The sequence below is a fragment of the Suncus etruscus genome, chromosome 1, assembly GCF_024139225.1.
Source record: "Suncus etruscus isolate mSunEtr1 chromosome 1, mSunEtr1.pri.cur, whole genome shotgun sequence".
Taxonomy (NCBI): Eukaryota; Metazoa; Chordata; class Mammalia; order Eulipotyphla; family Soricidae; genus Suncus; species Suncus etruscus.
The window spans coordinates 187,651,841-187,714,901 of NC_064848.1; the positions used below are offsets into that span (position 1 = coordinate 187,651,841).

At 45.7% G+C, this 63,061-nt stretch overlaps 3 protein-coding genes and 1 non-coding gene across 4 annotated transcripts; 2 read left to right on the forward strand and 2 right to left on the reverse strand.

Annotated features, from left to right (window-relative positions):
* Positions 1-7,861: 7,861 nt before the first annotated feature.
* Positions 7,862-8,776, reverse strand: GJD3 (gap junction protein delta 3). The gene has a single exon (XM_049767174.1). The coding sequence runs from the start codon at positions 8,774-8,776 to the stop codon at positions 7,862-7,864; it is 915 nt and encodes a 304-aa protein (XP_049623131.1).
* Positions 8,777-15,291: 6,515 nt separating this feature from the next.
* LOC126027205 (U6 spliceosomal RNA) lies at positions 15,292-15,398 on the forward strand. The gene has a single exon (XR_007502225.1). It is a non-coding gene; the product is annotated as a U6 spliceosomal RNA (small nuclear RNA).
* Positions 15,399-18,402: 3,004 nt separating this feature from the next.
* Positions 18,403-19,322, forward strand: LOC126019104 (MOB kinase activator 2-like). Its single transcript, XM_049781295.1, has one exon. It carries the CDS (start codon positions 18,461-18,463, stop codon positions 19,124-19,126), a length of 666 nt encoding a protein of 221 aa, XP_049637252.1. The 5' UTR covers positions 18,403-18,460; the 3' UTR covers positions 19,127-19,322.
* A 1,523-nt stretch (positions 19,323-20,845) lies between these two features.
* On the reverse strand, positions 20,846-60,251 carry TOP2A (DNA topoisomerase II alpha). Its single transcript, XM_049778939.1, has 35 exons — positions 60,231-60,251; positions 57,812-57,967; positions 57,391-57,481; positions 56,333-56,396; positions 53,411-53,556; positions 51,573-51,670; positions 51,137-51,349; positions 50,553-50,726; positions 49,141-49,242; positions 48,900-49,037; positions 46,356-46,494; positions 44,290-44,447; positions 43,376-43,501; positions 43,015-43,125; positions 42,755-42,860; positions 42,564-42,673; positions 42,241-42,333; positions 40,531-40,645; positions 40,282-40,403; positions 39,475-39,623; positions 38,696-38,927; positions 37,713-37,847; positions 37,384-37,584; positions 37,001-37,196; positions 35,643-35,734; positions 35,394-35,555; positions 34,990-35,073; positions 31,858-32,040; positions 29,995-30,076; positions 29,470-29,622; positions 28,780-28,903; positions 27,355-27,398; positions 25,488-25,622; positions 22,543-22,739; positions 20,846-20,974 (listed from the first exon to the last, which is right to left on the reverse strand). The coding sequence occupies exons 1-35, from the start codon at positions 60,249-60,251 to the stop codon at positions 20,846-20,848; spliced, it is 4,581 nt and encodes a 1,526-aa protein (XP_049634896.1).
* Between the last annotated feature and the right edge of the window lie 2,810 nt (positions 60,252-63,061).

Sequence of the window (63,061 nt, forward strand, 5' to 3'; positions counted from 1 at the left end):
GGTGTGGCTCAAAAACCAAAAATAAAAATAATAAAATGGGTCAGAACGACAGCACAGAAGATAGGATGTTTATCTTGCACATGGCTGACCTGGGTCTGATCCCTGGCATCACATGTGGTCCCCCCGAGCACCACCAGGAGTAAATCCAGAGTGCAGAGCCAGGAGTAATCCCTCAGCACTGCTGGGTGTGGCCCCAAAACCAAAATAATAATAATTGGGGGCCGGAGAAATAGCATGGAGGTAAGGTGTTTGCCTTGCATGCAGAAGGTCGGTGGTTCAAATCCCGGCATCCTATATGGTCCCTTGTGCCTGCCAGGGGCAATTTCTGAGTATGGAGCCAGGAGTAACCTGAGTGCTGCCAGTGTGGCCCAAAAACCAAAAAAACAAACAAAAAAAAAACAAATAAACAAAACTGACAATAAGGGGCCGGAGAGATAGAATGGAGGTAGATCATTTGCCTTGCATGCAGAAGGTTGGTGGTTCGAATTCCAGCATCCCATATGGTCCCCCGAGCCTGGCAGGAGCGATTTCTGAGCATAGAGCCAGGAATAACCCCTGAGCGCTGCTGGGTGTGATCCAGAAACAAACAAAAAACCAAAATGAAAACAAAAATAAAACCTGATAATAAGGATCAGACAGATAATATAGGGTTTAAAGTGTTTGCCTGCCTGCAGCTGACCCAATTCAAACCCTCTAAACACAGCTAGAAGTCACTCCTGAGCAACAGCCCCTGATTAGAAACAGCCCCTGATTACTGCCAAGTTAAGCCAGGCTTAGCACCCCCTCCAAAAAAAAAAAAAAAAAAGCAGTCCCAGAGGCCAGAGCAATGGCACAGCGGTAGGGCGTTTGCCTTGCACACGCTAACCTAGGATGGACCGCGGTTTGATCCCCTGGTGTCCCATATAGTCCCTCATGCCAGGAGCGATTTCTGAAGGTATAGCCAGGAGTAATGCCTGAGCGTCACCGGGTGTGGCCCCAAAAACAAACAAACAAATAACAACAAAAAAAAAAGCCGTCCTGAAGACCTTCCTATTTATGCAGGGCATTGGGGCTGTTTTCCTCTTCAGCCAGCAGGATTAGTCCCTCAGAAGGGGAAGATGCTCTGGCATTCCTGGGCCCTGCACTGGCGCCAACGGACAGTCCTTGCTTTCATGAATGAAAGTCAATGCTGGGGGCCCGGAGAGATAGCACAGTGCGTTTGCCTTGCAAGCAGGACCAAAGGTGGTTGGTTTGAATCTCGGTGTCCCATATGGTCCCCCGTGCCTGCCAGGAGCTATTTCTGAGCAGACAGCCAGGAGTAACCCCTGAGCAACACCGGGTGTGGCCCAAAAACCACAAAAAAAAAAAAAAGTCAATGCTGGGCTTGAGGCCACCTGGGGAAACCACAGTGCTCAGTGTGGGGACTAAGGGTTTTGATGTCCTGCCTCTGCACCCCATTTGCACCTCCCCCGGCATGATAGACATTTGCCTACAGACACTGTCACCATCACCAACTCCTTGGGGACCCTGACTGAGCACTGGTCCCACAGTCAGTTCACTGAGGCTCTCAGCCAGATCTGCCCTATACAGAGGAGCCTCTTGCTCCTTCACAGGGCTGGAGCAATAGCACAGGGGTAGGGCATTTGCCTTGCATACAGCTGACCCTGGACAGACCTGCGTTCGATCCCTGACATCCCATGGTCACCTGAACCTGCCAAGAGCAATTTCTGAGCACAGAGCCAAGAGTAACCCCTGAGCACCGCTGAGTGTGGCCCAAAAACCAAAAAAAATAAAATCTTGCTCCTTCACTTGAAGACTCATAACTATGATTGCCCAACCATTGGGGGGGGGGGGGGGGAAGTGGTGGCAGTACAGAAACCCAATTCTCACAAAGACCCAGTGGGAGTGAAGGACCAGGTGTTAACCAGGCCTGAGGTAGAGCAAAGGGGCTTCCTGGAAGAGATGTCCCTTAAGTTCCATTGTCTAGCAGGGATCTCAAACTCAATTTACCTGGGGGTTGTAGGAGGGGTGATCCTTGAGTGCAAAGTCAGTAGTAAGCCTTGAACATTGGGGGGTGTGACCCAAACAACTAAAACAAAACAAAACAAAAAATGATTTCTCTAGGGCAGGGCCACAAAATGTTGTACGGAGGGCCGTACCCCTGGTACTAAGGACAAGTGAGGCCACAGTGATCACAATCTCTGTGGTCACCGTCCTGGGCTACCGTCCTGGGGAGGTGGAAGAGGGAGCAACAGGAAGACCAATGTAGGTGCTGGGTCCCCAGGATGAGCGTCTCTCAGCCAGCGAGGAAGGTGTTAGTTAAGGACACTGCAAGGGCAGGACTGAGTGCTGTGGGGACTTCAGGCCTGGTGGCCGCCCAGGGTGTACTGGGAGGCAGAGGCATGTGGGAGAGGGAGGAGATGCTGATGTGGGCTGAGGTCGGACATGCCAGCACCTTCAGGACAGTTAAGGCTGAAGCTAGAGCAATAGTACAGCGGGTAGGGTGCTTGCCTTGCATGTGGCTGACCTGGGTTTGATCCCATATGGTCCCCCAGCCCACCAGGAGGATTTCTGAGTGCAGAGCCAGGAGTAAGTCCTGAGCAACAGTGGGTATAGTCCCCAAAAGAAAGTTAGGGTTGCATTTGAGGAACTGGTCACCCCATGTCTGTTGAACCATCACCTCCAGTCCCACAATGGTTTAAGCTTCCAGCACCCACTATGTTTTTGCTTCAGGGTGGGGGAGCCCACCTGTCCCTGATGGTCACACAGGGTTCTACTCAGCTCTCCTATTCTCCTATTGCTTCAGTCACATATGTGTCCTTCCTGCCTCCCCAGCCCAGAAGTTTCATTTCCACTCTTGCCCCCCTCTTCCCACACAACAGCCAAGAGCTACCTCCTTAATGGTGCAGCTGACCCAAATCCCTAATCTGATCCTTAAGTGTACCCAGGCTTACTAGAAAAGGAGCAGAGTTTCTTCTTCCTCTTGTGCGTGGCAGAAGGTAGGTTGTTGTGTATGTCAACATTTTATGGGATTATTATGTTACTGACCCTACCCTGATCGGTGATTGTGCCCTACCCTAGGGTGTGACCTGGCATTCTGCCCCCACCCTAGGGTGGTATCTGATTCTGCTTCCATCATTGGGTGGTATCTGATCCCACCATTGGGTGGTACCTGATTCTGGGGGATAACAACAAGGGTCTGTGGAAGGCGAGGGACTTTCGGCTGGAACTGATGCTGAGGCTTTGGACTTCAGTCTTGTCCACCGAATAAAGCTAATATTTCCATGAGTCTGACTGTCTGCGAGCTGTTTACCCGCCGTTTCACCTCAGAACCGCTGGCTGAACAGGGTGGCAGACTGGTGCTCTGAGCTGGAGGGGAAACACCTCATCCTCCATCCCCCCATCAGTCAACCTCTTCATGGGCTGATTTGCAACAGTGGGTTACAATGTTTTGACTTTATGGGGTGAAAGAAAAACATCTCATTCAAAAGGATTTCATCCAGGTCTTCACTCACTGCTTTATTTTATTTTATTTTTGGTTCTTTTTTATTTTTTTTTTACTTATTTTTTATTTTTGGTTCTTGCGCTCAGAGCTTATTCCTGGCTCTGCAGTCAGGAATCACTCCTGGCACTGCTCAGGGTACATTATAGGATACCAAGTATTGGACCTGGATAAGGCAAATGTCCTCCCTGCTGTGCTATCCCTCTGGTCTCCCAATCACTATTTTTTTTTCTTTTTTTTTTTTGGTTTTTGGGCCACACCTGGCGGTGCTCAGTGGTTACTCCTGGCTGTCTGCTCAGAAATAGCTCCTGGCAGGCACGGGGGACCATATGGGACACCGGGATTCGAACCAACCACCTTAGGTCCTGGATCGGCTGCTTGCAAGGCAAACGCCGCTGTGCTATCTCTCCGGGCCCTCCCAATCACTATTTTTGTTTGTTTGATTGTCTGTTTGTTTTTGGGCCACACCTGGTGACACTCAGAAGTCACTCCTGGCTTGGGCTGCCATATGGGACACCGGGGGATAGAACCGTGGTCTGTCCTAGGTTAGTGCGTTCAAGGCAGACACCCTATGGCTTGCGCCATCACTCCGGCCCCACCAATCATTGTTTTTAAGGTGACTGTCATTGAACTGGCAGTTGTGGGAGTGACTTAGGGCACCACAAAGCTCTCCAGCACCTCTGTTGCCGTGTCACTAGGAGTTGTGGAACGTGTTGGAAACAGGGGTTCTCTGTGGACTGTGGACATCAGAGCAGGGACTCCTTACTCCTGTCTGAATTCTCAGGTGAAGTGGAAGCCTCATGCCCCAACCCCAGGACAAGGAGAGACTTGGGTCTGGAAGCAAACACCAACGTAGGAAATAATCCACACAGGGTTAAGGGTTAAACAGATTCTGGTATGCCAACACACAAACCTTCTGCTCCTTAGAAGCAGATAGCTCAGTGGTGGAAGACCAGAAATGCCAGAGACTTTTTCCCAGACCCGGGGTCTTTATTAGGAAGTGCCAGGCCATACCCTGGGTGGAGAACAAATGGTCTAAGGCACCAATCCAAAAGGTGCTTCATCCACGGTGACCAATGAGTAACAAGGATATACTGAATAGGGAGGGACCTGGCTAATACAACACTAAGAGATGGGTATCAGTCACACATAGGGTGGGGAGGAACTACAAGGGGCAGCTGTAGGCTAGAAAGTGGGGTTGTCAAGGGGACAAGGGGCAGCTGTAGGCTAGAAAGTGGAGTTGTCAAGGGGTGCTTGCTCTGGGGGTCCTTTGGTGGTCCTTGGTGGGCAGAGGCACTGGGGGACAAGAGCATTTCAGGGGTAGGTGTACTGGTCAGAGGAAGACAGGATAGTCCAAACAATTGGCAGCCAAGAATGAGCAAAAGATAGTGAGTAAGGGGGCTGGAGAGATAGCATGGAGGTAAGGCATTTGCCTTACATGCAACAGGACCATGGTTCAAGTCCCGACATCCCATATGGTCTCCCGAGCCTGCCAGGAGTGATTTCTGAGCCTAGAGCCAGAGTAACCCCTGAGTGCTGCCGGGTGTGACCCATAAAAAAAAAAAAAAAAGTATAGTGAGTAAGGCACTTGCCTTGCACAAAGCTGATCTAGGTTTGATCCCTGGCACTCATATGGTTCCTCTGAGCCCATCAGGAGTGACTCCTGAGTGCAGAGACAAAAGTAAGCCTTAAGCACCACTGGATGTGGCTAAAAAAAAAAAAAAAAAAAAAGCCCAGTTATATAGAGGATACATTGGGCATGTGGTTGGCACCAGAATATTCCATTGTTTGGAGGCACAGAAATCTGGGGGTCTGGGGATGAACTGGAGAAGCCTGATCTAGGTTCTGACTTATCCCAGGACAGGGGAGTCCATGTGAGGGAAATAGCAGATTTAGAAAGATGCCTCCTTCAAAAAAAAAAAAAAAAATAGGGCCCGGAGAGATAGCACAGTGGCGTTTGCCTTGCAAGCGGCCGATCCAGGACCAAAGGTGGTTGGTTCGAATCCCGGTGTCCCATATGGTCCCCCGTGCCTGCCAGGAGCTATTTCTGAGCAGACAGCCAGGAGTAACCCCTGAGCAATGCCAGGTGTGACCCAAAAACCAAAAAAAAATAATAATAATAATAATAATGAGGCCGGAGAGGTAGCACAGAGGTAGGGCGTTTGCTTTGCATGCAGGATGGTGATTTGAATCCCTGCATATCATATGGTCCCCCGAGCCTGCCAGGAGTGATTTCTGAGCATAGAGCCAGGAGTAACCCCTGAGTGCAGCCAGGTGTGACCCAAAAACAAACAAACAAGCAAAAAAAAGAAAGTTGCCTCCAGGGCCTTGAGAAATAGATCTGGCTCTGCACACACCGCATATGCTCCCCCAGCGCAGAACCAGGAGGAAGGAGCCATGAGCACAACTATGTGTGTCCCCTCACATAAAATTTGGGGCTGGTGGGCCCGGAGAGATAGCACAGAGGCGTTGGAGAGATAGCACAGAGGCGTTTGCCTTGCAAGCAGCCAATCCTGGACCAAAGGTGGTTGGTTCGAATCCCGGTGTCCCATATGGTCCCCCGTGCCTGCCAGGAGCTATTTCTGAGCAGACAGCCAGGAGTAACCCCTGAGCACTGCCAGGTGTGGCCCAAAAACCAAAAAAAAAAAAAAAAATTGGGGCTGGAGAGATAGCATGGAGGTAAAGCGTTTGCCTTGCATGCAGAAGGACAGTGGATCAAACCCCGACATCCCATATGGTCCCCAGAGCCTACTAGGAGCGATTTCTGAGTGTAGAGCCAGGAGTAACCTGAGTGCTGCTGGGTGTGACACAAAAAACAAAAAAACAAAAAAAAAAAAAAAGAAAAAGAGGGGCCGGAGAGATAGCATGGAGGCAGTGCGTTTGCCTTGCATGTAGAAGGATGGTGGTTAGAAGGATGGTGGTTCGAATCCCGGTAAAAAAAAAAAGAAAAAAGAAAAAAAAAGAAAAAAGAAAAAAAAAAAAGAAAAGAAAACAGGGGCTAGAGAGAAGAGATAGTACAGTGGGTAGGGAGTTTGCCTTCAATGTGGTCGACTGGAATTGTGTCCTTGGCATCAGATATGGTCTTCTGAGCACTGCCAGAAGTAAATTCTTCAGCACATTACCAGGAGTAACCCCTGAGCACCGCTGTGTGCCCCCCCCAAAAAAACCCTTCAAAACAATAAACAAAAATAGATGTTTCTGGCTGCTATTGGCCTACAGGCAGGAGAGGATGCTGGGAAATGAGTGGGATCTGGCATTCAGGGGAGACTGGTCAGCAGGGTCCATGGAGTCCCAGGGTATGGTCAGAGGGTGGCCCTGGCTTGTCACTTTCCTTCTGAACCACCTATGGAGAGTGGACCCAGGGAGGTGGGAATAGTTCAGAGTTCCATGGATTCAGTGGCAAGGGAAGGGGAGGGGACTGCCACTGGGGACACTTTTCCTCTGAGGATGCAAAGAACTCAGCCGTATCCAGGGGCCAGGAAGGGAGAGCAGCAGGTGTACTGGTGAGGGCAGGGAGAGTCCCGTCCTCTGACCCCCTGTCTCCCTCCATGAAAAGTCACACGCCTGTAGACTGGGTGGTGAGTACAAGTCCCAGCAGACCGTCTGTGGGAGGCCTCCTCGTCCCCTGGAGGGTTTCCTCGCCACCCTGAAGGTAGAGAAAGAGCCCCCATGGCTGACATGCTCCCACCCCGCACATCAGTCCATATACAGGAAGCTCACAGACGCACACACAAGCACACAGGCCTTGCACACAGCACAAGGCCGCACACAGAGCTTACTTGGTTTGCACACAGAACATCTACACAAAAAGCACAAAGTGCTAATGGGCGTTACACGCACCCAGAACTGACCAGCTCGCCAGAGCAGGCCACAAGCACTGAGAGAGTTCACAGCTCCATCGGAACAAAGAGATTGGAAAGGGGGGGATCCCAGTAAACTTGTCCACCGCCTCCCCACCTCTCTGTCCCCCACTGCACACCCTGCCTTCCTCTTGTCCATTTTCTGTGTTTTGTTTTTTGTTTCTGTGACACTTAGGGGTTCCTCCTGGCTTTGAGCTCAGAAATAGTTCCTGGCTTGGGGGGGCGCCCATATGGGGAGCCAGGGGATCGAACCCAGATCCATCCTAGGTCAACAGCATGCAAGGCAAACGCCCTACCGCTTGTGCCACCCCTCCTGTCCCCTTCTTGTCCACTTTGGCCACCCTGCTGGCAATCATTCTTGCTTCCTCCATCCAGGTCCCTGCAGATGTTCCTGCAGCTGGCCCCAGCCCAGCTGGGGTCCATGAAAAGAGAAAGAGAGAGAGGCTCAGTGCCTAGAATGGTCCCCTTGGCGGCAAAGGGGGGGCGGGTTTCCGTTTCAGTCTGCACCCGCTCTTAGCTCTTAGACGGCCAGGTCGGGGCGTCCGACACCTTGCAGCGCCACCTTGCAGGCCCCGGGGCCTGGGTCGCTGCGGGCGGAGGGCGGGCGGTGCGCGTAGGCGGGCGGGGCGTCGGGGGCGTGTCCGCGGCCGCGGGCGGGGCTTGTGCACGGAGTGGGCGTGGCCTGCGCGGGCGACGGCGGCGGCGGCGGCGGCAGCAGCTTGTGCGCCTGCGCCTGCTCGCGCGCGCGGTTGCGGCGGTTGTCGTGGCGGGCGGCGGCCGCGGGGCGGCGCTTGCAGAGCAGGTGCGCCAGCTCGGCCAGGCTGAGCAGCGCCGAGAGCAGCCCGACGGCGAAGTAGAAGAGCACGAAGACGGTCTTCTCGGTGGGCCGGCTGACGAAGCAGTCGACGGTGTGCGGGCAGGGCGGGCCGGCGCAGGCGAAGTGCGGGGCCACGCGGAAGCCGTAGAGCAGCGTCTGGCCGGCCAGGAAGGCCAGCTCGGCCAGCAGGCGCAGCAGCACGCTCAGCAGGTAGCAGCGCCGCGCGCCCGGGCCGCCCTGGGGGTCCCGGGGCTCGTGCGCCTGCAGGGCCTGGCTCCGGGCCTGCGCCTCCGCCCCGGAGCCCGCCGGCCCCTTGCTGGCGCGGTGCATGGAGTAGATGGCGAAGAGCACGGGCGGCGCCGACAGCAGCAGGATGTGGAAGAGCCAGAAGCGGTAGTGGGACACCGGGAAGGCGCGGTCGTAGCACGTCTGGCGGCAGCCCGGCTGCAGCGTGTTGCACACGAACTCCTCCTGCTCGTCCTCGAACACGGCGCCGCCCACCGTGGCCAGCACCAGGATGCGGAAGATGAGCATGACCACCAGCCACAGGCGGCCCACCAGCGGCGACTGCAGCTGCACGGCGTCCAGCAGCGAGCCCAGGAAGGCCCACTCGCCCATGGCTGTCCGCTGCGGGGGGTGGAGGGGGACGGGGATGGACGCAGGGTGGAGGGTCAGAGGTGCAGGGAGGGTGGCACCACGGGGTTGGGTGTTTTTCCCTTCTCCCTGCTGCTCTCTTGGTGGACTTGGAAGGGGGAGATGGTGGTGATGGGAGAGGGATCTGTGCGATTTTCCTGTGTGTGTGTGTGTGTGTGTGTGTGTGTGTGTGTGTCTCGCAGGAATTGGCAGGAGGAAAGGAGACTGGAAGGAGTGAGGGTATTCTCAGACGCATGGTGATGATGGGAGAGGGATCTGTGCGATTTTCGGGTGTGTGTGTGTGTGTGTGTGTGTGTGTGTGTGTCGCAGGAATTGGCAGGAGGAAAGGAGACTGGAAGGACTGAGGGTATTCTCAGACGCATGGTGATGATGGGAGAGGGATCTGTGCGATTTTCGTGTGTGTGTGTGTGTGTGTGTGTGTGTGTGTGTGTGTGTGTGTCTCGCAGGACTTGGCAGGAGGAAAGGAGACTGGAAGGAGTGAGGGTATTCTCAGACGCACGCAGGGTGCAGGCCAGGGTGCAGGGTGGCATGGTGAGGGGTGTCCCCCTCTCTGCTCTCTTGGTGGCTCAGAGGGTGAGACGGGGCTAGGGGAGGGCTCTGTTCGATTTGTGTGTGTGTGTGTGTGTGTGTGTGTGTGTGTGTGTGTGTATCTCGCAGGAGTTGGCAGGAGGTAAGGAGATAGGAAGGAATGAGGGTGTGCTCCGGAGTAGCCCCAAAGTGGGGTGAAGATAGTTGAGGGTCAGTGTGGCTATTTGACTATTGCGCCTCTGGAGTCTGGAACTGGGACTCCAGATCCACCTTTGGCAGAGATGGCCCAGAGAGGCTCCACCTTCTTTTTTTTCTCCCTTTGCAGGGCACTCAGCCTAGAATTGGGGGGTTGGCACAGAAGGAGCAGACCCCACTCCCACCACTATGAGGATGGGTCTTTTTGCCTTAAGGAGGGGAGTCCCTTGCCACTCAGGGCCCAGCCCTGGTCTGTCTCCCTCCTGGCGCCTCTTGGCTTCCATCTCCTGTAAGTTCTCATGCCTCCCCACAAACCCGAACTCACAGCACGTACAATCCCCATGCTCCCCCCACTCCAGCTTCCCCAGGCCCTACTCACCTTGTGGCTGCAGCTGTGGGCTCAGAGCTGAGCGCAGGATCTTGGGAGATGGCGGGGTCCAGGCCCCTCTTTCATTTTCCCTTTCGGGTTTGGATGGATGTCAGGACAGGATGGCCAAGGGGCTCAGCTCCCCCTTCTCTTAAAGGGACAGGGTGACCCTGCCGGGGCAGCTCCACCCTTGGGCGCAGGCACAACCACGCCCCCTGGGCTCTGCCCTTCCTGTCCCTCTCACCCCCCAGCACAGTCCCCTTTCCATTGGAAACTGGGGTGTTGATCAGAACCGCACCTCTTACTAAGGAAGCGGGGGCAGGCTGGTCCACACTGCGGCCGACTGGATTCCCCCAAACTGTAAGATCCCAAAATGTATGGGTGCTCTGGGTGGAAGCACATGGGTTTTCAGAGGCAGTGAGGCCCCCCTGGTACTGGCTCTGCAACAGCTGACCTTGTACAGCCCCTTAGCTCCTCTGCACCCGTGTCCTTGTCCACCAAAGGGCTGGCAGACACCAAGTTTCCTCCCAGCTGTTCCTCTTCATGCTGAGGTTCCAACATGCCATTGAGAACAGATCCTGTGTGGAAGGTCACCAAGGTGTCTGGAGTTGAACGCAGGCCTTGGCTTCCTTCCTGTTTTTGTGGGGCCCCAGATTCACTGTCACTTTAGAAAGTAAAAAATAAAGGGAGTGAAAGTGTCTCTTCTCCCTCCTCCTCCAGCAGTTCTGCCAAGAATCTCCTTCACTTATGTAGCTGAGGGCATGGCTGACGCTCATGCTTAGGGTGATGAGCGGCCGGCGAGGACACTCCTAGGTGAAATGCTGCTTCTCTCCACTGATCATCCAGGAGTACCACCACATCTGCACATGGCTGTCTCCTCCCGCAAGACTATTGGGGGTCAGAGTAGTTCTTTATTTATTTGTTTGTTTTTGGTTTTTGGGTCACACCCGGCAGCGCTCAGGGGTTACTCCTGGCTATGTGCTTAGAAATCGCTCCTGGCAGGCTCGGGGGACCATATGGGATGCCAGGATTTGAACCACCGTCCTTCTGCATGCAAGGCAAAGCCCTACCTCCATGCTATCTCTCCTGCCCCCTGAGTAGTTCTTGACCTTCGGCAGGAGGGCAGCTTCTTGCCTTGGGGTCAGCCCTGCACCTCGTGGATTGTACTTCTAGCCTGATCTGGCTCCCCAGATAGTGGTCTAGGGCGTCTTAGGCCCAGACTCTGGTGGGACTGGGAGCACGGCCCAGGCCCAGGAGTTGGGACAGGCTTGACCCCCTTTGAATGGTCCAAACCCCAGGACACTCCTTCCTGTTGTCATCTGCCCCCTGTAGTGGTGCTGTCTGCATAGGTGCTGTAGGGGACCCCTGCCTGGCTTCAGGAAAGAGTTGGGAGGTGCCTTCAGGGGCCTGGCCCAGCCTGGAAAAATCCGTGTGTTGGTGCCCGGATGTGCCAAGGGGGCCTCCCACCCGGTTCCGGGGAGTAGGCCCAGCTAGGGAGACACCGTCCTGGACAGAGGCCAGAGGAAAGCACGTGCTGGGACCCCACAATGCAAAAACAGGAAATGGGGCTGGGTGCTGCTCACCTCCCCAGCCCGGACCTCCACCTGCTCCTGGCAAATCTGGTCCCCGACCCCCACCAGTATGCTCTTGTGCGCCCTGACTTTCCAGGAATGCTGCTGGCCCTGTCCACAGAGACCCTGCCAGGTCAGGCCATCCGGCCAGACTGGAAAAATCCCAGCAGTCTCTCCAATAGGGATGGAGGTGGAGGCGCACAGTGATCCTGGGCTGTCCCTGTGCCAGGAGACACCACAATCTCAGCCCGACCTTCCAGATAGTGCCATTGAGCTGGGAAGGTGTCGCTGAAGCTATCCAGAGCTGCTGCTGCTCGGCCTCATTCTTGGCCAGACTGGTGGTCAGGCTTGCGGGAGAGGCTTTTGTTTTCCCAGTCATGGCTATGCTCTGGCCTGCAGACAAGAATGATGCTGTCCAGAGACCACCATCTGTAGTTCTCTCTGCCCTTGTATCCCTCTAATAAAATTTTCTTTTGTTTTACTCCTGGCAACCGTATGTAGTGCAGGGGATCAGCCACATGCAAGGCAAGTGCCTTACCCCTGTATTATCTTTTCAGTCCTTAGTGTTGTCCAGAGTGGATGTATTATAAAGCTGCGATGAACACTAGAGTACAGAAAACTTTTTGGGGCCACACCTGGCATCGCTTAGGAGTTACTCCTGACTCTGCACTCAGAAATCACTCCTGGGGGCTAGAGTGATAGTGCAGTGGTAGGGCATTTGATTTCATGAGGCTGATCCAGGACAAACCTCTGTTCGATCGCCGGTGTACCATATGGTCCCCCAAGCCAGGAGCGATTTCTGAGTGCTTAGCCAGGAATAGCCCCTGAGCTTAACCAGATGTGGCCCAAAAACAAACAAACAAAAACAAAGGGGAGGAAGGATATTTGGGACATTGGTGATGGGAATGTTGCACTGGTGATGGGGGGTGTCATCTTATATGACTGAAACCCAACCACAATCATGTTTGTAACAAGGTGTTTAAATAAAAAATATTATAAAAAAATAAAGTTGAAGGGGCCGGAGAGATAGCATGGAGGTAAGGCATTTGCCTTTCATGCAGAAGGTCCGTGGTTTGAATCCCCGTGTCCCATATGGTCCCCCGTGCCTGCCAGGAGTGATTTCTGAGCATAGAACCAGGAGTAACCCCCGAACACTGCCGGGTCTTGCATTACATAATTAAAGATGAGGCTGGATGGCGGTGGATGGCGATGGATTTCTTTTTGCCATCCCAGGCCACGTGGCTCAGCAACCCCATGAACCGGCGAGTTTCAGGCCCAGGTGAAACGCGAAATCACTCACTCACAGGCAGGCTTCAGGAAGAATCATCTTTATGCCCTAGCCACCACATGTGTGTGGCCTATCTCATAACCTTTCAAGCATACAGCCATTCTAGGCTTGCCCTGCGTCTTATCCTCTTTCAGCCATCTCCCTCAGAGAGCCCAGCAGGGCCAAAAGGCAAAAAGCCCCTTAATCCCCTGGCTTCCGGGTTTATCTACGCATTCCAAGACCCCTCCCAGGAATGGGCCGGGTCTTGCAGGTAAAGTCACACCTATTATCCGGTTCCCAAGACCCCTCCCAGAAATGGGTGGGTCTCAGATCTAAGTACCCTACACCGGGTATAACCCAAAAACCAAAAAAAAAAAAATGTTGAAAAGATATGAACTTAAAAAATTTTTTTTGAAAAAAGAAATCATTCCTTGTAGGCTTGGGGAACCCAATGGGACATGGGGAAATCAAACCCTGGTCCACTGTCCCAGGTCATCTGCATGCAAGGAAAACTTCCTACTGCTATGTTATCACTCTGAGCCCCCTAGAAAGACTTTTTATTTCTTTTTTTTTTTGGGGGGGGGGTTTTGGGCCACACCCGGTGACGCTCAGGGGTTACTCCTGGCTATGTGCTCAGAAGTCGCTCCTGGCTTGGGGGACCATATGGGACGCCGGGGGATCGAACCGCAGTCCGTCCTAGGCTAGCGCAGGTAAGGCAGGCACCTTACCTTTAGCGCCACCGCCCGGCCCCAAAACTTTTTATTTCTTTTGGAACAACACCTAAGCTGTTAAGTTTTTTTTTTTTGTTTTTTGTTTTTTGTTTTAGGCCTCACCTGACAGTGCTCAGGGCTTAGTCCAGACTCTGAGCTTTGGGAATTTGGTGGGGTTCAGGGACCCTTGAGGGTCAAACTGATATGGGCCACATGGAAGACAAAAGGCCAGAAGCCCTGTGTTATCCTTCCCCGGGGTTTAGAACAGTTGCATTATTTTATATCTTTATCTCTATCTATCTATCTATCTTCTATCTATCTATCTATCTATCTATCTATCTATCTATCTATCTATCATCTATCTATCTATCTATCTATCTATCTATCTATCTATCTATCTATCTATCTATCTATCTATCTATCTATCTAGACCACACACACCCAGCTGTGCTCAGGGTTTACTCCTGGCTCTGCACTCAGGTATCACTCCTGGGGGCCCAGTTCATCCACAAGCAAGACAAGTGTCCTTCCCTTTGTGCTATGACTCTGGCCCCTCCCACTTCTTTTTATCTCAGACTTCCAAGAGTCAGGGTTGCTTTTGAGTAAGGCAGTTCGGTTCTTTCCTGATCTCCAGCTTTGCCATCTGCATGCTGGTGAATGTAGAAAGTCTGACTGTTCCTTCTGTCAGTGACTTCACTGTCCATGCCATTTCTGGTGACTCTCAGGGCCTCCTTGGAATCTTGTCTCCAGGTCTTCAGTTGACCTGATCCCATTTCTGTCCCCTAGGTGAGGGAGTAAAGACTGAGGACCATAGTTTACTGCAGGCCGTGGAGCTTCATTTATATCTAGGCTTCTATAAATGGGCCTGAGAGCAACAGGGCAGGGCTCTGAAGTATGGCTCACATGCAATGGTGGGCTTAGAATCCTGCTCTCTACATTGGCTCTCAGGAACTCCCACATGCAAAGCAACTCAACACTTTCAACTATTTTTTTTTGCTCAAGGAGTTTTGAAAGTTTTAAGCCAGAGAGAATTCAGCCCATCCCCGCCAAGCCGTTTTTCTCCTGTCATTTTTCTTGGGGCTCCCAAGACAAAGAAACTGGTACCTCCCGAATCCCCTGACCTTGTAGATGAGACTGCCTGCAGGACCCAGCCCCTGAGCCATGCTGCCAGGTGAACTACTTAGGAGTAGCTAAAACGGACAGGATGGGACAGACCTCTAGTGGATGTAATGATCCCTTTGTTCTAAGAGATTTTGGGCCATGTGTGCCTAAATTTTAAAAAAGGTTAATATCCTGGGTATTGATCCAAGAGAAATGAAAAATAAAGTTTCTCTAAAAAAAGATTTAAACTTGGGTGTTCCTAACAGCTTTATTTATAATACATTCATGCTGGATAACACCCATTTGTCCATCAACAGGTGAGTGAATAAACAAATCCAATAGAATTATCTTTGGCCCAGGGCCCGGAGAGATAGCACAGCGGAGAGATAGCACAGCGGCGTTTGCCTTGCAAGCAGCCGATCCAGACCAAAGGTGGTTGGTTCGAATCCCGGTGTCCCATATGGTCCCCCGTGCTTGCCAGGAGCTATTTCTGAGCAGACAGCCAGGAGTAACCCCTGAACACCGGTGGGTGTGGCCCAAAAACCAAAAAAAAAAAAAAATTATCTTTGGCCCAAAGAAGAGGAAAACGACTGATAGATGCAGCAACATGAACTTCAAATACATCATGTTGGATGAAAGTAACCAGGCACCAAGCAGACATACTGCATTTTGTTGGTATCACGTTCTGGAGGGGCTAAAACTGATCTCCAGAGGAGAACTTAGGTTGTAGTAAGAGAGGCGTGCTCTCTGTGGCAGCACATATACTAAAATTGGAACGATACAGATAAGATTAGCATGGCCCCAGCGCAAGGATGACACGCAAATTCGTGAAGAGTTCCAAAAAAATAAATAAATAAATAAAAAGAGAGGCATTTAGAGAGCTGAGCATATACTTTGCATATGTGAATCCTGGATTTGATCCCTGGCATTGCATGGTCTCCCAGGCACTGCCAAGTGTGACTCCCCCTCCAGAAAATTCTTTTTGGGGGGCACTACTAGTGGGGGACAGGGTCACAGAGTAGCTACTCCTGGAGATACTGAGTGCTGATTTGGTGGCCAACCAGTGATCAGAGGTCACCAAGACCACACCTGCAGTGATTGGGGGCTATGAGGGCCTGGTGTAGTTCTCAGGGCCTCACACATTGCTAGACGTGTGTTCTCTACCATTTGAACCACACGTACCCAGTTTATCGCATCAGTTGGACTGAAAAGTTCAAAATCAAAACTATTGAGAGGCTGGAGCAATAATAAAACAACAGGTAGGGCTTTTGCCTTCCATGCAACCGACCCAGGCTTGCTATTGGAATCCCATAAAGTCCCACAAGCCTGCCAGTGATTTCTTTTTGTTTTTGGGTCACACCAGGCAACGCTCAGGGTTTACTCCTGACTCTATGCTCAGAAATCGCTCTTGGTTGGGACCAGAGAGATAGCATGGAGGTAGGGTGTTTGTCTTTCATGCAGAGGGACGGTGGGTCAAATCCCGGCATCCATTTTGGTCCCCTGAGCCTTCCAGGAGCGATTTCTGAGCAGAGCCAGGAGTAACCCGAGCGCTGCTAGGTGTGACCCCCCCCCAAAAAAAAAAATCGCTCTTGGCAGGCTCAGGGGACCATATAGGATGCCAGGAGTCTAACCACCTTCTGCATGCAAGGCAAACACCCTACCTCTATGCTAGCTCTCCGGCCCCACCAGAAGTAATTTCTGAGCCTGGAGTAAGCCCTGAGTGCTGCTAGGTGTGCCCTACACCCCCCCCCCCACAAAGAAAAATCCAAAAAATTTCAAAAATCTTGAGACAGTTAAGGGGTAGGAGGTGTTTGGTTGTGATAGGATAGCCTTTTCATGAGGGGTGGTTGGGTCACATTTGACAGTGTTTGGCTTACTTCAGGCTCCATTACACTCGGATCATTTCTGGTGGCATTCAGGGAACTGTTTTGGAGGTGGGTGAGGCCCATATCCAGCAGTGTTCAGGGGATATTCCTGGTGGGCTTGGGGACCACATGGGATGCCTGGGATGAAACCTGGTTGTCATGTGTAGAAAAACAGCCCTTAGGCTTGGATGGTAGATGGGAGGCTTTTGTTCTTAGGCCCCAGCCACGTGGCTCCATCCCCCATTACCCATCGGGTCAGCAACTTCAGGTGGTTGCGGCGGGAATACTCACTCAGACAGGCTTCATGAGAGATAGCATGTTTATTGGCCCCGGCCATCACGTGTGTGGATTATATTATAAACCTATTTAAGCATTTGCCATTCTTAGCTAGCCCTGCATCTTAACTTCTTTCATCCATGTCTCCTTCAACCTCCATCCTGGCAAAAGCCCCCCATTCCTTGGGTCAAGGCCTTATCTAACCTTCCCAAGACCCCTCCCAGGAATGGGCAGGGTCTTGCAGGTAAAGATACTCTGCCCAAGACATCTCCCAGAAACGGGCAGGTTCTTGCAGGTAGTTACACCTAAATTCAGGGTGGAGTCAGTCATGTGCAAGGCAAATAAATGCCTTTTCTGTTGTGCTATTGTTCTGGCCCCAATGCTGACTTTTTGGGGTCCAACCCTATCTGCTCAATGTAGCATTCAAAGCTCAGCCTGTGCTGTGTGTGTTATTTGCATCTAGTCAGTGTCATTCTGGTGATTAGGTGCAGGCTCAGTCTTCTGGACAAGCACGACATAGGTGGTACCGCTTCCCTTCCCCATGTCAGGCATCTTGTCATTTTGCTTTTATTTTTGTGATTATACCTGGTATCTGTCAGGGATTACTCTGGCTCTGTGCTCAGGAATCATTCATGGTATTCCCGAGGGGAGCCCAATGCAGTGCTGGGGATCAAAACCAGATTGGCTTTGAGCAATGCAAACACATAGATCCCTGTACTGTGGCCCCACGTAGTCATTTTGCCTATTTTTGTTTTTGTGCCACACCCAGCAATGCTCAGGATTACTCCTGGCTCTGTATTCAAATTGCTAGGGGTCGCAGCGATGATGCAGTGGTAGGGCATTTGCCTTGCACATAGCTGATCCAGGATAGACCATGGTTCGATCCCCCTGCATCCCTTATGGTCCCCCAAGCCAGGAATAACCCGATTATCACCGGGTGTGGTTGCCCCAAAACAAAAATTGCTCCTGGCATGCTCAGGGGAATTTGTAGGTGCTGAAATCACATAGAATTGGCTGCATGCAAGGTAAAGTACCCTATGGTGCTGTGCTATTGCTCTAGCCCCTCACTTTGCCTCTTGATTGCTGTACTGCTTGGTGCCCTTCAGATTGTCACTGCATTGTAATGTGGCTTTATAATATATAAAAAATATGTTTATGGGGCCAGAGGTAATGTGTCTGCCTTGTGCGCTATAGCCTATAGATGCCAGGATTTGAACCACCCGTTGGTTCTCAATTGTCTGTTTGCAAGGCAAATGCCCTACTGCTTGCTGTATCTCTCTGGCCCCTCACTGGTCATTTTTCTTTTCTTTTGGTTTTTGGGCCACTTCCGGTGACGCTCAGGGGTCGCTCCTGCTTGGGGACCATATGGGACGCCAGGAATGAACAGTGGTCCATCCTAATCTAGCAGAGGCAAGGTAGACGCCTTACCGCTTGCACCACTACTCTGGCCCACAAAATTATATTTCTTACTGTTTTTTGGGCAAGGCTCGGGAGTTACTCCTGCCTAGTGGTGCTCAGAGGGCCATATGGGATGCCAGGAACTGAACCCAGATGAGCCGAGTGCAAAGTAAGCACCTTTTTACATACTGTACCATCTTCTCTAGTCCCTAGAACTAAATTTCTTCATATGAGAATTGCTGGACCAAAAAGATCTATTAGGGTCACTTCCGGTGGTGTTGCGCACGCGCGCCTGTGTGGCGAGTGTTTACTTCCGGCCGCCCCGGGCCGAGGGAGGCCGAGCGTGTGGGGCGCCGGGCCCCGCGCAGCCATGGACTGGCTTATGGGGAAGTGCAAGGCCAAGCCCAATGGGAGGAAGTCGGTGGCCGAGGAGAAGAAGGTCTACCTGGAGCCGGAGTACACTAAGGCCCGCGTCACAGACTTTGCCTTCAAGGAGCTGGTGGTGGTGCTGCCCCGAGAGATCGACCTCAACGAGTGGCCGGCGAGCAACACCACGACCTTCTTCCACCACGTGAATCTGCAGTACAGCACCATCTCCGAGTTCTGCACCGGGGATGCCTGCCAGACCATGGCCGTGTGCAACCAGTACCACTGGTATGACGAGCGGGGCCGGAAGGTCAAGTGCACTGCACTCCAGTACGTGGACTTCGTCATGAGCTCCGTGCAGAAGCTGCTCACCGATGAGGACGTGTTCCCCACCAAGTACGGCCACGAGTTCCCCAGCTCCTTCGAGTCCCTGGTGAAGCGGATCTGCCGGTACCTGTTCCACGTGTTTGCCCACATCTACTCGGAGCACTTCCAGGAGACGCTGGCCCTGGAGCTGTACGTGCACCTCAACACGCTCTACGTGCACTTCATCCTCTTCGCCTGCGAGTTCCACCTGCTCGACCTCAAAGAGAACGCGGTCATGGACGACCTCACCGAGGTGCTGTGTGGCGGGGCCTCGGGGACACACAACCACGTGAAGGAGAGGTGAGCCCCGGCGCAGCGCAGGTGGCTGGCGGTGTGCGCCCAGGAGCGTGGTGATGGGGCGCCGACCAGCTGTCCACGTGTCCGGAAAACACGGGAGCCTGGGCCCAGCCCGGCAGACACAGGGACTCTGCGCTCACTGCTGCGCCGCCCGCTTGCCTTCCTCGGCTTCGACTCGCCGGGACACATCGGGGGACCTCGGGCATCGGCTCTACACCGTGTCCGCCGGCCCCATCTGCTCACTGCTCGGCAGCTGTCTCCAGGCATCCCTTCTTCCTCGCAGCCCTGTCTGGATCTGACTCTCGGTGGCCAGGGACTGGGTGACCCTTTGTGCCCGGGGCCCGCCGCCCTGGCCCCCTTCTGTGGCCCCAGGAGGCTGCCGCCCGCCAGCCCTGTAGGGGGCAGGTAGCCTGGCAGGCGTGCAGCTCGCTTGCTCGACCCACCGTCTGGTGGTGGGAATAAACAGAATTCTCTCTCTCAAAAAAAAAAATCTATTAGGGCCAGGAACATCACAGTATGTTCTCTAAGTGAAGAGACAGAGGCTATTGCCAGGGAGAAAAAGAGAATCCAATATAGGTGAAATGTTGAAAACATTTTATTAAAGTACAAAATAGTTGGAATTAAACCAAATAGAAAAACATATTAAATATTTACAAAAACATGGATAACACACAAACGCAGAAAGGTTTACAAGTTTACAAGCACTGAAAATGATGGAAACTCCCCCAAATAGGTATAATAGCTCACTGCTGAACAAATGTTTCCTGTTATACAGTCCAGAAATCTATATTCCTCTTTTGAATAAATCGGCTCTTTGGGAGATCTAAGACTCAGAGGCAATTAATGGGCTGAGAAAGTCACATGAACTTACTTTCTTCATGTTGTTATGTTGTAGTTACAGATAACAAAGGTTAAGTTAAGATTGAGGGGGAAGTATTTGTACTAGAACTATAAAGTTGATCTGATGGAAAATTACCTATAAAATATAAGATAATATGTCATCTAATATTTACTAAAATAAAAGAAATCAGAATAGTCTTTTTTTTTTTTTTAACCAAAGTGCTCCCATTTTTGATTAAATGGTCAATAAACAAATAACATTATCCTGAAGTGACAATACAACTCTCTAGAGTCCAGGAAAACATAAAATCAATATAAGACAACAGACACAAAAAAGACACCTTTTTTTGGGGGGAGGGGAGGTCACACCTGGCTGTCCACAGGGGTTACTCCTGGCAGGCTTGGGGGACCATATGGGATGCTGGGGATTGAACCGGGTCTGTACTGGTTGGCAGCATGCAAGGCAATGCCCTACAGCTAGCTGTGCTGTAACTCCAGCCCCAAAACAGACACCTTAAAGTAGAGAAAAGACGGGCCAGGCGGTGGCGCTAGAGGTAAGGTGCCTGCCTTGCCTGCGCTAGCCTTGGAAGGACCGCGGTTCGATCCCCCAGCATCTCATATAGTCCCCCAAGCAGGAGTGACTTCTGAGTGCATAGCCAGGAGTAACCCCTGAGCGTCATCGGGTGTGGCTCAAAACAAAAACAAAAACAAAAACAAGAACAAAAAGTTAAAAAAAAAAAAGTAGAGAAAAGACATTATAATGCCCACAAGATGTTCACAATATTGTAAAAAGGAAATCTTTTTTACATACTTCTCCTTGAGGATTCTACATTACCTTCTTATTTTCAGCTTACTAAGACCATTACTCAAATAGTTATCTCACAGTTTAAAACAGATCGTCATCATCTGATTCTTCAAGGTACTTTATAGGTTTCTTTGCCCGTCCAGATTTTATCCTCGGGGCTACTGTGGTGTCTAAATCCATTTCAAAGTCGTCGTTCTCTCCCTTAGATTTCTACAAAACATAAGCCCATGGTAATTTGCATAATACCAACCTAACAGACTACAATTCAGGTTTTCCACCTTCATAAGAACTAAGAAATTGATTTAAGGCAAAGTTCTCATTCACTAAATAAGTGGCACATTGAACTTGCTACAACTAAAGCATATATAGCAAAAGCTAATGAAGCATTAACTTTCTTTCCTTTTTTTTTTTTGTTTTTGTTTTTGGGCACACCCTGTGACGCTCAGGGCTTACTCCTGGCTATGCACTCAGAAATCGATCCTGGTTTGGGGGACCATATAGGATGCCCAGGGATAGAACTACTGTCCGTCTTAAGTCAGCAGCGTGCAAAGCAAAAGTGCCTTACTGCTTGTGCCACTGCTCCGGACCCTAAATTAACTTTCTTTAAAAAGGTCCCAAATTGCCTGGAACCTAGAGTTGGTCTTATGCCAGGAAACTTCAGGGGTAGGGTCTCCTTGTATTTAGGCCAAGGCTTTTCCTTTCCATGTCCCCCATATTTTGGTGGGCCTATGCAAACAATATTTGCCACTCTAACACTGTTTTTACTGTGCTCCTTTGTCTCTAAACCTTAAAAAAAAAAAAAAAAACTTAGAACTTTTGATGTTAACTCAAACTAATATGCATGTGCATGAAAATGTAAAAAAATACTATGCCTGGGGCCGGGTAGGTGGCGCTGGAGGTAAGGTGTCTGCCTTGCAAGCGCTAGCCAAGGAAGGACCGCGGTTCGATCCCCCGGCGTCCCATATGGTCCCCCCAAGCCAGGGGCGATTTCTGAGCACATAGCCAGGAGTAACCCCTGAGCGTCAAGCGGGTGTGGCCCAAAAACCAAAAAAAAAAAAAAAAAAAATACTATGCCTTCAATGTTTAAGGAGTCACATAAATTTCATGGTTTTAGATTGCTTTGTGTAGTGCTAAGAAATATTATAATATACTTACAAACTGGGGACTTGTGGACAAAGTAATTTTTTTTTTTTTTTGGTTTTTGGGCCACACCCGGTGACGCTCAGGGGTTACTCCTGGCTACGCGCTCAGAAGTCGCTCCTGGTGAGGGGGACCATATGGGACACCGGGGGATCGAACCGCGGTCCATCCAAGGCTAGCGCAGGCAAGGCAGGCACCTTACCTCTAGCGCCACCGCCCGGCCGTTTTATTTTTCTTAATGTTCTTTGACTGACTGTAAGTTCAAAATTTAGGCGTCAGCAAGGGGATTTCTTCTGAGAACTCTGTATATGGGTGATTGTCCTTCCCCTGTAACTTTACCTTATCCTCTTTCTTTGCATCATTGTTCACATAATTAAAAATAAAAAATTAAAAATAAAAAGGTCCCAAATTATTATTATTTTTTGTGGTTTTTGGGTCACACCCGGAAGTGCTCAGGGTTTTTTTTCTGGCTCCGTGCTCAGAAATTGCTCCTGCCAGGCATGGGGAACCATATGGGACGCCGAGATTCGAACCGATGACCTTCTGCATGAAAGGTAAACACCTTACCTCCATGCTATCTCTCCGGCCCCGTCCCAAATTATTAAGAGCAAAGATCAACTGTGTTTCAAATTACTTACCTTATTTGTGGCCTTAGAAATCATTTTCTCAAAATTAGAGTCAGAATCCTCATCAGAAGAAGGTTTCCTTTTGCGACAAATCTTCGTTTTGGTAGGAGCAGGCTTTTTAGAGGCTTCAGAATTCAAGCCTGACTCCTTTTTGGTTGCTTTTGGTGCACCCCTTTTTTTGGTGCCTACAGTGGAGGTGGAAGATTGACCTGCAAGTCAACAAAATTGTCATGGCCACTTTGAGATGACTTGTCATGACTTACTTTATGCTCCAATTCTTAAGCCTTTAAAGTCATCGTCTGTCTTCTTGCTAACAATAGTAAAGAATCTACTAGTAGAAAAATATACAGTTTTTTTTTTGGGGGGGGGGGGGGAAGAGCACACTTGGCTTGCTAAGGACTTACTACTCGCCCTGCATTCAAGAATCACTTCTGGTAGGCTAGGGGGTCCATATGGGGATCAAACTTGGGCTGGCTTTATGCAAAGTAAGCGCCCTAGAGAAAGCAAAAAAATTTTTTTTGTGTTTTGTTTTGGGGCCACACCCAGCAGTACTCAGGGCTACTCCTGCCTCTGAGCTTAGAAATTGCTTGAGGCACTCTCAGGAGACAAGATGGGATGTAGGGAATCAAACCCAGGTCTTTCCAGGGTTGGCCACATGCAAGGCAAATGCCCTATGGCTGTGCTATCATTCTGGCCCTGAGAAAGCAAAATTTTTTTGTGGGGAGATTTGGTCACATATGGTAGTGCTCAAGGCTAACTCATGGCTAAAGATAACTTTTGGGTACCATATGAAGTTCTAGGGATTGAACCCAGTATGCAAAATGTCATTCAACATTTTTGTTTTATTTTATAGGTCACACCTGGCGGCACTCAGGGGTCACTCCTGGTTCTACACTCAGAAATCGCCTTTGGCAGGCTGCAAATGCCCTACTACTGTGTTATTGCTTCAGCCTCTTCATTCAACATTTTTTTGCCCCACCCCTCATTCAAACATTTTTATAAGGCATATCTTTTACATTGTATTACATTTGTTGTAATTTATAAGTCCTATTCCTGTCACAGAAATGAGCTAGCTAATGCCTAGCATTTTGGGAGAGAGGATGAGGAGGGTACTAAGAGGTTTGAGCCAAACCTAGGGATATTCTGCATACACAAATATACTCGAGTCCTTCGAGTTATCTTCCTGGCCTGATGCCTAGCAGTTTGAGAAACATGTTAGAAAACTTTTTGATGGGCCGGAGCGATAGCACAGCAGTAGGGCATTTGCCTTGTACGCAGATGATCAGAGACAGACACGGGTTCGATCCCTGGCATCTCATATAGTTGCCTGAGCCTGCCAGGAGTGATTTCTGAGCACAGAGTCAGGAGTAACTCCTGAGCACTGCTGGGTATAGTCCCATAACCAAAAAAGAAAAAATGTTTTGTTGTTTTATCTTTTTTTGTTTTTGTTCTTTTGTTTGTCTTTCATAGTTAGTTGCTGGTTTTTGTTTTTGTTTGTTCTTTGCTATGTTATGGCTTTTTTTCTTTTGTGATGTTTTGTTACTTTTTCTCCTTTCTTTTTTTTTTCTTTTTTTTTTTTGGTTTTTGGGCCACACCCAGTAACACTCAGGGGTTACTCCTGGCTACGTGCTCAGAAGTTGCTCCTGGCTTGGGGGACCATATGGGACACCGGGGGATGGAACCGCGGTCCGTCCAAGGCTAGCGCAGGCAAGGCAGGCACCTTACCTTTAGCGCCACCGCCCAGCCCCTTCTCCTTTCTTTTAAATTGATTCATAACACACCTAGACGATTCCTTTTAGTTTTTTTTTTCTGGTCACACCACATCCCGTGATGCTCCTGGCTTGGGGGACTATATGGGACACTGAGGGATCGAACCACAGTCCGTCCTGGGCTTGTGCCCTCAAGGCAAATGCCTTATAGCTCCATGCCATGGCTCCGGCCCTGATTCCTTCTAGCTTTCTTTTTTTTGGGTGTGTGTGTTTTGTTTTGTTTTTTCTTTTGTGATTTTTGGGCCACTCCCAGCGGTGCTCAGGGGTTACTCCTGACTTTGTGCTCAGAAATTGCTCCTGGTATGTACGGGGGACCATATGGGATGCCAGGATTCAAACCAACATAGGTCCTGGTCACCCGCTTGCAAGGCAAACACCCAACTGCTGTGCTACCTCTCCGGTCCCTCCCTTCTTTTTCTTTTCTTTTTTTTTTTTTTTTTGGTTTTTGGGCCACACCCGGTGCCGCTCAGGGGGTTACTCCTGGCTATACGCTCAGAAGTCACTCCTGGCTTGGGGGACCATATGGGATGCCGGGGGATCGATCGAACCGCGGTCCGTCCGAGGCTAGCGCAGGCAAGGCAGGCACCTTACCTTTAGCGCCACCGCCCGGCCCCTCTTTTTCTTTTCTTATACCTCCAACAGAACCACATTACTGGAATCATCTTACTCAGCCTCATAATTAGAGGGGGAAAAGGGGATGGTACCAGGACCAGACAGTCATATGAAAACTTAGTGGAAATAAAAAATGATCAGACTTGAACACTAAACCCAAAGTCAACGAATCGATAACCAATCTACAACAAGCTGTACAAGAGGGGACCAGTTACACTAGCATCCTGGGGAGTAATGGAGGGAGAAGTGGGATGCACATTGGGAAAAGGGGTGGAGGGAGGACAACACTGGTGGTGGTGGGAATGCCCCTTATTCATTGTCACTATGTACCTTAAATATTACTATAAAAGATTTTTTTTTTGGTAAAAGATTTGTAACTCATTTGGCTACAAAAATTAAAAAAAAGAAAAAGAAAACTTTTTGACCATCAATATTGATTACAAGGATCTCTAAAGGGTTGCTTTCATTTGGAAAATAATTTCATCTTAGCAGTGACTTTGAGAATAACAGTAGAAACACACATGACAGCAAGTAACTTAATCCTAATATTAACACATCTCAAAGATTTAGGCTCACTTTTTGCTGCTGTTTTCTTCACAGTCACATTCTTTTTAGAAACAGGCTCTGTTGTTTCAGTTTCAGCTGTTAAATCAGCAGCAGGGGAACTTGGAGAAAGTGGTGCATTTTTCATGGCGTCATCAGCATCAAGGTCTATTAGTTCAAATGAAAAAGAAAAATAGTACAGAGGAAATGTGAAAAACTATTTGACTTTGTTTTGTTTTGGGGCCACAAATGGTGATGCTAACGGATTATTAACTCCTGGTTCTGCACTAAGGGACCACTCTGGCGTACTCAAAAGACTATATGGGATGCTGGGGATGGAACCCAGGTCAGCCACGTGTGAGATAAATGTCCTATTCACTGTATTATCAGTCCAGCTACTACTTTAAATATATAATCTAGGAGCTGGAGCTATAGCAGAGGGTAACTAGGGTGTTTGCCTTGCATGTGGCCAACCCAGGTTTGATCTTCAGCATCCCATATGATCCCGAGACTGCCACACACACATTTGTATATGTATATATACATATACAAAAATCTATCTATATAAAACTAAATCTAATGAAAATATCAATGTAATGCAAACAAGAAATTAAGAATGGTGACTGAAACCCAACTACATCATATTTGTAATCAAGGTGTTTAAATAAAGATATTAATATAAAAAAATTATGAGAAAAAAAAAAAAAAGAACTTAATAAGAATAAGAATTTCGGGCCCGGAGGGATAGCACAGCAGCGTTTGCCTTGCAATCAGCCGATTCAGGACCAAAGGGAACACCGGTGGGTGTGGCCCCAAAAACCAAAAAAAAAGAAGAATAAGAATTTCAACAATTGATTCATCTCCTTGGGGGATGGCCGTGCTCACGTCCAGGCTGGGGCACTTGTTGGATTAAAGAATTAAACTTAAAAAAAAATAAAAAATAAAAAATAGGGGCCGGAGAGATAGCATGGAGGTAAGGCGTTTGCCTTTCATGCAGGAGGTCATCGGTTCGAATCCCGGCGCCCCATATGGTCCCCTGTGCCTGCCAGGAGCAATTTCTGAGCCTGGAGCCAGAAATAACCCCTGAGCACTGCCGGGTGTGACCCAAAAACCACAAAAAAAAAAAAAAATAAAAAATAAAAAAATAAATAAATAAAAAAAGAGGGGCCGGAGAGATAGCATGGAGGGTAAGGTGTCTGCCTTTCATGCAGAAGGTCATCGGTTCAAATCCCGGTGTCCCATATGATCCCCCGAGCCTGCCAGGAGCGATTTCTGAGCATAAAGCCAGGAGTAATCCCTGAGCAATGCCGGGTGTGACCCAAAAACCAAAAAAAAAAATAAAATAAAATAAAAATAAAAAAAGAATAAAAAAAGAATTTCAACAATTTTTTTTTTTTTTTTTTGGTTTTTGGGCCACACCCGTTTGACACTCAGGGGTTACTCCTGGCTATGTGCTCAGAAATCGCCCCTGGCTTGGGGGGACCATATGGGACGCCGGGGGGATCGAACCACGGTCCGTTCCTTGGCTAGCGCTTGTAAGGTAGACACCTTACCTCTAGCGCCACCTTCCCGGCCCCCAATTTTTTTTTTTTTAATTGTGGTTTTTGGGTCACACCCGGCAGTGCTCAGGGATTATTCCTGGCTCCAGGCTCAGAAATTGTTCCTGGCAGGCATATGGGATGCCGGGATTCGAGCCGATGACCTCCTGCATGAAAGGCAAATGCCTTACCTCCATGCTATCTCTCCGGCCCCGAATTTCAACAATTTAAGATTTGGAAAATAGTGCTCGCTTGGTTTTAGCACTAATACTAAAATAAGATTTGGAAAATGTCCAGACTAGAACCCAGTTGGAGCTACGTGCCCAACTAAGTAAAAAGTAATTTTTACTTAAAATACATACCTGATTCGGCACTTTTTGATGGTTTCTGTTCTTTGTTAGTTTGTCTAAAATAAAATAAAAACAGAGTCATAAAGTCTTAAAGTCAATTCTATTTTTTTGGTTTTTGGGCCACATTCGGCAGCACTCAGGTTACTCCTGGCTCTGCATTGAGAAATTGCTCCTGGCACGCTCCGGGGACCGTGTATATATATATGGGATTCCAGGGATCAAACCTGGGTCCATCCCAGGTCAGCCACATGTAAGGTAAAGTCATACCAATATGCTATCGCTCAGTCCCCTCTTTACATTTAATTCTAAGTATGTCAAACAAGAGCATATTTTGGGGGGTGGGGTGGGCGTGGGTCTTGTGCCACACCCAGCAGCGCTCGGGATACTCCCTGCTCTGTTCTCAGAAACTATTCCTGGCAGGCTCAGGGAACCATATAGGATGCTAGGGGATCAAGTCTAGCTTGGTTGTATGGAAGGCTTAACATCCTACCCACTGTGCTATGGCTCCGGCCCCACACAAGGATATTTTTTGACTATTAAGGAAAATAGGAGTAACCCCTGAGTGCTGCCAGTTGTGACCCAAAAACCAAAAAAAAAAAAAAAAGGGGGGGGGGGGCCGGAGAGATAGCACAACGGCGCTGCCGGGTGTGACCCAAGAACCAAAAAACAGAAACAAAAAAAAATAGGGCCAGGGTCAGAGAGATAGCATGGATGTAGGGCGTTTGCCTTGCTTGCAAAATAGTGGTTTGAATCCCGGCATTTCATATGGTCCCCTGAGCCTTCCAGGAAGGATTTCTGAGCGCAGAGCCAGGAGGAACCCCATGAGCGCTGCCAGGTGTGACCCAAAAGCAAAAAAAAAAAAAAAAAAAAAAAAAGTAGGGCCGGAGCGATAGCAAAACGGTAAGAGTTTGCACTGCATGCGGCCAACACAGGATGGATGTTGGTTCAAACCCCAGCATTCTATATGGTTCCCCGAACCTACCAGGAGCAATTCCTGAGTGCTGTCAGGTAGTATATGAAAAAGTTTCCATAAGATTCGTCTTGGAATTGTTGTATATAAAAATATTTCCTTAGGAATGTTCTGTGACTATTGCCCCACCTAGACCTTCCAGGTGGGGGCGATATGGAGTTGGCAATAAATAGCTTGATGGACAGGGAAGAGGGGTCCTTTTGCGAAAGCTGTTTGCAGGATGCAAGAGGACTCTCTCTCTCTCTTTGCCCAATCTTTTACACCCTAACCTTCTTGTCTGTGTGGATTATTATTTGCTGCAGATAAATATTATCAAGGTCTCCCCCCGAAAGGGGACAAGGGGATGGGAAGTAATTTCTCATTCTGGGGACTGTTCGTAGATTCACAAACATCCAACAAAGGATTTAACAGCACAGATTCATTACAGCCAGGTATGACCCAAAAACTTCAAACAAAAATATCCTTACTTTTGGGAAGTTTTGGTTGTAGGCAAATCATAATCTGATGGAACAAACTCTTCATCTTGATCGTTTTCTTCAAATTCAGAGAAATCTTCATCTGAGTCCAAATCTACTGTGAATTTAGTTTTTGCTATTTAAAAAAAAAAATCAGAATCAAAGAGAATGGAATAAAACAATCAATCCACAGATTGGTAAAGTTTTCATAAAGATTTAATATTTGGGGCCCGGAGAGATAGCACAGCAGCGTTTGCCTTGCAAGCAGCCAATCCAGGACCAAAGGTGGTTGGTTCGAATCCTGGTGTCCCATATGGTCCCCCGTGCCTGCCAGGAGCTATTTCTGAGCAGACAGCCAGGAGTAACCCCTGAACACCAGTGGGTGTGGCCCAAAAACAAAACAAAACAAAAAGATTTAATATTTGGAAACCAGGAAGAGAGTTCAAAGAGTAAAATAAAAGCATATACTCTACATGCTTAGAGCCCTAAGTTTGCATGTACTCCCACCCTAGAACTGTCAGGTAAGAGCAGTTGATTGGAGTGACATCAGAGCCCCTGAGCATTGCTTGGGAAGAAATCCTCCTAATGTTTTAATATTCAGCTTAATACCCTAAAAGAAATCTTAGTTTTTTAAAAACTTAAATGACTAAGATATAGCAATTTCCTTTCAGCATATCTGGTATGTTTTTAAGTTTTCCTTACTTGTTGCTCTCCGTAGCTCTATTTCACGTGGAGGGACATCAACATTACTTTCATCACTGCTCTTATCTGATTCTGAATCAGACCAGGGGTTTCTTTTCTTCCCTTTTTTGATTGGTTTAAAAGGCAGTGTAGTTTGTTTCTTTGTTTTGGGACCTAGAAAAGGAGATAGGAAAAAAAAAGCTTTTACATATTCTCAGCGACTTAACTCTTTTCCAACTATCTTTCAAATAGTGAGCTATGTTAGTGGGATCATATGGGATGCCAAGGATCAAACCTGGGTTGGCTGCGTGCAAGGCAAACACCCCACCCGCTGTGTTATAGCTCCGGCCCCATACAACATTATATATTTAAAACTTTAATAACAGTATTATAAATCACGTTCTTTTGTTGGGGGTTGTGTTCACACCCACTGGTGCTCAGGGGACCATGTGGGATATATAGGATGCTGGGGAACAAGCCCAGGCTGTGTGCAAAGTAGCCCAACCCACTGTACTATTGTTCAGTTCTTTTTAAATGTTTTATTACCTGAATCTTTTTTCAGTTTCTTTTCTATTCTTTTTTTTAGTTCCATACCATCCTCCTGAGGGCTTCCTTCAGTGTTTTCATTCTAGAAGACCACATATAAATAGAAAACAGGTCAAGTTCTGTCAACTTATCATTAACTTTTTTTTTTTTTTTAAGTTTTTGGGCCACACCCGGCGGTGCTCAGGGGTTACTCCTGGCTGTCTGCTCAGAAATAGCTCCTGGCAGGCTCAGGGGACCATATGGGACACCGGGATTCGAACCAACCACCTTTGGTCCTGGATCAGCTGCTTGCAAGGCAAACACCGCTGTGCTATCTCTCCCGGCCCAACTTATCATTAACTTAAAACAATATATAGACAACAGCTGTTTAAATATTTAACAGTATCAGTCTTTTTTTTTTTTTTTTTTGGTTTTTGGGCCACACCCGTTTGACGCTCAGGGGTTACTCCTGGCTATGTGCTCAGAAATCGCCCCTGGCTTGGGGGGGCCATATGGGACGCCGGGGGATCGAACCGTGGTCCTTCCTTGGCTAGCGCTTGCAAGGCAGACACCTTACCTCCAGCGCCACCTACCCGGCCCCCATTTTTATTTTTTACTTATTATTATTTTTGCCATTCCTGACTATGCTCAGGGGATATATGGAGTGCTAGGGTAGACCTGGTCTGCCACTCTGCCACATGTATACACAACTTGCTGTATAGTTGCTCCAGCCCCTAAGAGTCGTTTTTAATATAAACTTTGGTTACTATGAATGAAGGTATAGTTTGTGATTAGATATAGGATATAATCCAAACAATGGGACTGAGCTGGATGGATAGATCAATGAGCTACATGTAAAAGCCTTGTTTCAATTCTGGTATTACATGGTCTCTTGAGCACAGAACCAATAGGAAAGCCCCTCAGTGCTGGTTGATATGTGTCCCTAAAATCCAAACAATAAAATCAAATAAAATAATTGGTTTTTGAGGGGCTGGGTGGTGGCGCTAAAGGTAAGGTGCCTGCCTTGCCTGCGCTAACCTTGGACGGACCGCGGTTCGATCCCCCGGTGTCCCATATGGTCCCCCAAGCCAGGAGCAACTTCTGAGCACATAGCCAGGAGTAACCCCTGAGCGTTACTGGGTGTGGCCCAAAAACCAAAAAAAAAAAAAAAAAAAAAAAAAATTGGTTTTTGGGCAACACCTGGTGACACTTGGGGTTACTCCTGGCTATGCGCTCAGAAATCACTCCTGACTCAGGATTATATAGGATGTTGGGGATCAAACCCAGGTCCATCCTGGGTTGGCCACATGCAAGACAAACACACTACTGCTGTGCTATCACTCTGGCCCCAATAATTTGGTACTTTTATTTAAAAATAGGTCCAACACATGGAGATGGAGAGATAGTACATTGGGCAGGGTGCTTGCTTTGCACACAGCTGACCCAGGTTCAATCCCTGAGCATCACCAGGTGTGACCAAGAACTAAAAAAAAAAACAAAAAAAAAAACAAAGAAATAAAGTATCTACACCCAGCAGAACTTGAGGTCCATGTGATAGGTATTAAACAAGAGAACTTAAACACCCATTGTAAGTCCTTAAAGTTCAGCTATCTTGCCAACCCTTGTTTAATTCCTTTTTTTGTTTTTGGGCCACACTCAGCAGCACTTAGGGGATAATCCTGGCTCTGCACTCAGCAATTGTTCCTGGCAGGCTCAGGGGACCATATGGGATGCTGGGATTAGAACCCAGGTCCATTCCGGGTCAGCTGCATGCAAGGCAAAAATGCCCTAGTACTGTTATTGCTCTGACCCCAGCCAGCCCTTGTTCAATTTCAAAAGTTATGTTCAAAATATAAATCATTTTATATTCAATCTGGTCATTACCTTAATTTTCCTTTTAACTTTTTTTTCTGCCTCTGCTTTCATTTCCACAGTCACTACTGGGATGACTCTTTTTCCACTTGGTGAAGGCAGGATTTCAGTCAGTTGGGTTTTTTTCCCTTTTGCTTTCCCCCCTTTCACAACTAGTCCTACTTGTTCATCTTTTAGTTCCTTGGCTTCAACAATCTATGAAAGATAAAATCATAAAAATATCAGTTACTTTGAAAAATTGAAGGAAAGCAACAGTTAAATTCATTTCATAAAAAAAATATTCATTTCAGTTCAATACATCTATTTTTGTGTTTTGTTTTGGGGTACTCCTGGTGATACTAGGAGAGGTCAATTGCAGGGCTCCTACATCCACAACATGCCCTAATCTTCAATTTGTTTTATATATATTAGCAGAGTAGGAGTTGTTTTTGGGCTTGTTAGTGCTTAGAGATTTCTCCTACCTCTGATTAGGGGTCATTCCTGATGGTGCTGTTGTCTCATATAGACAAGTGCCTTAATTCCTGTACTCTGGTTCATTTTTATCACAACCCCCTTTTTGGGCAACATCCATAGTAGTGTTCACAGATTACTCCTGTCTGTGCTCAGGAACCAAATTGAACTCGACCAGCAGTGTAAGGCAAACACCCTACCTGCTGTATTATCACTCCAGTGCTACTCCCCCACTTTGGGCCACACCCAGCAGTGCACCACTCTTTGGTCCACCCTCAATATTTTTTACCTTAAGGCAAGCTATTCCACAACTAAGTAAACTATTAAAGACTCACATTGAGGGGCTAAAGAGATAGTATGACAGATAAGGTGCTTGCCTGGCACGGGGACAACAAGGCTCAACTCCCAGAGTCCCATATGATTCCTCAAGTTCTGCAATGAGTAAACCACTCAGCACTGCTAATTGTGGTCAAAAAAAAAAAAAAAAAGAGGAACTTTCTGAGGAAAAAAACAAAAAACAAAGGGGAAATAGAAAATTAGTGTTTATTCTTAGTTCTATCATTTTTGTTGTTGTTGTTTTTTGGGTCAGTCCTGGCAGTACTCAGGGGTTACTACTCCTGGCTCTATGCTCAGAAATCGCTACTGGCAAGCTTGGGGGACCATATAGGATGCTGGGATTTGAACCACCATCCTTCTGCATGCAAGGCAAATGCCTTCCCTCCATGCTATCTCTCCGGCCCCAGTTCTATCAATTTTTTTTAATGTATTTACTTTTTTGGTTTTTGGGTCACAACCAGCAGCGCTCAGGTGTTACTCCTGGCTCTATGCTCAGAAATCGCTCCTGGCAGGCTCGAGGGACCATATGGGATGCTGAGATTAGAACCACGGTCCTTGTGAGGTGGCGCTAGAGGTAAGGTGTCTGCCTTGCAAGCACTAGCCAAGGAAGGACCGCAGTTCGATCCCCTGGCGTCCCATATGGTCCCCCCAAGCCAGGGGCAATTTCTGAGCACTTAGCCAGGAATAACCCCTGAACATCAAATGGGTGTGGCCCGAAACAAAACAAACAAACAAAAAAAGAACCACCGGTCTTCTGCATGCAAGGCAAATGCCCTACCTTACCTCCCTACTATCTCTCTGGTCCATTATCAATTTATTTTTCTTTTGGCCCCACCCAGCGGTACTAAGGGGTTACTCCTGGCTCTGGGCTCAGATCACTTCTGGCAGGCTTGGAGGAACATATGGGATGTTGGAAATTGACCCTGGGTCTGCTGTGTACCCACAGTTTATCAATTTCTTTGAAGATCAGAATAAATGGGGACAGGAGGGAGAGCAAAGATGTAGTACAGGTGTTAAGGCACTTGCTTGCACATGGTTAATCCTAGTTCAATCCCTGTGACCACATATGGTATCAAATATCACATGATCCCTAGCATAGAATCAGGAGTAGCGTGATTCTATGAGAGTACAGTGGGTTGGGTGCTTGCTCTGCATGCAAGTTTGATCCTTGGTACCCAGTACAAGGCCCTGAGCACCATCAGCAGTAATTCTTGAGTGAAGAGCCAGAATCACTGTTTGGGGCTGTGACCCCCAAACCAAAATCAAACAAAAAATGATTCAGGAGTAGGTCCTTAGCACTGCTGGACATGGACCGAGATCTCCTGCCACCCCACTAAAGTAAGGACATATACGTACATAGAAACACACGGTTATGGACATCCATACTGAAGTGCAGTAACAAATTTACATGTTATGTCTTTAGTTTACTTTACAAAATGCTGTTTCACATGTAAAATGTTAGGAATAAAAAAAAAATCAAACATTATCAGGGAGGTTGTAGTAATATTAAGACTTCTAAAATAAATTCTTTCGATAATTCTTTGTGTTGTTTATATTCTTTCCACTATCGAGAATTTCTTTTTTCTCTTTTGGTTTTTGAGCCACACCTGGCAGTGCTCAGGGGTTACTCCTAGCTCTGCACTCAGAAATCACTCCTGGCAGGTTCAGGGGACCATATGGCATGCTGGGGATTGAACTTGGGTCTGTTCCAGGTTGGCCACATGTGAGGCAAATGCTCCCTCCCTCCCTTTTTTTTTTAAAGGAAGCAAGCACATGTTCCTCCTGGGTACATAGTGCCTAAGCACATATGTCAACCTGTCCTCTCCTCTTGAGATGTGCACTTTCCTACATTCATACTGAGTTCTGTACTGGATTCTCACTATCTCTGGAGAAGCCCAATGCTCTCTCAAGTATATTACTCTTACTCTCTCATCTCCCTCTCTTTCATTAGTACCTCCAAATAAAATCTGTTTTTAACTTAAAGAAAAAATGAAATTGATTTTTTTTTTTTTTTTTTTGGTTTTTGGGCCACACCCGGTAACGCTCAGGGGTTACTCCTGGCTATGTGCTCAGAAGTTGCTCCTGGCTTGGGGGACCATATGGGACACCGGGGGATCGAACCGCGGTCCGTCCAAGGCCAGCGCAGGCAAGGCAGGCACCTTACCTTTAGCGCCACCGCCCGGCCCCGAAATTGATTTATTTAGAAAAATCTTAGAGTCGAAGAAAGTACACATAATAGGTTGTGATGTGAACAGTTGAGAATGCATGCCCAATTGTGAAATTTCTCAACAAAAACGTATTGGTAGAATATTATTTAATTCATTAATAAAAACTCAAATACAGGTTAACATAGCATACCTCCAGTTCTTCAATAAAAACAGCCAAGTCTTCTCTCCATAAATCTGATGGACTCTTCCCCTTTAATATATCTAATTCTTCCTCCTTCATAAAACAAAAGATAAGAATTTGTATTCCTAGATAGTATTATTTTTTGTGTAATACTCAGGACTAAATGCAGATGCAAAGCTAATGCTCTACCACTAAGTTATATCCCAGCCTCAATAAACAGAATTTTCACGAGGTGTGAAATTAAGTTTTGATTTTTTGGTGGTAGGATAGCATACCCCAATCCACGGGGAATGATATGGGATGCTATAGATGAAATACACATCAGTGTAAGCCTTACTCACTGTATCATTTCTCCAATGCCCAAGTTTTAATTTACACATTAGATTTAATCAACACATCAATCAACAACTCACTTTTTCCTTTCTTAATTTGCATAGTTCATCCTTCTTTTCCTTAGTTAGATACCAAAGAGGCATATCAAGAAGGTAATTGAAAGTTGGTCCAGAATCTGTTACAGAGTCACTTTTTTCAGATTCATTTTCATCACTCTCTTCATTTTCTTCTTCATCTGGAACCTACAGGAGGAATTAAATAAGAAATGTAAAATACAAATTGTCTCTGCGAAAAGAAATAATTAAAAAAAAGTCTAACCAAAAATTTACCTTTTGCTGGGCTTCTTTCCAAGCCTTCACTGGATCTGAGTCATAACCCCTCTGGATCAAAACCTTAATTAATTCTTTCTTAGGTTTATTTTCTATTAAACAAATATAAAAAAAACAATTTTAAGCAATATTTACGGAATATGATTAGGTCAATATATTAAGTCAAAAACGTAAACACTTAGAATTAAAATTTTGCTCATTTTTTTCCCTTGGGTTACATCTGGCAGCCTAAGGGGACCATATGGGATGCCGGGATTCGAACCACCAACCTTCTGCACGCAAGGCAAATGCCTTGCTATCTCTCTGGCCCCCTTTTTGCACATTTAAAAAAAACTTTGATTGGTTTTTAGGTCACACCCAGCAGTGCTCAGGGGCCACTGCTGGCTCTGCACTCAGAAATTGCCCCTGGTAGGCTGGGGGACCATATGGAATGCTTAGAATTGAACCGGATCCCTCCAGGGTCGATCACCTGCAAGGCAAATGCCCTACCACTGTGCTATCTCTTCTGTCCCCTTTTACTAAACCATGGACAAATAACCACAAGGGGGCAGACAAACCACATGAGGCTTTGACCCATAATTCAAAACAGAAAAGATAATCAAAACCTTTATTTGGGGGAACTGAAGAGACAGTATAGTGGGTATGGTGCTTAGTGTTCATTGCATGCAGATGATCCGGGTTCTATCGCTGACACCCCATGATTCCCAGGCAACACTAGGAGTGAACCCTGAGTACAAAACCAGATTTATCTCCTGAACATTGCCAGGTGTGGCCCAAAAGCAAAAACAAAACAATCTGGGCCAGAGAGATAGCACAGTGGTAGGCGTTTGCCTTACCCGGGTTTGATTCCCAGCATACCATATGGTTTCCTGAGCCTGCCAGGAGCTATTTCTGAGCGAAGAATGGAGTAACCCCTGACCACTGCCATCTCTTGGTGTGGCCCAAAAAACAGAACAAACAAACAAACAAAACAAAAATCTGAGAAAGGATGCTTAAACTAAGAAAACTTAAAACGGGCCCAGAGAGATAGCACAGCGGTGTTTGCCTTGCAAGCAGCCGATCCAGGACCAAAGGTGGTTGGTTCGAATCCCGGTGTCCCATATGGTCCCCCGTGCCTGCCAGGAGCTATTTCTGAGCAGACAGCCAGGAGTAACCCCTGAGCACTGCCGGGTGTGGCCCAAAAACCAAAAAAAAAAAAAAGAAAGAAAACTTAAAACTACAAATGTGTTATTTGAAACAAATGACTATAGCATTAACCACCTGAATTTTCCCTCCCCACCATCATTCTCACCAAAAAATGTTACAAGGAAGTTTGGCTTTTGTTTTAGATACAGTAAGCTAGTGTTCCAAAAACATACCAATGATTATTTTGCCATCTATTTTCTCTAAGATGAAGCGAGCCTGATTATTCAGTTTAGCAGATTCAGCGCCAAGCATTCCTAGAAGCCATTCTTTTCTCAGTCCATAATATTTAAGCCTGAGTTCAAAGAAGTCTCTTAGGATATCTAAGACTGTGTCATATTTCTTTAAACAGCCTACATGATCAAAAAGTACCTGAAAAAGAAAAGCCAGATTAGAGTCAAGAAGAGATTATTTGACTCAATTTCATTAAAAGAATTTTAGAGGAATTATTATTCTTTAAAAAAAATATTAAAACGTAGCTGAAATAACCTATAACAATATATAAATACTTAATAAAAAAAAAAACCAAGACATCTATCTCACATAAAAGGAGATATACCATAGAGTTGCATGTGAGACTAGTTTGGAGTTTAAAGACTTTGTGGAGTCCAGCTCTCTCTGCTTCTGCCAGTTTCTCTTCAGTCATCTTCACAACAAACTTCACGGTTGTATCTGTATGGTATTCTCTATAGTCTGTTATAAGAGGGGGTGTCTTCTCAGTGCCATTCAACATGGGCTCAAGAACTTGTTCCTTATAAGTCTATAAAAGAGAAATAATCCTTTGTAAATTATCTAAAATACAGGCTCCTAAATATTCAATAGATAATAGTATAAAAAGCACTTACCTCATCACAAAATACAAAAAAATAAATCCCCAAATTTACTTACCTGGGTCCATGTTCTGATGGGAAGTTCTGAGATTTCAATGGTTGTTGAATTAAGAATTGCCACTTCACCACTAATCACATATTGATTTGGAGCCAGCTCTTCAATTGTACCCTTGAAGTTCTTGTAACTTGGAAGCTAAATTGACAATTTTTCAAAAAGAACAAATTATTATAATCTTTTAAATATGAAAAAAGAAAACCTCATACATAAACCACTAAAGTTAGAGAGATAGTGCAGGAAGTAAGGCAATTGCCTTGAATGTCTCTGCAGAGGTCGCCACCCTGGTTCTAATACAAGAAACACATATGGTTCCTGATAACACCAGAGGTTAGTCCTGAGCACAGTCAGATAACATTTGAGTACCTCTGGGTATGCCTTTTTTTTTTTTTTTGGTTTTTGGGCCACACCCAGTGCTGCTTAGGGATTACTCCTGGCTGTCTGCTCAGAAATAGCTCCTGGCAGGCATGGGGGACCATATGGGACACACCGAGATTCGAACCAACCACCTTAGGTCCTGGATCGGCTGCTTGCAAGGCAAACACCGCTGTGCTATCTCTCCGGGTCCTGGGTATGCCATTTTTATGGTGTTAGGGATTGAACTCATGGACTCATATGTGAATAGCAAGTGTTTAGGATTCACTCCTGTGCTCACAAATCATTCCTAATATGTGGTACTAGGGATTGAACCTAGGTTGGCCATGTGCCAGGCAAGGGCCTTAACCTCCTCTGTATTATCTCTTAGGACAAAGTTTTACTAACCTGAAATTAGAGATAAAACTTAAGGTCCTTAATATACACATAATAGCCAGAGAAAAAGCACAGCAGGTAGGGTGTTTGCCTTGCATTACAGCCAACTAGTGTTTGATCCCAGGCAACCCATGTCGTTCCCTGAGCCTGCCAGGAGTGATTTCTGAGTGCAGTGCCAGGAGTAACACCTGAGCACCGCCAGGTGGGCCCCAAAACAAAATACACTTAATAGTTACCATTGGTAAAGGTTCTTCTCCATCCATCAAACGCCTGATGTTATTTACAACTTCACGAATGTCAAAATTAGGTATTTTGCAGGACCACCCTGTACCAATTCCTTCAGCACCATTTATCAGTACCATGGGGATAATAGGAATGTACCATTCAGGCTCAACACGCTGGTTGTCATCATATAAAAACCTTAAGGTATGATCATCTTTTGGTGGAAATAACAACCTAGTCAAAGGGCTAAAGAGAACAAAGAATGTCATCTTACAAATATAATGCCTTTCATACTTTATGGAAAAAACATATTTCTTATCTAATCCTGAAAATAATCAGATTTACAACAGTAGTTAATTGAATTTTAATTTTTGGCCACAAGCAGTGGTGCTCAGGAATAGTTTCTGGTGGATATGGGGTCACACCTGGAAATGCTAAGATATATCTCCTGGATCTATAGTCAGGGGGGTACTGAGGATTGAATCTGGGTCAGCCATGTGCAAGGCAAGTACTTTAACCTCCTGTACTATCTCTGTAGCCCCCATGGGAATTCTATACTTTTAAGGAAAACAAAGCCTGTGTCTATGAAACTGAAAAACTAGTTTTATGCTTTTTACCGCAAAGAGTAGGGTAATCAAACTTTAATAAACAGTTTAATCAAAAATTTAAAGTTAATTATCCACTACCTATATCAGAAGTACCTTTTCTGAGCCATTAGAATTTTGTATATTTGATCACCAAGATCTCATAAAAAATGAAAATGACAATTCACTATAAATTAAAGCATACCAACCTGAGCATCGTGAAGATGTATCGAGGACTAGCAGAATCCTTGCCACCATGTAGCCTGGTACCAAACTGACCAATGGGTTGCAAGAGGTTCAGGTTATTGCTACCCACAAAATTTTGGGCCAAGTTGATAATAGTCATCATCAGTGACATCTGTGAGAAAACAAAATGCATTAATCTCGAGGTATAGAATTTTAACAATATAGATGCATTATTAAGATGAAACAAATGTTTATTGACTTTATTAAAGATTCTGATTTTAAGTCTAAGACTTTGCATTTTTTTTTTTTTGGCTTTTGGGTCACACCCGGTAGCGCTCAGGGTTTACTCCTGGCTCTACACTCAGAAATTACTCCCGTTAGGCTCGGGGGACCATATGGGATACCGGGATTTGAATTACCGTCCTTCTGCATGCAAGGCAAATGCCCTACCTCCATGCTATTGCTATCTCTCCAGCCCCTTTGTATTTTGTTTTATGCTACTCAGGGCTTGGCTTGGTGCTGGGAATGAACACAGGTTGGCCCTGAAAAGCCAAGTGCCCTACCTAATGTTGTACTATATTCCAGCTCCAGCAGGTATAGGATTTTTTTTTTGTTTTTGGGCCACACCCAGCAGTGTGACGTCCTGGGTTGGCTGCTTGCTAGGAAAACACCACTGTGATATCTCTCCGGCCCCCACATTTTTTAATTCAATAGATTTGCCCAATTTGTTCTCTGCTATACCAACATATACTTTCATTTTGTATTTGAAAAATAACTGCAGACATTTCTGCTATTATGCTTTCTGAAAACATTATACTTTATATATTTACCTCACCATGATGATAAGAGGACATCTCAGCCACTGACCCAGCTAATTGGGCAACTTTCACCTCTCGTTTGTCATTCCTTTTGAAACAAGTAAATAAAACCTTTCTTTGACCTGGTTTTAGACCTTCAAAAAAAAAAAAAGCAAACATACATACATTAGTATCCTGGAATATCCTATAACATATGTATATATATATATTTTTCTAATACTATCCATATTATGATACAAACACAGACTAATTAGAACTCACCATCTACCATAGATGGAATAGATCTCTCATTATCAGAATTTGAGAAAAGGATAAGCTCCTTGTTTATGAAGTCATTATATGTCAGATATGTGGTAGTTTGTCCATATAGATAATCCTGTGGGAGCAAAAAGAGCATTAAGAAAAAGGATCAGGGGCCGGCGAGGTGGCGCTAGAAGTAAGGTGTCTAGGTGTCTGCCTTGCAAGCGCTAGCCAAGGAAGGACCGCAGTTCAATCCCCTGGCATCCCATATGGTCCCCCCAAGCCAGGGGCAATTTCTGAGCACTTAGCCAGGAGTAACCCCTGAGCATCAAATGGGTGTGGCCCGAAAAACTAAAAAAAAGAAAAAAAAAGGTAAAGGATCAATGATCTTTTTTTGTTCGTTCATTTTTTATTTTTTGGCCATACTGTGTATTGCTTAGGGATTACTACTGGGGCCCGGAGAGATAGCACAGCGGTGTTTGCCTTGCAAGCAGCCGATCCAGGACCTAAGGTGGTTGGTTCAAATCCCGGTGTCCCATATGGTCCCCCATGCCTGCCAGGAGCTATTTCTGAGCAGACAGCCAGGAGTAACCCCTGAACACCGGTAGGTGTAGCCCAAAAACAAAACAAAAAAAAAATGGGATTACTACTGGCTCTGCGCTTAGAAGTCACTCCTGGCTGGGGGTGGGGGACCATTTGGGATGCTGGGGATCAAATCAGCATTGCAAGGCAAACACCCTACCACTGTGCTACCTACCACTCTGGCCCTGAGGATCAATGATCAATAAATACAAGCTTAGTATATAAAACAAAAAGAAGTCCCTTAAAAACATTTTATTATAAGGGGCTGGAGAGATAACACAGCGGTAGTACAATTTTGGCTTGCAAGTGGCTCATTTAGGACCGACGTTGGGTCAAATTCCAGCATCCCATATGGTCCCCCGTGCCTGCCAGGAGTGATTTCTGAGCAGAGCCAGGAGTAACCCCTGAGCGTCGATGGGTATGGCCCCAAAACCAAAACAAACAAAAATTTATTATTATTTGATTTTTGGGCATACCCAGTGTTGCTCCTGCCTTTGTGCTTAGGGATTAATTTTGGTACTTTTAAGGGCACTGGGGATCAAAACTGGGTCAACCATGTGAAAAGCATATCCACTGTTCACATCAGCCCAAGAAGTATTATTTTATTAATTCTTTAGGGGGACATCCCCAGTGATAATCAATCCAGTGATTCTAGGGCTATTAGGAGCATATCCAATGACATCAGGGTGCTGATGGTATGTAAAGTGCTGGAGATTAAACTATAATAATTCTTGAGAATCTCAAACATATAATTAATTTTTTAAGCCACATCCAGTCAGGGCTTACTCCTGACTCTGTGCTCAGGGAGTCACTTGTGGCAGGTCTAGGGGAATCATATGGGGTGCTGGTGATAGAAGCCAGGTTGGCCCATGCAAATTAAACACCCTAACCACCATATTATCACACTGACCCCATACATGTAAATATGTAGAAGCATTACATGTTTTAAAGATAAAGCAAATTTAATTGCTGCATAATCAGAAATTAAGTGCATTGCTTTTGTAATTTCTTTCAGGTCCAACACTAAAATTTTACATTCAAACTATTTGATGTAAATTTGCTATATAAATCCTAAAAAATCAGTAAGCAGTACTTTTTTTTTTTTTTTAGTAAGTAGTACATTTTGTGTAATATACTTAAAATTTTTACCTCAGGAAGACCAAGTAACTTTCTCTGCTTTCTATCTTCCATGAAATGAGTTAACCATTCTTTTCGATCATCTGTCTGTTTTTTGCTAAAGGCCTACAAATAAGATGAAATGAAAATATAATAACGATGTTATAAGGATTAGATAACTTCCAAAAAATCTTTTACATAAAAAAAAATAAAAAATTCCATGCTCTAAAAAGTGATTTTTTTTCTGTGAAATGCTAACTAAAAACAATTCTATAAAATGTAAATGTTTCAACTGATTAGCTAAAATGGTGACTTCTAAAATTACAATGCACACATAAAATTCAATTTCAATTCACCAGGCTGATTGCGGCATCATCTTCAGGTCCCGAATATTTGAATTGGATACGATGTCTTTTCATATCTGCGAAGTATTCTTTAGCTTCTTTTGCTGTGCTGGTGCCCAAACCTTCCAAGCAGAGAATACCGAGTTACTTTTATAATCCTGAACAAAATGCTAAGTTCTATATGGGATTCATTACAAACAAACCTTTGTAATACTTGACTTTCCATTTTCTATGATTTGGATTTGCACTCTTCCATTCTTCAAATTCAGGAAGGCTATAAAATGACATTTCTTGCTTGTTTTTAGATACCTGTGGTAAAGAACACATTGATTGTACTTTTGCATACTGCTAGAACCTGAGTCCCATCCCCTTCACCTCACTGTATGAAACTGTGATTATACAGATACAAGGTTGAGAAGTAGGGCTTTAAAATATCTATATGCTATTTTAGAAATTAGTATACCTTTACAATGGGTGTGATAAATTCTTCCAGAAAACGATGCCGTAGAAGAGAGGGCCAATTGTGATGGATAAAATTAATCAGTAAGCCTTTAATATGGGAACCGTCTTGGTCCTAAGAATATTTGGAAAGCCACAAAAGAATTGTTCAGAAACTGAAAACATTATTAATCTGACAATTTCTCAAAAATTTATTAGTAAAAATCAGGTTCATTTACTCTATACATATAAATAGGACAGGTATAATATATGATTAAAGGTTAATTTAACTACAGATAATAAATAATAGAAATAGAATTTTCTTTTCCACAGCAGGAAAACAAGACATATTTAATAATGTAAAATAAATTGAAAATAAATCTGACCTGATCTGTCATGATCATTAACTTCCCATAACGAAGAGACTTTAAAGAATCTTCATCTTCATAGTTTTTCTTATACTGAAGACCCACAATCTTGATGATATTGTTAATTTCAGCATTTTCCATGATCTGAAAAAAATTCCCAAAAAGCATATTTTGGTTGAAACTTGTCAAGAACTTGTGGCTTAAATGATAGCATAGTGGGTAGGGAGTTTGTCTTGTATGTAGCTGACCTGAATTTGATCTGCAGTTCCCTAAGCTTGCCAGAAGTAATTTCTGAGCACAGAGCTAGAGCTAGGAGTAGTAACCAGAGTGCTGCCAAATGTTGCCCAAAAACAAACAAACAAAAAACCCAAAACAAAACAAAAAATAAACAAGCAAAAAAACCTTAAAGAACAAAGCAATACAATCTGGTTTTCTTGAGTTCAGGCATTATCCTATGCTTCAGTAAATTAAAATGAATCAATTAAGTTAGATACTCTGGGCCCGGAGAGATAGCACAGCAGTGTTTGCCTTGCAAGCAGCCGATCCAGGACCAAAGGTGGTTGGTTCAAATCCCGGTGTCCCATATGGTCCCCCGTGCCTGCCAGGAGCTATTTCTGAGCAGATAGCCAGGAGTAACCCCTGAGCACCGCCGGGTGTGGCCCCAACCCCCCCCCCAAAAAAAAAGATAGATACTCTGTGGATGGAATAATAGTGCATCTTGCCTTGCATGAGGCCAACCCAGATTGAATCCCCAGCAACCTATACGGTCCATCAAGTTCCCAAGAGAAATAAAATAAGCATTAGGACCATAAACAAAACCATACAAATAAACACACACTTCTGTATCATAAACAAAATCACACATCCACAAAAATAAAAACACAGAAAGAAAAGAAATCCTAATTATAAAACAGCAGTTGTTGGCATTCTACCTGCTTATGAGAAGCTTCTCGAACATTGAGCATTTTTCCTCTAAGTGGAAAAACTCCATATTTGTCTCTTCCAACCACACCAAGTCCTGAAACAGCCAAAGTTTTGGCTGAGTCTCCTTCAGTCAGAATAAGTGTACACTCAGCAGAGTTTCGGCCCCCTAAAATAAAAGTAAACAAATTAATATTAGCATATTTAGTCCAACTTCTATGTCGTAATAAGTCAAATATTGAATAAATGTGTGGTTACCACTGAAGTGTAACCTCTACAATGAATATGATTGAGCACAACCAGAACAAGAGCATAGGGGTTAAAGTGATAGAGCAGGTAAGATGCTTGTCTTACACATAGTCAACCTGGGATCAGTCCACAGCATCTCAAGTTTTTGCTATATTCAGCTCATGATCTTTGCCTGTATCATCTTTCCATTCATCAATAAATTTAACAGAAAATAGGGATGGGTCTGGAACGATTGCACAGCGGTATGTATGCAGCCGACCCAGGATGGACCTGGGTTTGATCATTTGGACCATTCCACACAGTCCTCCGAGCCCGCCAGGAGTGATTTTTGAATGCAGAGTCAGGAGTTAACAACCCTCTGAGCACTGAGGGGTGTGGCCCCCCAAAGAACCCAAAACAAAACAAAATAAATAGGGATGGGGAATACTGTGGGTAAGACACATGCCTTGCACATGGCCAGCCTGGATTTGACCTAGGCACTCTTCAAGCTCTCCAGGTATGATCCCTTTTCATAGAGCCGGGGGTAATTCCTGAACATAGCCTGGTTTGGCCACAATCTCATCATTCAAATTTATTTATTTATTTTGGTTTTTGGGTCACACCTGGCAGCAGCGCTCAGGGGTTACTCCTAGCACTATGCTCAGAAATCACTCCTTGGGCCAGAGAGATAGCATGGAGGTAAGGTGTTTGCCTTTCATGCAGAAGGTCATCGTTAGAATCCCAGCATCCCATATGGTCCCCCGAGGCTGCCAGGAGCAATTTCTGAGTGTGGAGCCAGAAGTAACCCCTGAGCGCTGGCAGGTGTGACCAACCCCCCCCCCAAAAAAAAACAAAAACAAAAAAACCCAGAAATTGCTCCTGGCAGGCTCGGGGGACCATATGGGATGCCAGGATTCGAACCACTGTCCTGCATGCAAGGCAACCGCCTACCTCCATGCTCTCTCTCCAGCCCCGTCCATCATCATTCAAATTTAACCATTTTGTTTGGTCTTCCTTTTCTTTTTTCTTTCTTTTGCCACACCCAGCCATGCTCAAGGGATATAGTGCCTGGGATTGAACCTGGATTGGCCACATGTAAGACAAACAACCTACCCACTATACTACTACTCTGCACCTTTAAGTCTTTTTCTTTTCCCTTTTTTGGCTCTTGGGCCATACCCAGCATTGCTCAGGGTATGCACTCAGAAATTATTCTTTTTTTTAATACATATCTTTATTTAAACAGCTTGATTACAGATAAGATTGTAGTTGGGTTTCGGTCATGCAAAGAACACCACTCTTCACCAGATATTATTCTTGGAGGATTATTGAGAGAACCATATGGATGCTAGGTATCAGAGCAGACTGGCTGTCTGTAAAACAAAAATACCTGAACTGGGCCGGAGAGATAGCACAGCGGTAAGGCGTTTTGCCTTAGATGCAGAAGGACAGTGATTCGAATCCAGGGATCCCATATGGTCCCCTGAGCCTGCCAGGAGTGATTTCTGAGCGTAGAGCCAGGAGTAACCTCTGAGCACTCACTGCTGGGTGTGGCCCAAAAACCCAATCCCCCCAACCCCCCCAAAAAAAGAGTACCTGAACCATAAAACTTAAAAGTTTCAGGGCCAGAGAGATAGCACAAGTGGTAGGACATTTGCATGCAGCCGTTGTAGGAGGGACCCTATTCTATTCCTGGCATCCCATATGGTCTCCTAGCCAGCCAGGGGTGATTTCTGAGCCAGGAGTAACCTCTGAGTGCTGCCAGGTGTGGCCAAAAAACCAACCAACCAATCAACCAATAAATAAAGTTTAAAAAAAATAAGATTTGGACATGTTATTGAGTATATACCTGCATCATTGGCATCATCAAGTTTAGGAATTCCTTTAATTTTGTTGTGCTTCACAGCTGAACACTTCTTGTTTAACTGGACCTGGGCCTTAAACTTCACCCAGTTTAATATGCTCTCTACAATACCACATCCAATTGCCTGAAAATGAGATAAAGAAAACAAGTCAGAAATCAAGGACAAAGGAACTCTCATAAATGTAATTCAAAGACTTAAGAGAAATAGAACAAAATTTCTGGGAAGAGGGTGACATTTTTATTTCAAGTTATTATTGCTGAAGGAAGTAATTCATTTCTTCAATAAATATTTTTATTTTATGGCCCAGAGAGATAGCACAGCGGTGTTTGCCTTGCAAGCAGCCGATCCAAGACCAAAGGTGGTTGGTTCGAATTCCGGTGTCCAATATGGTCCCCCGTGCCTGCCAGGAGCTATTTCTGAGCAGACAGCCAGGAGTAACCCCTGAGCACCACCGGATATGGCCCAAACCCCCCCCCAAAAAAAATTTTTTTTAATTTAATTTTGCAGCTAAAACAAGTCAGACACAGCCCTTAGTCCTCCTGGAGTTAGGATACAATGGACCAGACTGACCAGAGTGATAGTACCGCAAATAGGGTCCTTGCTTTGCATGTGGCCAACCCTAGTTAATCCTAGTTTGCCTTGCATGCAGGCAATGTGGGACAGACCCGGGTTCAATCCCTGTCATCCCATACGATCCCCTGAGCCTGGGAGGAGTGATTGCAGAGCCAGGGAGTTCTTTGCATACTGGTAACTATCCAAATTGAATAACTCAGTTTTATAGATTGAATGAGCAATTTGAGGCATTAAAGTGAAGTTGTTCGGTAAGCAGTTTGATGAGCTAAAATCAGAAGTGATCTTATTTTTTTGGGGGGGGTCACACCCGGCTGCACTCAAGGGTTACTCCTGGCTCTACACTCAGAAATCAATCCTGGCAGGCTCAGGGGACCATATGAGATGCTGGGATTCAAATCACTGTCCTTCTGGATGCAAGGCAAACATGCCCTACCTCCATGCTATCTCTCTGGCCCCAGAAGCGATCTTCTTAAAATAGGAACATGAAGTTATATAACACATTCAGGGCTTTTATAACCGATATAGGGGCAATTAAAACATTTCTTTGTTTTATTTGCACACTTATTTTATACATCTATATCAGGGGTGGCGAACAAGTTTGACAAAGAGCCAAAATTTTAAACTGTGAAGAGTCAGAGAGCCACACCACGCAGTGACCTGCCAAAACAGACAAACACTAACACAAAAGCATATAATTTTAACAATAATCTATTAAACACCTATTGCATTTTGCCATTTTGAATGAGGGTAAAAATCCTGCAGTGATGGTGAGGGTGTGCTGCGTCCTCAACACTAAGAACACATGGCAAAATGTGACACACGGGTCCCCTGCTTGCTGGCCCGTGCAGTTGTTTCCGAGGGATGGGAGACGGGAGGACGCAGACTGGGGGCAGGACTCTGTACTCGGAGATCTCTCCTCAGAGGTCCCCCACAGAAGCAGCAAAACAAAATCCAAACTTGGCAAAGAGCCACAGTATACAAAATAATGATAAGAGGCAAAGAGCCGCATTCATTTTGGCTGGAAAGCCGCATGTTCACCACCCCTGATCTATATACTAGGGGATACATAAAAAAAATTTTTTTGGGTCACACCTGGCAGTGCTCAGGGGTCACTCCTGGCTCTATGCTCAGAAATCGGTCCTGGCAGGCTTGGGGGACCATATGGGATGCTGGGATTCAAACAACCGTTCTGCCTGCAAGGCAAACACCCTACCTTCATGCTATCTCTAACGCCCCCCCCCCAATTTTAGAATGTAAAAATTTAATAAGTTCTTAGGGACCAAACTAAGTTTGATCCTGCCACCCCAAAAAAACACCAGAAGTTATTCCTGAGTGTAGAGCCAGGAACAACCCTTGAGCACTGCCAAATGTGACCAAAACAAAACAAAATAAAAAAGAAGCCTTGACTTAAATTGAGTGGTGAGATGTACTAGGAAAATATAGGGAAATAGATATAATTAAGGTTCTGTCTGATAGGAAAGTGAAGTAAGCTGTGCTCCTGACCTACACTTCTTCCCCTCAAGAAGACTTAAAAAAAGGGGCAGAAGTAATAGTATAGTGGGAGAGCACATGGCTTGCATGTGGCAGGCTCAAGTTAGATCCCTGACACCCCAAATCCTTTGAGCACCTTCAGGAGTATCCCTGAGCACAGCTGGATGTGGCCCCCACCGTAAAAAAAAAAAAAAAAAAAAAAAAAAAAAAAGACTTAAAAGAGCAAACAAAGGGCCAGAGAGATAGTATAGTAGGTAAAGTGCCAGCCTTGCATGAAGGCATGAAGTTGCTCCGAGTTCAATTTCCAGCATCCTATAAGGTTCCCTGAATACTCTCCCCGAGGAGTAGTAAACCCTGAGAATCACTGGGTGTGGAAAAAAAACTAATAACATGAAGGTGGTCTGTTTCTATAGAACTGAGAAGACAATGAAAAATAAGGTGCTCTGATGTTTATTTCAACTCACAGATTTGATGAATTTTTCACTTAAATGGCACGTTGATCCAAAACTCTTGGCTTGTAAAGTCATGTTTTCTTTTGTCTGAGAGTCAAAGGTTGGATTTTCAATTAAGGAATTCACAAAAATCCACATGTGATTTTTTACCTGCAATAAAGGTCAACATCAAATCATTACTACTTATTCATGTTTATTTATAGCTTTTCTCTTCTTGACTTTCAAAACAGAACACTTTGCTAAAATACAATACCTGGTGTGCTTTTACTGCCACACCACCTTTGTTTTTCTTCTTGACAACTTCAACAAGTTTAGTCACAATTTGATCAGTTATATAGTCTACATGTCTGCCACCCTAAAGAGAAAAAAATATCAAATTGTAAAAGTTTGATAATCTCAAAATCGTAACAAGCAAAAATTAAACGTTAAAAAATTCTAGAGTGGTTGAAATGATACTGCAAGGGTTGGGTGCTTACCTTGCATGCAACTAACCTGAGTTTGATCCCCAGCATACCATATAGTCCCCCAAAGCCACCATGAGTGATTCCTGAGCACAGAGTCATAAATAACCTGAGTACCATGGGTGTGGCCCCAAAACAAACAAAAATCTAGAGAATGGGATGTAGCTCGATGGCAGCATATACATGTGAAATTCTGTGTTTCATTCCCAAGCATAGGTGTGAGATTTTTTTTTTTTTGGTTTTTGGGCCACACCCGGTAATGCTCAGGGTTACTCCTGGCTACGTGCCCAGGAATCGCTACTGGTTTGGGGGACCATATGGGACGCTGGGGGGATTGAACTGTGGTCCGTCCTAGGTTAGTGCAGCAAGGCAGATGCCTTAACGCCTTATGCCACTGCATCAATGCCACTTTTTTTTTTGTCACACCCAGTGGTGCTCAGGGGTTACTCCTGGCTCTGCGCTCAGTAATTGCTTTTGGCAGACTTGGGGAACCAAAAGGGATGCCAGAATTTGAACCATCTTCTGTCCTAGGGCATGCAAGGCAAATGCCCTACCACTGTGCAATCTCTCCGACAGGAGTGGGATTCTAGTGTAAGCTTCCTTTTATAGTCAAAAGTACCAGTTAATTTTTTATTAATAGTAAAAAACGTGTGTGTGTGTGTGTGTGTGTGTGTGTGTGTGTGTGTGTGTGTGTGTGTGTGTGTGTGTCTAGAGGATGACCAAGTGGCAAAAGTGGCTGCCTTATAAATTTTTTGGGGGGTATTTTTTGGCCACACCCATTTGATGCTCAGGGGTTACTCCTGGCTAAGCGCTCAGAAATTGCCCCTGGCTTGAGACAATATGGGACGCCAGGGGATCGACCCACGGTCCTTCCTTGGCTAGCACTTGCAAGGCAGACACCTTACCTGTAGCGCCACCTCACCGGCCCCTGCCTTATGTCAAATGAAAAACCACTCCTGGTGGCTCTGTTGTTTAAGACCACTAATGCTACAACAGAACTTACAAACTCCAGCATACCACACAGATAGAAGGGTGAGAGCACCACAAATTAGTGCCTGAGCACTGTAAAGTGTGTGGGTGACCCCCAACTATCAAAACAAAGGGGGAAAAAAAAAAAACAGAAAGAATGCATGTATACACATATACACTCACACATAAGGAAAAATATAGCCTTTAATTCAAGATAATTTATGAATAAAATTACCTTGGAAGTAGCAATGCTATTGACGAAGCTAATTTGTTGAAAGCCTTTTTCACTCATTGTTAAGCACACTTCCCAACGGTGATTTACTTGTTCATGAACAATTTTCAGTGGATTGCCAGTTTCATCTACCTTATCTTTCAAATACATATCCACATAGCTACGGAATCCTTTTATCTATACAGTAATAAAAAGAAAAGGCAATAAACAAAGTTATAAAAATAGATTCAGTGACTTAAGAATTTTTCAGAAATGAGTGAAATGGTACTGGGAACTAGGGAGATAGCTTAATGGGCAGAAATAATGCCGTGCAAGATCAAACAACACTGCTGTCATAACAGTGACAAGGGGAAGAAAAGCACAAAAAGATTTGTTTAAGCAAAGCATATTTTCAGAGATAGTAGAGTGGATGGAAAAGGTGCTTGCATACTGCAGGGAGTGACCTCTCACTATTGTGTTAAGTAAACAGGCCCTGAAACATACTTAGAAAATTTTAAGGAAAACATATGAGAGGGGAAAGATTAATCTGCCCTTGAAATAAATTACTACAAAGTTCCCAGTGTCTCTAGTACCAAGAAAATACCTACTGGTAGCCTGTTTCCATTAAGAAAGACTTTGACATCTTTAGTAGATCCAGCAATATCATATGCTCTTCTCACCATCAGTGCAACAATATCTTTGTCCAGGCTTTGCATTTTAAACTTAGACAAATCAGGCTGAAAGGTAATACATGTATAATCTTCTCCACTAAAGGGCTTGAGTTCCATCTCACCAGCTTTCCCCATGTTATTCATCCATGTCTGTGGAAAAAAAGAATAGGAAAGATGAAAAACTCAAGACATGTCACAAACAACTTAGAACTATGTAAAATAAATAATAAAGTTTTAGCAAAGGACCCAATATACATCGCTGAATAATCTTACAGCATTAAAAGTTTATATATTGTATTAAACTAAACATGAATGCTCTTACAGTTGCTATTGTACAATTCATTATCAAAGAACAAGATATCTATTTACTTGCCTGTTTAAACATTTTCTTGTATTCTCTACTGGCTGTTTCCACGGTAAATTTGGTACTAAATATGTTACACAATTTGGCTCCATAGCCATTTCGGCCACCTAGGCAAATAAATATACAATTCAATTTTATTACAATCTCATCACCCTTATTTCTTTCCTTTGGCTTACTATTGAGACACACCCCAAGCCCAACAATTGCTGGGTTGTTAGGGGGGCATTTATTATACTATGATTTATCAAGTTGTTTTTAATATAGTTGTTTTAGGTATTAAATGTTCCAATATCAATCCCACCACCAGTGTGATCTTCCCTCCACTAATGCCTCTAATTTCCCACCCCTAAACCAGCCTGGCAAATGCTGGTGTTTTTGTTGTGTTTTGCACTCCAGCCCAAGGTCTCACATATGCAAGACAAGTGCCACATGACTGAGCTATATCCATGGCAATATGTCCCTTCTGTACTTTTTTTGGGGGGGGAGGTTGGGGCCATACCTGGCAATGCTCAGGGGTTACTCCTGCTCTGTGCTCAGAAATTACTCCTGGTAGGTTTGGGGGACCATATGGGTTGAATCCATAAGGATTGAATCCAGGTGGGCCACATACAAGGCAAATGCCCTACCCTCTGTGCTATCATTCCGGCCCCCCTCTATACTTTTAATTTTATGCCAAAGATATCATTTATTATTTATGTTTGTTTTTGGGCCACACCTGTTGACGCTCAGGGGACCATATGGGATGCTGGGGGATCTCACTGCAGTCTATCTGCTGTCATTCACATGCAAGACAAACGCCTATCACTGCTCCGGCTTCTATTATTTACTTTTTGTTTTGTTCTGCAATCATACCCAGCAATGCTCAGGGGTTATTCCTGGCTCAGCACTCAGGAATCACTCCTGATGGTGCTTAGAGGACCAAATGAGATGTTGGGGATCAAACCTGAGTCAGCTGCAAACAAGGTCAGTGCCCTACCCACACTGTTTGGTCTCCTAAAGACATGTCATTTAAAATATGTATTGCATGTGTGTAGAGATAGTCAAATGTGTAGGGTGCTTGCCTTGCTTGCAGCTGACCCAGGTTTAATCTCTGATACCACATCCTGGTCCTTGGAACCCTGGCAGAAGTAATCCTGAATGAAGAGCCAGGAATAAAGCACTGATAACCACCAGGTGTGGCCTCCAAACAAAACAAAATAACAAAAATACAGGGAAGGTGTAGGAAAATAACTCAGTAGGCCAAAAACATGCCTTTTTTGGGGGGGGGGGGGCACACCCGTTTAATGCTCAGGGGTTACTCCTGGCTAAGCGCTCAGAAATTGCCCCTGGCTTGGGGGGACCATATGGGTTGCCGGGGGATCGAACCGTGGTCCTTCCTTGGCTAGTGCTTGCAAGGCAGACACCTTAACTTTAGCGTCACCTCACCGGCCCCCAAAAGCATGCCTTATCTACTGATCTCTGGCACTCCATGGAGTCCTTGAACACAGAGCCAGGAGTAATTCCTGATCATGGTCAGTGTGGCTTCAAAGAATAAAATATTTCAGTGGTAGTGGACATAGCTTAGGGGCTGGGATATGCAAGGACCTGAGTCCTATCCATCATACTGTCTACTAGCCCCCAGCACAGCAGAGCCAGACACTCGACTATATGGAAGTAGCCCTAGATCCACTAGGGATTGCTTGGAAGCTCCTCCACCAAAAATAACAAATAAATAATAGGGGCTGGGGATGTGACTTAGTGATAGAATATATTGTATGCTTTTTATGTATGAAGTCCTAGAACCAATCTCCTGTATTGCAAAAGAGATATTTTGGAAGGGACATATATTCTTTTCTTTAATACTTTACCTGTTACTTTCTTTTCATCATCATCATAGTTGCTAGAGGTTAGGAGCTGTCCAAAGATGAGAGCTGGGACATACATCTTCTCAACTTTGTGTTCAACAACAGGAATACCTTTTCCATTATTCCATATACTAACTAAATTGTTTTCTCTAAGGAAAGATGAAAAATTTTCTATATTTAAAAGTAAATTCCTGAATACAAATATATTTAAGTATTTTGAACCATCACTATTTCTAAACTATAGATTTACAAATCTTAATCTCTGATTTTTTTTTTTACAAATATATCTTCTAATATTCAGAATGTACTACTTTTCCCACCATGCTTGGTTTCTGAAATAAGAACAAAAATGCAAAAGTAAACCTTTGTTGATATATAGACACATAAAGTTGAAAATGTGTTTAAAATGTTAGAAAATGGAAAAGGGAAATGACTTATATCCTAAGTAAAATATTTGGAGATAGTATTATATTGATTTTATTTACTTAGCTATTTACTTATTTTATTTATGCAGATTTTGAAACTTAGGGCTTCACACATGCAAAGCAAATGCTCAACATCTGAGTTGAGCATTTCTGGTTCCTGTTATAACAATTTTAAGATTATGCACATATACCAAAAACAAAATAAAAAAAAAAGATTATGCACATATTATCCTAGGTTCCTTAATCTTCTTACTCTGCAAAATACATTGCAAACTAAACATAAAAGGGAACAAAATCAATTATAAAACTTTCCTGCCTAATGGGCCCGGAGAGAGAGCACAGTGGCATTTGCCTTGCAACCAGCCAATCCAGGACCAAAGGTGGTTGGTTGGAATCCTGGTGTCCCATATGGTCCTCCATGCCTGCCAGGAACTATTTCTGAGCAGACAGCCGGGAGTAACCCTGAACATCGCCGGGTGTGGCCCAAACACCAAAACAAAACAAAAACAAAAACTTCCCTGCCCGTCTATAAAATGCAAAATTTGGGGCCTGGAGAGATAGCACAGCGGTGTTTGCCTTGCAAGCAGCCGATCCAGGACCAAAGGTGGTTGGTTCGAATCCCGGTGTCCCATATGGTCTCCCTGTGCCTGCCAGGAGCTATTTCTGAGTAGACAGCCAGGAGTAACCCCTGAGCACCGCCGGATGTGGCCCAAAAACCAAAACCAAAAAAAACATACTAAAATGCAAAATTTGGACTGACACTTAATCACTGTAAGTTAATTTGAAGAGATTAGAGGATAATATATTTTATCTGGATACACACTATGGTTCTCGTTTGATAGTAGTATCTGTGAAAAACATTAAGGAGCTGGAGAGATAGCATAACCAGTATGGTCTGCGCCTTGCATAGACTGTATATGATTTTGTGAGCCCTGAACATTAATAATTGGCTATTGTCCCCTCCACCACCAAACGTAACATTAGCGCTACATGTTTGTTTTCATTTGGCTTTTGGATCATACTAGTAGATTCAATGATAACTCCTGGCTCTGCACTCAGGAATTTTTCCTGGCGATAGAGGACAATATGGGATGCTGGATCAAACCCGAGTCGGTCGTGTGCAAATCAAAAAAGAACCCATTGTACTACCACTCAGCCTCTTAGTTCAATATTCTTTTTATTTCTTTTTTAGGGAAGAGCCAACTTCCACCATTGCTCAAGGGTCTTTGCCTTTGTGGGGTACTGGAGGGGGGGGATAAAACCTAGGTTAGTTGCATGCAAGATAGACATCTTGTTCCCTGTACTAGCTCTTAGGTTAATCATTGTTTTTGTTGCTTTGGCCCCAATTTTTGGAGAGAGAGGTTTGGACCATGTTTAATCCTGACTGTGCTCAGAAGGATCATATGTAATGCTGGGGATTGAACCAGAATTGCCCCATGCAAGGATATATATATAGGTTTTAGGGCCACACCTGGTGGTACTCAGAGATCAATTCTGGCTGGGCTTGAGGGAACATAAATGTTGAGGATTAAATATGGGTTAACGACATGTCAGGTACCGTTAAGATCCCTATGTGTTGTCCTTTCTCTTTGGTAACTCCCATCATCATTATTACTTCAAAGAGTATTATTTCGGGGGCTGAAGATAGCATGGAGGTAGGGCGTTTGCCTTGCATGCAGAAGGATGGTGGTTCAAATCTTGGCATCCCATATGGTCCTCTGAGCCTACCAGGAGCGCGTAGAGCAGGAGTAACCCCTGGGAGCTGCCGGGTGTGACCCCCCCAAAAGAATATTATTTCGGGGGACTGAAGCGGTGGCGCGTGGTAGGGCGTTTGCCTTGCACGTGGCTGACCTAGGATGGACTTTGGTTCGTTCACCAGGTGTCCCTTATGGTCTCCCAAGCCAGGAGTGATTTCTGAGCACATAGCTCAGTAACCCCTGACGTCAACTGGGTGTGGCCCCTCAAAAGAAAAATATAAAAGTATATATAGTGAGAGATAGCACAGCGGTAGGGTGTTTGCCTTGCACGCGGCCGACTCAGGACCAGCGATAGTTTGATTCCTGGCATTCCATATGATCTTTCGAGCCTGCCAGGAGCGATTTCTGAGCAGAGTCAGGGTAACAGGAGTGTCACAGGGTGTGACCCAAAAAAACAAAAACAAAAAAAAAAGAAAAAGAAAAAAATTCTATCAAGTCCTTTGGATGATTTAATTACACCAATACTTATATTTCCCCTCAATGACTTAGATATAGTTTAAATAATGGGTGATAAAAGTGAAACCTGACCATTCAACCAAGGAACACTCAGCAGTCATGACCAGAAATATCATATTTAAATGGTAAAATTGATCTTTATCACCTCCTGCTGGTTTACTATTTGAATAGCAGCAGGAGAAAACAACTTTAGATTCCAATAGATACTTAGGGGATTGGAGATGCTTTCCAGTGGATGAAGGATAAATGAAAGCAACAGCAACAATAAAACATAACAAGAGACTTACGGGTCAATTGTGACTCTAATGCAAGACATTTTTGGGTCCCTTTGTTTGTTGTCTGCAGCATTGACTGAAAGAGAGTAAAATACACACTTTTTAAAAATCAAAGTTTTTAAGAACCCCCCCCCAAAATCCTGAGGGGTAAAAAGACCCCAAACTCGGGGCTGGAGAGATAGCACAGTAGTAGGGCATTTGTTTGCCTTGTGTGTAGAGGAACGGTGGTTCAAATCCCGGCATCCCATATGGTCCCCTGAGCCTGCCAGGGGCAATTTCTGAGCACAGTCAGGAACAACCCCTGAGCAATGCCAGGTGTGACCCAATAAACAAACCAAAAAAAAAAAACAAAACAAAAAAAAACCCAACTGCACAAAGATTAAGTATTAATTTAGCAATATTTTTGGATGCATTTGCGATTAAACCCATGAACATACATAAGACATGCTTTATTATTGAGTTACATTTCCATCCTTTAATTTAACAATTCCTAATCATAATACTGATATGAAAAAAAGAATTCAACTTCCTAGGCTCCAATGTCTGTTACTGTCTGAAATGAAAGGAGCTCCTGGCTACAAAAGGTTTGCTAGAAATGAGCCTTTGCGGGCCCAGAGGGATAGTACAGCGGTGTTTGCCTTGCAAGCATCTGATCCAGGACCAAAGGTGGTTGGGGGGCCGGGCGGTGGCGCTGGAGGTAAGGTGCCTGCGCTAGCCTAGGAAGGACCGCGGTTCGATCCCCCGGCGTCCCATATGGTCCCCCAAGAAGCCAGGAGCAACTTCTGAGCGCATAGCCAGGAGTAACCACAGGGTGTGGCCCAAAAACAAAAACAAAACAAAACAAAAAAACAAAGGTGGTTGGTTCGAATCCCGGTGTCCCATATGGTCCCCCGTGCCTGCCAGGAGCTATTTCTAAGCAGACAGCCAGGAGTAAGCCCTGAGCACCGCAGAGTGTGACCCAAAAACCAAAAAAAAAACCCAAAAGAACCAAAAAAAAAAAAAAAAAAAAGAAATGAGCCTTTGCAAAGAAGGATTTGATTATTGGTATTTACGTACTAGAATTTACCTACCTAGGATCTCATCAAAGATTTTGTACAGGCCAGGAACAAAAGTGACTTCCCTGTAGTTGATGCCAACATCTTCATCGTAAACCCACATTTGCTAGAAATAAGGCAAAGCATGTTACTTTCCAGGCGCATTTATCCTGTATTATTCTGATCACTTCTGTGAAAGTCAGAAACAGAGAAGGCCTTTAGCTGATGCCAATACCTTCTTCATAAAGTCATATTTACTAGAAACAGGCAATTTTTCTGTTTACATTTATTCTGTTTTTATTTTTATGATCACTGTTACCTACTCTACATACACTAGCTTAGGTCAGCTCTCATAAAGCTACACAGAAAGCAGAGAAGGAGAAAGCACAGGAAGAGAACACATCAGTACCAAGTGATCTCAACTCAAGTGAAGCGTATTTCAGGAGCAAGACTTTACCTGGGTCACCAGTTCCACTGAGCCAATGTAGGTGTCTGGGCGGAGCAAGATATGCTCCAGCTGCGTTTTCTTTTGATAGATTCTTTCAATGGACAATCTTTTCTTGGCATCGTCATTTTTCTTAGTCTTGCTGATCTGCATATTTTCATCCACGGGCTAGCAAGTTTTTAAAGAAATAAAGGAAAGAGTTTTGTTTGTTGTGTTTTGGTTTGGGGGCCAGGTCCAGCTGTGCTCAGAGGAATTACTCCTGGCTCTGTGCTCAGGAATCACTCCTGGTGGGCTTGGGGACCATATGGGGATTGAAGTGGGGTCGATGGCATGCAAGGCAAAAAAAAAAGGGGGGGGCCCGGGGAGGCACTAGAGTAAGGTATCTGCCTTGCAAGCGCTAGCCAAGGAAAGATCACGACTGCGGTTTGATCCCCTGGCGTCCCATATGGTCACCCCAAGCCAGGGGCAAATTCTGAGCACTTAGCCAGGAGTAACCCCTGAGCATCAAACGGGTGTGGCCTGAAACACAAAACAAAACAAAAACCCACATATTTTGGGCACGGAGATAGCACAGTGGCGTTTGCCTTGCAAGCAGCTGATCCAGGACCAAAGGTGGTTGGTTCGAATCCCGGTGTCCCATATGGTCCTCCGTGCCAGGAGCTATTTCTGAGCAGACAGCCAGGAGTAACCCCTGAGCACCGCAGGGTGTGACCCCCCCCCCCCAAAAAAAAGGCTGACCTGCTGTGCTATACTATACCTCTGGCCTGATTTTTTAAAATTAATATATTTAAGCACCATGATTACAAACATGTTTGTAGTTGGTTTCAGTTATATAAAATGACACCCCCTATCAGCTGTGTATCACCACCAACAATGCCCCCGATTTCCCTTTTCCCCCACCCCCTGCCTATATTCAAGACAGGTATTCTATTTCTCCCACTCCCTATCATTGTCATGATAGCTGTCAGTCAGTGTAGTTATTTCTCTAACTGAACTCACCACTCTTTGTGGTAACCTTCATACCGTGGGCAGGTCCTCCCAACCCTCATCTCTATTTAATCTGTGTATTATTACAATGTCTTTTATTTTTGTTTTCTTTTCGAGTCACATGCGGCAGCGCTCAGGGGTTCCTCCTGGCTCTATGCTCAGAAATCGCTTCTGGCAGGCTCAGGAGGACCCTATGGGATGCCAGGATTGGAATATCAACTTCCTTCTGCATGCAAGGCAAACGCCCTACCTCCATGCTATCTCCTTGGCCCTAATGTCTTATTTTTCTTAAATCCCACAGATGAGTGAGACTAGTCTGGGTCTATCACTCTCACGCAACACAATAGTTTCCATGTCCATCTGTGCATGTATAAGGAAAATGTCACGACTTCTACGTAGCATTCCATTGTGTCTAAGATAAGGACCACACAGCTTCTTTAGCTACTCATCTGTGGAAGGGCATCTGGGTTTGCTTCCAGATTCTGGCTATGGCAAAACAGCGCTGCAATAAATATAAGGCATGCAGAAGGCGGCGATTTTCTGTATTGTGTGTGTTTGTGTTCCTAGGGTACTCTTTTTTTCTTTTTTTTTTTAAATTTTTTTGGGTTTTGGGTCACACTCAGGGGTTCCTCCTGGCTCTCGGCTCAGAAATCAGCCCCTGGCAGGCTCAGGGGGACCATATGGGATGCAGGGATTCGAACCACCGTCCAGGGGTTCCTCCTAGCTTTGCACTCAGAATTCGCTCCTGGCAGGCTCAGGGGGATCATATGGGATGCCGAGATTCGAACCCCCGTCCTTGTGCATGCAAAGCAAACGCCTTACCTCCATGCTATCTCTCGGGGTACTTTTGTTTTGTTTTTGTAAACCAGAGGTTGGGCAGAATCTAGAAATCTAGAATGTAAGGGAGAAAGAAGCAGGGGAGTAGCTCGGCTCTTGCACCTCAGCGGGGTTGGGGTCCTGAGGAGGTTCAACCTTCGGGGCTCCCCCCAACCCCGCTCCGCCGTCGTCGTCGTTGTCATCGTCGTCTCGGGCCTGCGCACTGCCTGGATTCGGGGGGCAGCAGTTTGGGGGGGCTTGTGTGTGTGTGTGTATGTGGGGTGGTGGTGGTCCCATGCTAACGTTTGTGAGCCCAGCATGGGGGGGAGACACCTCGGGGGTCAAGAGGAATCCCGTGATCGGCTCGGGGGTTCTCCAGGCCCCGAGGTCACCCCGAAAACCGCCTCCAGCCCCACCCCCAGCCCTGAGGAAACAGCCCAACTCTACCTGAAGCTCCCCGAATCCCCCTCACCGGAAGTGGCTCTGAATCCCCAGACTTACCTCGCCGCGTCCTCACGACCACGTCGCCCCAAGTTAAACGAGGCCCGAGCCCCCCCCCCCCCCCAAAGACGACCCACCACACGCTGAGGCGCCACAGCCTAGGCCCCTTCCCTCCCGCCAGCCCTACCTGCAGGGGCGACACCTCCATGGTGACGGTCGTGCAATGGCTCGAGAAAAGCCTCTGGCACCGCAAGCGACCAAGCGACCAAGCGACCAAGCGACGAAGCGACGACCCCGGCGGAATCCCCCCCACGAGACGAGGCCGCGCCACCAGCTGCCTTCTCCTCAGCCTCGTCGGTTAGACTGGCGCCTCGAGTTCTATTTGAACCTTTTCGTCTAAGCCCGCCCAAACCCTCTCAACCAATCCCGAGCTCGCGCTCAGAGGCTCTTTCCGAGTCAACCAATCACAGCTTGTTTTATAGGAGAGCCGGGGCGGGTTTTGTTCGAATGAACCAATCACAGAGGAGAGGTGGGGTTAGGACGGTTTTTCAAAAGGCACCAATTGGGTAGCTTTGAGGGCGGATTGACAGCCCGTCTGGCCAATGATAAGCGCTGGTTTGGTTCGGTCGCGCTCAGATACCCGGAACTGAGCTGAGGCGGCGGGAGAAGGTGTGTTCTGAGAGAGTCGCTGAAGTAGAAAGAGGAAGAAAGACACTTAGGCGCCGGAGTCGCTTCAGATCTTTTTTTTTTTTTTGGTTTTTGGGCCACCCCCGGCGGTGCTCAGGGGTTCCTCCTGGCTCTCTGCTCAGAAATAGCTCCTGGCAGGCACAGGGGGCCATATGGGACACCGGGATTCGAACCAACCACCTTTGGTCCTGGATCGGCTGCTTGCAAGGCAGATGCCGCTGTGCTATCTCTCCGGCCCCGAATTTATTTATTTATTTATTTATTTTCTTTCTTTCTTTCTTTCTTTCTTTCTTTCTTTCTTTCTTTCTTTCTTTCTTTCTTTCTTTCTTTCTTTCTTTCTTTCTTTCTTTCTTCTTTCTTTCTTTCTTTCTTTCTTTCTTTTTCTTTCTCTTTCTTCTTTCTTTCTTTCTTTCTTTCTTCTTTCTTTCCTTCTTCCTTCCTTCCTTCCTTCCCTTCCCTTTTCTTTCTTTCTTCCTTTCTTTTTTTTTATTGCTGACCATTTTTTCTTAAATAAAGTGATCTTTTAGGAGAACAAAATAAAGTTACTTTACAGAGCAAATAGTTTACATAAATGCAAGCATGCACATCTGCTTCATAATTAAGCAAAATCATCTTTTGGGCACAAAGTTTTAAGAATCATTTATGAGAGTGAGCCCAAGAAAAAAGTAATAGGAGCAATATAAAAACACATTTCACAGGCCCGGAGAGATAGCACAGCGGTGTTTGCCTTGCAAGCAGCTGATCCAGGACCAAAGGTGGTTGGTTCGAATCCCGGTGTCCCAGATGGTCCCCCGTGCCTGCCAGGAGCTATTTCTGAGCAGACAGCCAGGAGGAACCCCTGAGCACCGCCGGGTGTGGCCCAAAAACCAAAAAAAAAAAAAAAGAAAAAAGAAAAAAAAACACATTTCATAAAGCTTTAATTGGTCTTGTCTTCCAACCTATTGGATAAGGCCTGAGGGTTCTTATTTGTTTGTTTATTTTTGTTTTTTAAGTCACACCCAGCGGTGCTCAGGGGTTCCTCCTGGCTCTATGCTCAGAAATCGCTCCAGGCAGACTCCGGGGACCATATGGAATCCCGGGATTAACCACGGTCCTTCTGCATGCAAGACAAACATCCTACTTCCATGCTATCTCTGGCCCCAAGGCCTGAGTTTTGGAATTCATACCTTCCTCGCCAATTGGAAGCATCCAATTTGGTTATACCAAAATTTATCCATCTACTCCTTCATGATAATGTAATAAATATATCACACCCACAGACACACAAATACACAAAACCACATCCACTCACGAACACCCAGACTGAACTAGTCTCTCAAACGGGACATGTAGTTTGAATTTTCGCATATATACTTTTTGGGTGCAGAGAGGCGAAGGAAGGGAGTCGCCTCCAATTCTTGCCTAGAGGGGATGCACCGCATTTGGCCAAGTCACTTTCCTAGGAGAGTAGTTGCTACTCCAATAGCAGAGGCTGGTTTCAGGGCTCTCTAGGCGCTGGGAGTTCTTTTGCACCTCTGTTAGTGCACCCCAACTCCCGATGCCCCCCCCCCTTCGCTGTAGCCATTAGCTCTGATTTCACACCCCCAAGGGCAGGATGGGTTTCTCTGTAGTTTCTTTCCTTCCTTGGCCTTGGACGCCGGGTTTGTGGGCTCCCTTCTGGCCTGTCCAGAGTATAAAAAAAAAGACCCCAAATGTTGTCCAAAGAAGATGCTAGAACTAATCCAAGAGCTGTCCCATGTGGAGAGAACATTCCACGCAGGCCCATTACCGTCCCTGTTATTCCCTTCCCACTGTGAGTCACTCTGGTTCAGCCCTGAGTTAGACACAAGAGATGGAAAGAGGCAGCTTTGGGGGGCTTTTGTTCCCTCTGCTGGGAAGGAAACCCAAAGTGGGCACAAAAGGCCTGGAGGGGGGCCGGAGAGATAGCATGGAGGTAAGGTGTTTGCCTTTCATGCAAGAGGTCATCAGTTCGAATCCCAGCGTCCCACATGGTCGTCGTGTCCCCCTCCCCGTCCCCCGTCCCCCCCCGTGCCTGCCAGGAGCAATTTCTGAGCATGGAGCCAGGAATAACCCCTGAGCACTGCCGGGTGTGACCCCAAAAGCACACACACACACACACACACACACACACACACACACACACAAAGGCCTGGAGGAAGGTTCTGTGAGGGGTGAGGGAAGCAGTGCAAGATTCAGCAAAGTTTCTTTTTTTTTTGGTTCTTTTGGGCCACACCCATTTGATGCTCAGGGGTTACTCCTGGCTATGCACTCAGAAATCACCCCTGGCTTGGGGGGACCACATGGGACACTGGGGGATCAACTGTGGTCCGT

Bases quoted from the DNA above. Each gene is read 5' to 3' on its own strand.
- GJD3 (XM_049767174.1), bottom strand. From the start codon at position 8,776: ATGGGCGAGTGGGCCTTCCTGGGCTCGCTGCTGGACGCCGTGCAGCTG.
- TOP2A (XM_049778939.1), bottom strand. From the start codon at position 60,251: ATGGAGGTGTCGCCCCTGCAG. The intron at 42,674-42,754 runs GTTTGTTTGTAA...TCTGCTTGGAAG, and splicing joins GAAAGTCAAGTATTACAAAG to GTTTGGGCACCAGCACAGCA. The intron at 35,074-35,393 runs GTGAGTTGTTGA...TGTTTTATGAAG, and splicing joins GCAAATTAAGAAAGGAAAAA to GAGGAAGAATTAGATATATT.
- LOC126019104 (XM_049781295.1), top strand. From the start codon at position 18,461: ATGGACTGGCTTATGGGGAAGTGCAAGGCCAAGCCCAATGGGAGGAAG.